The sequence below is a fragment of the Triticum urartu genome, chromosome 4A, assembly GCF_056163025.1.
Source record: "Triticum urartu cultivar PI428250 chromosome 4A, HENAU_Tu73, whole genome shotgun sequence".
NCBI lineage: Eukaryota > Viridiplantae > Streptophyta > Magnoliopsida > Poales > Poaceae > Triticum > Triticum urartu.
This window is the reverse complement of record NC_141876.1, coordinates 566,632,190-566,704,278: the sequence shown is the minus strand read 5'-3', so window position 1 is coordinate 566,704,278 and position 72,089 is coordinate 566,632,190. Positions and strand designations below refer to the sequence as shown.

The 72,089-nt window shown below is 45.4% G+C and overlaps 3 protein-coding genes and 2 pseudogenes across 3 annotated transcripts; 2 read left to right on the top strand and 3 right to left on the bottom strand.

Moving 5' to 3' along the window:
- Positions 1-8,322: 8,322 nt before the first annotated feature.
- On the bottom strand, positions 8,323-9,908 carry LOC125554206 (uncharacterized). Its single transcript, XM_048717791.2, has one exon. The coding sequence runs from the start codon at positions 9,895-9,897 to the stop codon at positions 8,527-8,529; it is 1,371 nt and encodes a 456-aa protein (XP_048573748.1). The 5' UTR covers positions 9,898-9,908; the 3' UTR covers positions 8,323-8,526.
- Positions 9,909-31,561: 21,653 nt separating this feature from the next.
- On the top strand, positions 31,562-32,066 carry LOC147976674 (uncharacterized; annotated as a pseudogene).
- Positions 32,067-33,498: 1,432 nt separating this feature from the next.
- On the top strand, positions 33,499-50,772 carry LOC147976673 (uncharacterized). The gene is made up of 6 exons (XM_087520939.1): positions 33,499-33,570; positions 35,745-36,734; positions 43,564-43,795; positions 46,645-46,657; positions 50,267-50,325; positions 50,750-50,772. The coding sequence occupies exons 1-6, from the start codon at positions 33,499-33,501 to the stop codon at positions 50,770-50,772; spliced, it is 1,389 nt and encodes a 462-aa protein (XP_087377065.1).
- Positions 50,773-55,363: 4,591 nt separating this feature from the next.
- LOC147976672 (uncharacterized) lies at positions 55,364-58,473 on the bottom strand (annotated as a pseudogene).
- A 4,798-nt stretch (positions 58,474-63,271) lies between these two features.
- LOC147976671 (phenolic glucoside malonyltransferase 1-like) lies at positions 63,272-64,966 on the bottom strand. The gene has a single exon (XM_087518965.1). The coding sequence runs from the start codon at positions 64,925-64,927 to the stop codon at positions 63,554-63,556; it is 1,374 nt and encodes a 457-aa protein (XP_087375091.1). The 5' UTR covers positions 64,928-64,966; the 3' UTR covers positions 63,272-63,553.
- Between the last annotated feature and the right edge of the window lie 7,123 nt (positions 64,967-72,089).

The following is a 72,089-nucleotide window of genomic DNA, read 5'->3' as shown; positions in this document are numbered from 1 at the left end:
TTTTGTCACCATCAACAATTTTACGATCTCTGGAGCGCTGCCAGAAAGCAGTTTCCTCTTTACTCCAAATACCATTAAGCTCATTTTTAATCTCCTCCATCCTTTCTCTATCCACGTCATTGATTTGATTCCTCTCCGAAAAGACATCAAGAATATCAAACTCGAGCAGAAGCTCTCTCTTTTTTTTCTTAATACCCGCCTCTCTGTTAATGCTCCAGCCTTTAACTTTCTTCCTAAATAATCTACTCTTATTCATCCAAATGTCCATGGTCGTATCGCCGGGTACTGGGGTGTACCAGATTTTATGTACTAAATCTTTAAAGTCAGGTTGGTCAAGCCACCATTTTTCAAACCGGAATATCTTGGGGGAGGTAACCCTCCGCGCACCAGTGTCAATAAGTAGAGGGGCATGATCACTCCCAACACGTGGGAGAGCTGTCACCACAGACAAAGGAAATTTGGTATCCCAAGATCCCGAAGAAAAAAATCCTATCTATAGTAGCAAAAATCGGATTATTCTGGTTATTACTCCAAGTAAATTTCCATGGAGCGTTACATGTATTATGTATGGAAGAATATGTGTGATGCCTGTAAACTGAGAAACTCATACACTAACCGATACACTAATTGCTAGTTACTTCCATAAGTCCATAACCAAGAGTCGGGCATGCATACATACTACTACGAGATATTGCATGGATAGAAATCTTATATGTACTTGCTAGAAGAATACGGCCATTGACTATGTTGCATGCAAACAATAGTAAAATAATGTAAACAAATTCCATGTTAGCACGGCGTTACGTAGGAGTACTAGTTAGATTGAGATATTAGGAACCAGATGTCTGCCACAACCAACAAGTTTTTGCTAGAGGACGCTACCGGATTTACTTTCTTTAGAGAGGAAACCCCCTACGGAGTGGCTAGTACTCCCTCCGTCCGAAAATACTTGTCATTAAAATGAATGAAAATGAATGTATCTAGAACTAAAATACATCTAGATACATCTATTTCAATGACAAGTATTTCCGGATGGAGGGAGTACGTGAGAAGTGGGAGGGTGGGGCGAATACTGCTAGGTTGGACCGATAGGAATACATATCGGTTTCTTTGGTGTATTCGGTTTCTGGGCATTGAAAATGAACAAAAACCAAACACCGAACAACCTTAAAATTCCCCACCGAACCAAAAATCCAACCACCGAATTAACAGACAAATCAGTTAATATGGTTTGGTTCGGTTCGGTTTTTCGGTTTTCGGTTCAACAATGCCCACCCCTACATCCTACCTATATCGTCCTGCTCCATCTCCGATGACTTGATCCTCATCTTGTTGGATAAGCCATTGTGCACCCTCATTGTAATTCATGAGTGATATAATATCATATAAGCATAGTAGGGTTCTTGCTTGCCACGCAAGGAATGTACCTGGGTAAAACTTGTGTCCCTCTCCATCTAATTATTTGAGGTGGCATCCCACTGTCATGAAAATTTGCATATGTTGTGTCTATTAGGTACGTCACGAAACGTGGTGGTCGGATGTGTGGAGGAAAAAGGGGAGTTCCACACTGCATGATCATGAAAGATCTGACGGTTCCAGACACGACAACGCAGCGACATGTTTCCCCGGTCGGATTGGATTGTTGTCCAATAAACTGTGGTTAAGGATTAATCAAAATCAAGCACAACATTATTTTTGACATTCATGGTAGCCCAACATCTTTCGAAATTGCATAGGAGCACACGGCGACCATGCCCACTGAAATCATGCGCATCCATTCGCATTGGGATCCGAACCCACTATAGTAGAAGCATTGTATTACCAACTTTTCAGAATCGTATTATTTTTTCCACTGTGGTGTATAGAAGAAGTACTGTGCACGCGTTTTGTCCCCGCCGCAGATAATTCTTGTCCAAAGAAGATGGATCCGGCCACAACTACCAACCCCCAACTACCCCATTACATTTAAATGCACACGCTCATCCTCTTCCTCCCCAACGACACAATGTTATTCATGGCCACGGTCATCTTCCTCCTACCTCCTGGGCTTAAAAGAGGCCATCTTCTTCACCACATCATATCTTACCCAAGGAGTTTCATTCTCAGCTCAGCTCTTCCTTAGTTACGCTCTGTCCCATTCTTACATGGTTCTCATTGCCATGTCAAGCTCCAACGCTCCCATTGTCGCACTAGAGGAGCAGCCACCCCTGCCACTCGGTTTGCCCATTCTACAACAATGGCATGGTTCAGTGTTGGGTATCCTGCACAAACACCAATCCAAGCAAGCACTTCTACAAGTGCTAGCACGAGTGGGTACGTACCAGGCATCTTTGCTAACCTGTTTACATTTGTTGTGTTTCTTGCTATAAATTTCAAGTTTCATTTTTCCGTTCTAGTCTCGCGCGTGCAACTTCTGGAAATGGGAGGAGAACTACATGAACGTCATTCGCGCCAAATGGCCCAGGCAGTTCACAATCCCTTCTCGTGAAGACAGGAAGTTCCACCGCATCATCATCGCCCTTCTGGCACTGAATCTTCTCGCCGTGCTGTTCGTATGCTGCAAGGTTGCCTGAACCACGTATTTTGCCAAGATCACACTGCTGCGACCTCTTCCCCCAATGTGCAACTGTTAGCACAATCGATACTTGTTTATTGTCCTGCCGATCTGGCATGGAGACCCGATGTTTTTACAATATGTTGATATGTTTTTAGAAATCAGTAATCCATCTGTCCGCCTAGGCCGGACTAGTATTTCCAACCATTATTTAATTTTTTCTTCTCACAAAGCACCGGATGTGGTTGCTTAGTGCTTGTGAACTTGTAAGAGGTAAATACACCCGAAGTCATAGAACTTGCACGCGATGGTCAGTTTGGTCTACAAACTTGTAAAATACGTGTTTCTTGTCATCAAACTTGCATGAGCGTTCATATACGGTCACATTTCATGTACACGGACGTATTCATGGCCTATGTGGCATTCCAGTGTGGCCAGGGCCCACTGTCATCCGATGTAGCATCTAGACCTGCAGAGAAGCCTTTGACTTTTTTATTTTCGTATTAAGCCCCTAAAAATAAAATGAGAAAATAAGTGATATGGGGTTTTGAAGCTGCAACGTGCCCTAATAGTCTCACATGAACAACCACCAGACTACTGATCATTCATGTCTATATAGCATGACTAATTTTTGTATCATATAAACATTGACTGAAAATAAATTTTACAAGAAATGTAACACGGAAAAATGAGCACCGTGGCTCGACCATGTGACCTTGTGGTCAAGGTTAACTAAGATTACCACCGACAACACAACACGTCCAGATGTAAAAAAACAATTTATATTTTTGTGCTTGTGACATTCAAAAAATATTTATGTGTTAAAAAAAAGGTATGCGACATTTTAAAAAGTTTCAAAAACTTGTATTTGAAAAAATGTTAATCAACACGACACGTCCAGATTAACAATTTTTTCAAATACAAGTTTTGAAACTTATGTGTATTGAAACATATACTCCATATGATACACATATGTTTTGATGTTTTAAATACTCCAGTATACATCTATGTTATGATACACACACACATATACATACATATATATATATATATATATATATATATATATATTAAATACTCCAGTATACATCTATGTTTCGAGTATTTAAAAAATATATGCTTAATACTTTTTAAACATATGATTAACATTTTTTTCAAATACAAGTTTTGAAAAAAAATCAACTATGTTTTTAACATTTTTGGATGGTACGAAACATTTTCAAGCTACACAAACAGTTTTATACATTGTATAGGCATTTACAAAATGTCATGACCAGTTTTTTTCGAATGCACGGACATTTTTGAAATGCAACGTATCATTTTAATTTACACAAATGTGGTTTACAATGTTTAAACATTTTTTTAAATGTCACACACCTTTTTTTGTAACACATAAACATTTATTAAATATCACAAACACAAGAATATAATTTTTTTTCTTACATAGAACAAGAAGGAATAACAACATGAAAAATATTTATCCCATTTGGATATGTTGTGTTCTCGAAACCCAGTGGTAATCTTAGTTAACATTGATCACGAGGTCACATAGTCGAGCCACGGTGCTCCCTTTTTTGGGGTTACATTTCTTGTAAAATTGATTTTTCGGCCGTGTTTATATGATATAAAAATTATTTGTGCTACCTAGACATGAATGATCATCGGTTTGGTGGTTGTTAACCCGAGCCTAGTAGGGGCACGTCCCTAGTTCGTAACCGAACCATCCCTTGTTTTTTCATTTTATTTTAGGGGCTTAAGAAGTTAAAAAATAGGTGCATAATACGTAAATAAAGAAAAAGCCTGCAAATCTACCATGCGTCGCGGGCTTACGGTGGGCCCTGGCCATGCTGGCATGCCACATAGGCCACGAATACGTCTGCGTACATAGAATGTGACCGTATATGAATGTTTGTGTAAGTTTGATGATCAGAAACATGTATTTTACAAGTTTATGCACCAAACTGACCGTCGCGTGTAAGTTCTATGACTCCTGATGTATTTACCTCAACTTGTAACGCCTACCTTCGGTTTTAATCCTAATCGTTGTCATATGAAATTCTTGTCGCTTCGATTCTTCACTATGTATAACAAATTCTTATCTCTGACTGTACACGCGCCATTCTGCCGGACATAACTTTTGTCTTATGAAATTGAGGTAATATCACCGGGAGTCATAAAACTTGCGCTCAATGTTCAGTTTGGTGCTAAAACTTTAAAAATACGGATTTATGGTCACATAACTTGTCCCCGCGTGCATATACGGTGCTTCCTCTCGTATCCAGCCACATGGCCTGTCAACATGGCGTGCCAGCCCGGTGGAGGCCCACTTGTCAGTGGTTGGGAATGCACAAGGCACTAGGTGACCATAGCACGCTGGATTTTTTTACAGAGAACTCCCTCACAATTTATTCAATGCGCACAAAGCCCTCAAATATAATGAAAAAAGATGGCACACATGGGGTTCAAACATGGGACCTGTCAATAAAATAGTCCGCCATACATCATTCCATCAGTGCCGATTGACGTTCAACATGATCAACTAAAATTCGTTTAATCACAAACAGAAGCCCCAACGCAAATTGAGTGACAAAAAAGGGTGGCCCAACACATTCGATCTCTCAACCTCAAGCGTGGACACACTGCAGCTAAACGCTACACTAAGTACCAAACAATGCCTGTAAAGAGAGAAGCCCAATTTTAGATATTGTCCACGACACTACTCGTATTCAGGTTCTTTTTCTCTCAGACCGAATTTTCGACAACCGATCAGTCCCCAGAAAATTTGGCGGTCCCCGGAAAAAATGTTGTCGCCCGAAATTTTGAATTTAAACAACAAAAACAATGTCAAATATAATAACTTTTGTGTGCATACAATATCATAATGACATAGTTAGCTTAGTGGCAGGGGGCGCGATTCTATTCCTTGTATTGTGAAATATATTTTTCTTTATTCATGCTCATTTATAAAAATGGTCTCGAACTGTAACAATGAATTGAACATGCAAACTTCTATATAAGAGAGGAGTTGAGCTGACCACTCTAACAGGCGTCACTTTTTTTTTGCTAAATTAAATATATTTAGACGATAAAAAGATTTGAATTCAAAATTCATTTCAAAAATTTTGGTAGATAAAAACTGGAATTGCCAAGATATTTTGAAACCCGGATTTTTTCCAACCCTCTCGAAAAAATGGAATAAAAAATTCTCGCTCATGACAAAGTTTTGTACGGTATGGATTAAACATTATACATTTTGAAACAGTTTTCTTATTTGCTTTTTGGTGAAAAAGGGTGAGATTTTCCGGTATCCAGTTTTTACTAGCCGAACCTGGGAAAAACGGAATCTAGGAAGAACTGCGTCTAATATAAAACCAGGTTTACCTCTTTACATTAAGGAATATGTAGTTGGTGTAGTGGTTTGTTTGTGCATGGATGTACCCGAGGTGTATGGAGTTAAAATCCCTGTGCGTGTACTTTTTATTTTCATTTTTCACACCACCTCATGCTGACAAGTGGGACACACAGAGGGGATTATGCTCAATTAAATTAATTAAATACAGAGCAAGTGTGCTTCTGCAAAGAAAAAATGCGGCGAGCTGTTTCGGCCACTAACAATGGGTCGTATCCATGCTGGGGTGCCACGTAAGTGCGGGATACGTCTGAATATGACCAAAGTGACCGTATTTGCACAAAAACGCAAGTTGGATGACCATAAATCCGTATTTTTAAAGTTTTAGCACCAAACTGAATATCGAACACAAGTTCTATGACTTTCAATAATATTACCTCTATGAACTTCTTGTCGTCTCGATTCTTCACTATGTAGAACAATTTTTTTATCTCCGAATGTACACGCGCCATTCAATGCCGTACATCCATGTTTTCTTTACTTGCCATCATGTATGGCAAAATATTTTCTGAATTCATTGGCAGAGATCCATAAACGCAATTTCTACCACGATAACAAACAATCTCCAAGGTACCACTTGTACGTACATACACTATTTTCAAAATTGACCATGAAGGCGACGTGCTAAAGTCTCTGACCCAGTCAATGTAGATCAATGAATGTTGACTTTAGCTGGCGAATTTACCCGACCCAACCAAATTAAATGAAGTAGGACATGTACGCACTGCTAAACTATTCTAGTTGGTCCTGTATTCACACGTAAAAATTCATTTCTGCAAAAGTGGCGCACATCCCGAGCCGGCAGACGACCGGCAGTGATTTTCGAGTGTGTCACTCCTAATCCGCTTCCAACATCTTTGTACTATTACTCCCTTCGTTTTTATTTACTCTGCATATTAGAGTTGTCTAAAGTCAAATTTTATAAAGTTTGATCAAATTTATAGAAAAAAGTACAATCATTTATCATAACAAATCTATATGATGTGAAAGTATATTTAATAGTAAATCTAATGATGTTGATTTGTTATTGTATATGTTAATATTTTTGTTTATAAATTTGGTCAAAGTTTACAAAGCTTGACTTTGACTAAAGCTAATACACAAACTAAATAAAAACAGAGGGAGTACTAGCAAATATGCCCGTGCATTGCAACAGGAGACAAAAAATTATAGCTAATCAAATAAGTATGACTAAATATCCTGATATATGAGCGTACTCTATTTTTAACACAGTGACTCACCATGTTGTCATTTATTCTTTCTCACCCTAGCCGATGATGGTCGTGATGTCTATGCGATCACAACACATTCGACGCGGTAAATCCCAAGACTATGAGTTTGCCAGTGCATGTCACACTTTTAATTATGTTGCACAAGGAAACGTTTAAAACTTTAAAAGCAAATCTCATTGAGCACGAACTACTCCCAACGCCAAGACATATAAAGACTTTCGAAAAACTAATCAAATCCTAGACATAAACAAGTGAACAATTTTTCAAATCGACAAACAATTTTTTTTAAAAAAATTAATTTTCTCAAAAAAAAATCATGAACATTAGTTTTATTTACAATCTTTTTAAATGTATGAACCAGTTTCGAATTCATTAATTTTTTTGTCTCAGCAAACATTTTTTGAGTCGATGGACGTTTTTAAAAAATTGGGGAACAAATTTAGAAAACAAATATTTATTTTTATTTTTGTGAACATATTATAAAATGTCATGGACATTTTTTTTCAGATTCCTGAATATGTTTTGAATACACGATCATTTTTTCAAAATCATGAACATGATTTTATTTCCCGACCATTTTTTCTACATTGTGATTTTTTTTATAATTTTGCGAACAGTTTTACAAAACCACCAACATTTTTGAATCTGCAAATTTTTTATGATTTTATAAACAATTTTTTATTCACGTATTTTTTAGATTTCTCAAATATTATTTTAAACTCGCAAATTTTTGAATATTAAAATCCCCAAGTAATTTGAAGAATAAAGAAGAAAGAAGAAAGAAAAAAGAAAGAGAAAAGAAAAGACAAAAAAGTAAAATGAAAAAAAAAGGAGTGAAGCCCCGCACATGGGCCGGCCGATGAACACATACATGGGTACGACATGCGTGAGAAAAGGAAGCTAAAAGGATCGAACCTAGGTCTCATCGCTAGAGGAGGGATTGGCCGATCGCTCCGCTGCTCTTCATTCAGTGACTATTGCACGTCGCGTCCCTATAAAGCAACGAAGGAGGCGGTGATTTTTGTCCGAAAAGTTGAATCGTTTTTTCATTTACCAGTGGCATTGGTGGATAATTTTTACCAACTTAAAAGGTAATTTAATGACAGACGATCAAAAGCGATAGCCACTTTATTAATAGGTAAAGATTTATTCATTAACCAACCATACCAGCAAACATAGGTCACATACACAGATACCACACCATCACGCTAATGAACACACAATGACACAAACATAGGCCACATACTCAAATACCACACCATCACACAGCCAATGAAGACAGACTCGCGCTAAGTAAGCACCACAGCTGAGCGAGTTATAAATGACGGCAGCTAGTCGTCGTGGATGTGCTTGACGAGTCCGAGGTTGATGATGCCCCAGGCAGAGCGCGGCCATTGTTTCTCCTTGGCCTTGTCCCTCATCACCCTCCCCCACGACACCCACCCCTCCCACGACATCCTCTTGTCCCAGCTGCTGCCCCACTCCAGCACCAGCCTCAGCCCCTCCGCCGCCGCCGCCTCCGCCTCCTCCCACCTCCCTCCGCCGTTGAGCAGCACCTGAGCCAGCACCAGCCACGGCTCCCCCACGTACGGGTTCTTCGCGATGCACCGCCGCAGCAGCGACTCCGCGCCCTCCTTGCCGTCGCTGCAGATCGCCTCCCAGTACAGGTCCCTCGCCGCGATCTGCTCGCCGGGGTCCAGCACCTTGCTGCACCGGTCGAACACGGGCGGGATGCGAAGCTCCAGGCCCGCGTCCTGCTCGTCCGCCGTCGTCTTCGTCGACCCTTCTTCCATGTGGCGGAGCTGCTCGTCGGTGGCGATGAGGCGGTACAGCGCGGCGAGCCTGGACATGGCGCTCACCCACAGCCCCGGCTTGCCGGTGCCCGGCCAGAGCGCGGCCCAGTTGTCGCCCGCGAACTCGAGGCGGCCGTCGTCGTTGTGGAACAGCTTGTCCTGGTAGTCCGTGTACTGGTCGCTGAAGTCGGCGACGGTCATCAGCACGAACACCGCCAGCACGCGCCGCGACAGCCCCACCGGCTCCCCCGTCCGGATGTGCGGCACCACCACGCCCTCCTCCGGCACCACGGACCGCAGCTTCGCGCGCCACGGCTCCGCCTTGTCCTCCGGCCTGGCCCCGCCGGAGCGCGCGGCCTGGAGGGACGCCTCGGCGGCGGCGAGGTGGTCGCGGAGCTCGGCGTCGGTGTAGCGGAGGTGGAGGTCGTCGTGCATGAGCGCGTGGCGCGGGACGATGCAGAAGATGTGCACGAGCCGCTCGGCGGCGGCGCCGACGATGGCGCGGACGCGGGCGCGGCTGACGTCGGGCTCGAAGATGGCGAGGTTGACGTAGGAGTTGGAGTAGGAGGAGTGGAAGAGGCCGCAACGGGCGACGGCGTCGGGCGCGCCCCAGAGGCGGAGGATGCGGTAGACGTCGAGCAGGTGCGCGAGGAAGGTGCCGTGCTTGTGGTAGCACTCGCCGGCGCCGGCGGACACGAGGACGGAGACGAGCGAGGGGAGCTCGGGGTCGACGGCCGCGAGGTCGCCCCGGAGGAACGGGCGCGCGGCGGCGAGGATCGACTGGAGCGCGTCGTTCGTCGATGGGCCACTGCCGTTGCCGACGCCGGTCGCCATTTCGATGATCCCGGCCGGTGTAGCGTGTGTGATGTGTGGCTCACTCTCACTCCTGCTCATGTGGTGTGTGTGCATGCGTCTGGAGTACGTGTTTATTTATAAGCCAATTTTCTTTACTGTATTTGATTTGAGTATTACCGTGAGTGAAATGTTGGTTGTAATGCAGTTGTAAAGGACGTGCGCGTGACTCATGCACGGTACCGCTAGGATGGTCAGGCTGTGATGCCCTGCTGTTGTCGTCCTGTGAACGTTGATGGAACGTGTCCAAGTTAGCTTTCCGGTGCCGTGTCTGGAGCCTAGCACGTACTACGTGTGTACGTGTCGTTCACGAGCTATGTCTGACGTGCACCGATGAACCGACTACGTACACGCAGAAGCAGACGGTATACGATGCGTCCGTTTCAGGTGACATCGATTTTTGTTGCTTTCTCAGCTTTGGGAGCAGTATTTACCCTCATGCCATGTGTGCATCACATACGCAAGATGAAAAATAATCACACTCACTCAGAGCAACGCTATTATTTTCCCTATTTCTACCCAATCTCTATAAAACTCTCAATATAAAAGGCAGGGTTAAAAAAAAAGAAAACGTTTGGGTACGACGGTCCGGCAGAAGCTTTCCGCCAGTCTCGCGAGCCTCGCTCGATCCCAATTGATATGGCGGTCCACAAAAGTGCTAATAAACATACAAAGATTTACTGGTTTTTTTTATCTAACAATCAATCACAAACCTCTCCCCCTGATTTTCAGGGGATAGACCGTCCTGCTCATCTGTTGACCAATGAAGACTAAGAGCATCTCCAACAGGCGCCGGTCGCGCCGCGCGCAAAAAACACGTATGCCGCGTGCGCATCGCCTGGTTTGGCGCGGCGCGCAGCGCTGGCTCCAGCAGCCGCGCTAAAATGCAACGCGCGCGCACCGCTCCAGCAACGCGCAAAAATGCAGCGCGCGCGACTCGCACAAACAACATATGCATTCAAAAACAAAAGCAAAAAAATCAAAAACGAACAAAAATAAATAGTTCAATTTCGTTTATTACAACTCAAACAAACAGTTTATCGTTCAATACAACAAATAGTGCAATTAAATAAAACAAATAGTTCAACAATACAATAACGAACGCACAAATCAGCCGGTATATCGTATGCCAACATACGCAAAGCGGCTGTCACCTTCTGAAAGGTGCTATGCCCGTGCTCTCCGGCGGCATTCCTCCTTTGCTGAAAAAAGCGGTCATGACTCGCTAGTTTCTCTGCAATGCGCCTGAACAACTCGGTGCTCATCCTAAACCGGCGACGAAAATACGACTCGGGGTATGTGGGATTCTCCGCAAAATAATGCCTGATCAATCTGTTGTGGGCATCGATCCTATCCCTCCAAATTTTTTGCCGACCCATAACCGAACCACCGTGTTTCGGTTTTTTATTAATATGCATAGCTAGGATCATTGCAAGATCCTCCTCCTCTTCCATATCAAATTCTTCTTCGGAAAAATTATACGACGAACTCATCTACAATGTTGAATAATATGCTATAAATACAAAACTACAATCAACATGCACGAAATTCATGGCTTTTGAGCAATACATACCTTCTAGGCGTTTTGTCGAACACCTAGCGGGCGCCGAGCGGCAGCGAGCGCGCGGGCGCTGTTCGTCGGCGGACCAGCACGCGGATAGGCCGGGGAAGCGCCGGAACGGTCGCCGGGTGGCGCGGTCGGCGGCGGCGGCGCGGCTGGAGGGGGTGGGAGGTGCGAGCGAGCGCGCGAGAGTCCAGCGCGCCGGAGCGGGCGCAGCAAATAAGCGGCGCGCGATTGCGTTTCGGCCCGCGCGCTGGACTACGTATGCCGCGCGCGCGATTTTCGCGCGCCCGCTTAACAGCTATTCCGATTGCGCGCGCGCTAAAAGGGGGAATTTTGCGGCGCGGTGCTAGTTTGGCGCGCCTGTTGGAGATGCTCTAACCACCTTGTAAAAGTCTGTAAACTGTTTGTAGATGTAGCATTGCCGGGCGGTTCACGTCGGCCTCCTTCCCCCGTGCACGTCCTTATCCCTTCTTCCTCACTTTCTCCTCCCCCTCCCCCACCAGCCGTCCTCATCCCACATCGTTGGTGGCCGCCTCGCTACTGGTCTCCCCCAACAAGCGTGCACCTTCTCTCTTCTCTCTCCCTACCAAAGCTCGGGCTGGCGAGGTGCTGCAACGGCGAGGGGAGGTGCTGGTTACCCAGCGACTGGCGGTGCTACAACCGACGTCCAAATATGCTACGACCGGCGATCCAAAGTGCTACAACCGACATCATGTTTTGCTACTACGGACGTTGACCGCGGTGACCACACCCGTTAGATGCTACAACTGCTCTCGCAGATGCTGGTACCGGCATAATTTTCTGCTACTATGGGCGGCGACCGCGGCGACCCCTCCCGGTGGTGCTGGAACCGGCAGGCTGGGGGAATCGATCGAGTAGAAAGCTGCAATCGTTCATGGTGACCCATGCTTCGACAGCGCAACTGGCGCTGACCCGTGCTACAACCGTGCCCTGGCAAAGTTGCAACCGGCGGTGAGGTATTTTGGAACAGTACCGATTTTTTGCTGGAACCATAGGTCGCGGTGGTCGCTCTCCACAAAAATGTTGCAACCAACGGTGTGCTTTGCTGGAACCATGGTCGTCGGTGCTATGTGGGAGGCCACCATGCAACCCACAAAGGCTGCAACCGGCAGTGAGCTTTGCTAGGACCTTATCGCTTTTTTGCCGAAACCATTGTCGTCGGTGCTACAATCGTTGTCAGCGATGAGACAGCGACTTCCGGTGCGGCGACGACGAGATGCGAGTGATGGTTCTTTTGACCTCCAGTTGACGGTGACGGACGAACCGACGATAGGGGAAGAGGTGCGGGGGGGGGGGGGGGGGTGCAGGAGGCGGGGAGTGGGTCGGGCGAGGGAGGAGGTGCGAGGGATTCGCAGGCACAAGGAAGAGGATGACTGAGTCCACACGACTCGTCTGATATAAGCGCGATCGAACGGTTTCTGCAGGCTCTATACGAGACAGATCAAATGACTGGGGATTGACTGGCTCAAATTTTGGGCCGGCATGCTGGCGCCTAGTAGCGGCCTAAAAAACCACTCTACCTATCCCAATATAGAGCATTCCCATTTAACGCCTTCATTGCCAGTTGTAGTACCTGGCGCTCACAAGCCGCGCTCTTGGGCCGGCCCAACAAGTACGATCTGATAGATCACTTCGGTCGGTCATCTTTGGTCCCTTCTTTGATCGATCGGTTGATGGTTGACTGGTCAACTATTTTTTTCAGGGGCTGGTCAACTATTGACACTTGACCGATCAACCATTAACCTTTTCCCGGTTGACCAACAAGTGTTGGCTTTTTTGGAAAAAATGCAAATCTCAAAGTACAAAAAAATCAGGAATTTAGATTTTTTTTATCAATTTGAAAAAAGTTCATAGATTTGAGAAAATGTTTGTGAGTTTGAAAATTTTCAAGAATTCAAAAATGTTCACGAGTTTTGGAAAAATTCATGAATTTGAATGAAGCTACCAATTCAAAAATGTGGATGTATTCAAAACAATTCAAGAATTTGAAATAGTTCACGGGTTTGGAAAAAAGTTCATAGAAATTGAAAATATATTCAAAAGTATTTGGAAAGTTCATAAATTTGAAAAATGAATCATGGAATAGAAACAAGTTAACACATTTGAAAACAAAAGTCACGTGTTTTGAAATGTTCACAAAAAACAAAAAGAGAAAAGAGAAAGAAAAACTAAAAATGGAAAATGGAAAACAGAAAACAAAAACGAAAAAACCCGACAGGAAAATCGATTGAAAAAAACAAAAAACATTCGCAAAAGCGCGGGCTGCACCAGCTGCTTGCCGACGTCACCCACAGGCTACGAGCGTAGAGAGCAAACAGAGAGAAAAAAAGTGAACGAGAAATCTAACGACCAGTCGACTGGTCGTTTGCAACAGGCACGAACGACTGGATCGCTACCGATTCTTCTTTTTTCTTTCACAAAACTGCCATTGTGAGCGAGAAAAAAATTGCTGCGTTTTGGAATCGAACTGAGGTCTCCAAGAGAAGACCTAGAGCAGCCTACCACCACACCAATACGCATATTTTTGTTAGGCGAACGATAGTCGTCGTACTTGACCCTACAGAGCCACGTCAGCATAATTAAGACACCATTATTTTGTTCGTTCCTGTGCGTTGATTCACGAAATTAATTTCAAGCCATTCGCTTCTTCCATTTGATTGTCCGTGCAGCCATCCCATTTAATGCCAACAATTATTTTCAACATCATCTTTTGATTCACTCATCAAGTGCCAATGTTAGTACTTTTTTCTCTGTGCATTTTTAGTGCCACCGTTTCCTTTTCTTTTCTCTGTTGCATGCACGCACGATCCGCTTCAGATCCGATTTTCTTGCTCTCCTCCCGATCCATTTTTCCCTCTTCAGATCTTTTTTCGTTCGAGATTTTTTCACGCAAAAATTGGTGTGAACAAGAGAGGATTCGGTCCTTGCACCACTAGTGAGCCAACTCAACTAGCCTACTACCTGACCTACGATCCCTTTCTTGAACACAAGAAAGTAAATGGGCTATTTAACATGTCTCCTCTAGTACGTATGCATAAAAACGCGTTAATTTAGTGTTTGATTTTTTCCGCGCTTAGGTACCCCGTTCCTGCTAACTTTACCGAACCGGGGGGGGGGGGGGGGGGGGAGGTTGATGAAATATCCTCCGTTAACTTTCGTGTGAATAACATGGTAACTCAAATTTCATAGACCTGATAACTTATGTCCCGGTCCTAAAAACTTTGTTGGCGAGGGTGGGGGTGTGGGAGTTGTTGAAACATACCACGGTAACTTCTGTGCAAATAACATGATAACTCAAACACGGCAGACCTGATAACTTATGTACCCCGGTCCTGATAGCTTGGTCGGCGAGGGTGGGGGTGGGGCAAGTCGCTGAAACATGCCATGGTCACTTCTGTGCAAATAACATGATAACTCAAACATGGCGGACCTGATAACTTATATACCCCGGTCTTGATAGCTTGGTCGGCGAGGGTGGGGGTGGGGCAAGTCGCTGAAACATGCCATGGTCACTTCTGTGCAAATAACATGATAACTCAAACATGGCGGACCTGATAACTTATGTACCCCGGTCCTGATAGTTTGGTCGGCAAGGGTGGTGTGGGGCAAGTCGCTGAAACATGCCATGGTCACTTCTGTGCAAATAACATGATAACTCAAACATGTCAGACTTGATAACTTATGTACCCCGGTCTTGATAGCTTGGCCGGCGAGGGTGGGGGTGGGGCAAGTCGCTGAAACATGCCATGGTCACTTCTGTGGAAATAACATGATAACTCAAACATGGCGGACCTGATAACTTATGTACCCCGGTCCTGATAGCTTGGTCGGCGAGGGTGGGGGTGGGGCAAGTCGCTGAAACATGCCATGGTCACTTCTGTGCAAATAACATGATAACTCAAACATGGCGGACCTGATAACTTATGTACCCCGGTCCTGATAGCTTGGTCGGTGAGGGTAGGGGTGTGGCAAGTCGCTGAAACATGCCATGGTCACTTCTATGCAAATAACATGATAATTCAAACATGGTGGACCTGATAACTTATGTACCCCGGTCCTGATAGCTTGGTCAGCGAGGGTGGGGGTGGGGCAAGTCGCTGAAACATGCCATGGTCACTTCTGTGCAAATAACATGGTAACTCAAAACATGGCGGACCTGATAACTTATGTACCCCGGTCCTCATAGCTTGGTCGGCGAGGATGGGGGTGGGGCAAGTCGCTGAAACATGCCACGGTAACTTATGTGCAAATTACATGATAACTCATACATGGTAAACTTGATAACTTTGTAGAAGGGGTCGGGGTGGGGGTGTTGTTGAAACGTACGACGGTAATTTCTATGCAAATAACATGGTAACTCACACATCGTAAACATGATAAATTATGTACCAGTCCTGATAACTTTGTCGGAGGGGCCAGAGTGGGGGAGTCGTTGAAACATACCACGATAACTTCTATGCAAATAATATGATAACTCACACATCATAGACATTAAATTATGTACCCAGTCCTGATAACTTTGTCGGTGGGGTTGGGGTTGGGGGGAGTCATTGAAACATACCACGGTAATTTCTATGCAAATAACTTGATAAGTCACACATCGTAGAAATGATAAATTATGTACCCAATCCTGATAACTTTATCGACGGGAGTAGGGTGGGAGGAGTTGTTGAATCATACCACGATAAATCTTATGCAAATAACATGATAACTCACACATCGCATACTTGATAATTTATGTACCCGACCCTGATAAATGTGGCGACTATGGCGAGGGGTGGGGTGGGGGGCAACCCCGGTAATTTATATGTAAATAGCTTATTAATAGACACATACTAAACTGATAACTCACATATAAACGCCATTATAATTTTTGATTTTTTTGTAGAAAAATATACAACCGGTAATTTCTATGTAAAAAACATGATAATGTATACACCACAGATTTGATAACTAATATCTTACGTTTTAAACACCATGCTATCTTTCATCCAAAGGGAAAAAAGTTTTTTAAACATTTTCATCAGTAATTTATACTTCCTCATGCCTTAACTTTCTCGTATTGTAGTTATCAGCCTTATCATGGTATAGTTATCATGTTGCTCATATCATAGTTATCACGCTGGTCATGCCAAAGTTACCAAGACACACTTTATTTTTTCTGATATGGTAGAAATAAGAAAGGCTCAAATAATATTGTTTATCTACAATAGTCAACAACAAAAGGTGGCTTAGTTGGTTATTAGGCTCAATAGGTATTGCATAGACGTAGGTTCGAATCCTCTTTCAAGCACTTTTATTTTATTTTCATAATATGTGGTGAAAAACCAGAAAAAACCACTAACGATTTACCACGGTTTTTAAGAGAAGGAAAAAAATCGGTAGAAAGTAAGCGTGGGAAAATAGCGTAGGAACTAATCGACTGGTGTTTAGCACAGTTCAAAAATGAATGGGCCTAGCCCAGAATAGCCTGTATTTGGCGCTAAGGGCGCCCAATAGGATTTGGGTGTATCCTTCGTAAGAGTAAATCATGGAACAAATGACTTAGGGTGGTTCACAGGTTGGCCGATAAGCATCACAAGCATCAACCATTTCGTATTCAGCGCCCGCTACAGTAGGCACGCCCACCTCCTATTTGGCGTCCGCTGCGCCGTTTAGCGTCCATCTATATACTTTATATTATACTAATTATAAAAAAGCAAACATTATCTTCTCTAAATGCACCTTACAAAACGTACATGGATACATTACCATCGCATGATTAGTCTCACTAAACTCAATCTAACGGCTAACATTAACCTAATCTGTTTTCTGTGTGCACTTAGCAATTTACATTCACTGACCGTACTTCATCGTGAAGGAAAATATGAAAGTTCACACCTGGTCAATTAGGAAATTATAATCACGGACACATCCTATTAAGAAACTAATTACAGACGCATCTAATTATTAGGAAACTAATCACAAACACATCCTATTATTAGGAAAATAATCACGCGCATCCTATTATTAGGAAAATAATTACGAGCCATCCTATTACGAAATTAATCATGGACGCATCTAATTATTAGGAAACTAATCACGAGCACATCCTATCTCTCCTATCAGGGAATCGCGATCGCGAGTCGCCAGCCGTCACCAGCCCACCACCCACGCGAGCCACAGTGGGAGACACGCGAGGAGGAGCTGCGGCTTCCTCCAAACACACACACACACGTGCCGTCGCCGCATTCGTCTTCTGCCTGGAGGTCAGATCACTCTTCTACTGACTGCAACGACTTCGTCCACGTCCTGGGCATGCTCTCCGGGAACCACCGGCATCCGCATCGACTTCAGCTCCATCCACAACACCCACGCTGACAACCACCCACCGCCGACGTCTTTCAAGTGGGGGCAACGCTGAGTATCCTGAACCAGTATAAGCAGGCCAAAAAAATCTTTCCCCACAGCCATGCATGTAGATTCGCCTAGTCGCCAACCATCGTCATCCCCAGGGCGGCGCATGTCTCGGCCATAGCGCAGCAGGTGAAGCTAATCACGGCCCCACCTCACTCGCCCGAAGCCACCGTCGAGTCCCTCAGCTCTGACGTGTGCTGCTACGTTGGACACGCTTGTCCAGTACTCACGCGTGGACAACGTCGTCCAAAGACATCCTACCTTCGTCGGACGCTGCCACTCCCCACGCCCCGGTGCGTGGAGGTCGCCGCCTCAAAGCTGGATGACTGACTCACCTGCGTCGACAACGCCGTCCAGCTGGTGAGAGAACACGGTCGCCGCGGCCGCTCGCAGGCGTGAACGACGGAGACGCTCGCCTTCATGCGAACACACCGCACGCACGCACTAATCAGGTAAGTACCCAGTGTTGTTTTTTTACTGTCATCGCTACCTCGCCGGTGGTGACACATCTAGAAGTACAAGAACTAGAGATGAGGCAATGAGAAATAGAGGAGCGCTAGAGCACACACAGAGGCGCTCGCCTTCTTTCTTTCTACATTTTTTCACTGATTTTCGTGTACCTTCAACAGACATCCTTGTTTTTTAAGTACTGACTACCGGTTATTACATGGCCAACTCACGACTACATAGCGAACTCACGGGCAAATTCGCTGAACCAAGACCTTACTTGCAGTCATCAAATTACGTTTCACTGAAAAAAAACCCAGAAGTTTGCATAAGTTTTAGTGAAAAAAACTAAAGTTCGCATAAGTTTTACTAAAAAAACCTGAAGTTTGCATAAGTATATTTGTTTGTCCAGCAGATACATGGCAATTGTAATTTTACATGAGCATTTTCATACCGTTCTTATCTGCAGTTGAGTTAACATGTTTTCCTGATAGAAAACTTATAAAACTGCATGTTGATTATGATGATGATGAATGTAGGATATTTTGTGGTCATGATAAATTCTCATATCATTTAGTACGTAAACAATATTCACAATTTTATTTTATTACCATTAATTGTATTGAGTTTCTTTCATATATATGTATTGACCCTCTTCTTTAATTTAGATGTGGCAGATACGAAATGAACTCATACCACATGATCGCACACGAGCAATTCAAAATGAATTGGCGGGATTCTTTCTTGATCACGTCATACATAAAGATGAAGAATGCCATGTGGAAGTTGAAATTGATTTTAGATGTTAGGGATTGTAAGAGATGTTATATTGTATATATGTAGTAGCGTCGGATAGATATATACAGAAACTTGTTGTTCGACCAATCTCGGAGAAAGAGAGGTCACTTCTCTCTATATATGTTCATGATGATCTTGTGTAATTCTTGATTGGGGTTTGTTGGCACTGAAACGGATCCTTAGCTTGTCCTAAGTGACATTTTCATGTGTGACTATACTTGCATAAATGTGTGCATATGAAGAATCATGATGAATCTTTTAAATAATTTTGAGTTTTATACATTGGAAAAAGTGGATGGTCTTTTAATACAGGAGACATGTTGATTAAGGAGAAACGATATTTCAAATTATTTGTACGAGTTGGGAATAAGAGATCGTGTACTTTATAGAGAAATTTCAAATTTATGAATAAATTGTCTTGTTTTAAGTTTCTAATAATGTGTTAATCCAAATAGACGCGTGTTGTGCATGCACACTTATTAGTGCAAATAGAGGTGTGTTGCACGTGCACACTTAGTTCGGTTAAAGGCGCAGACCCCCCTCCTTCGTACGTTTGAATGGGCTAGCCCACCATCTCAACCACGAGCGGGAAGCTCTCGGTTTCGGAGGCTTCCTGGGCTGGTTTTGGGAAGCTTCTTGAAACTTTCCGTGGTTTTTTTTGTTTATTGATGTTTCTATTTGTTTCTATTTGTTGCTTTTTATTTTTTATTTCTAAAATGCTTGAATTGTTAAAATTTGAAACTTTCTTCAAATTTGTGAACTTTCTCGCTAATTTGTAAAATTCTTTTGAATTTTTGGTGAATTTTTTTCCTTAAATCCGTTTTTTTCAAATTTATGAATTTTTTCCCTCAAATACCTTCTGTGAACTTTTTTTCCTCAAAATCCTGAACTCTTTTTCCAGATTCACGAAACACGTGGACATTCTTACAATTTCCTGATTTTTTATATCAAATTTATGATTTTTTAGAAAGAATAAAATAAAAAATTTCAAACTCATGTTCTTTCTTGAAAAGGCCAATGATTAGTCAACGGTCAATGGTCCATAGTTCGTGATCTTTTTCCAAATTTATGAACGCACGCACACATTACTCCAATGAGTACCTCTGAGTGACTGAGCCCATATAACATCTTGAGATTGATAAAGTCATCACAGACGCTGCCGAAGAAGAGGAAAACGTCTCCTCCGCTGAATGAACATCACCGGAAAATATGAAACAAATCGAGAAAAATGCGAGCACCAGTGCTAAATCTAGAACTTAAACCCTGGTGAATTGGTTTCACCAGAAGGAATCAAACCATCTAAGCTAAACTCAGTTAGCTGATTGCTTCACTTAACAACAACAATAAAGACATCCCTTCGTCCCAAAATAATTGTCTCAACTTTGTATTAACATTAGCACAAAGTTGTACTAAGATTGATACACTTATTTTGGGACGGATGGAGTATTAGGTAAATAAGAAAAACGAGCAACTACCAAAGAGTCTTTTTGTGGTTAGCAGCGCGTTTGCAGACCACCCTTCGTCTCCGACGGCACCTCCTCCGAGCTACGATGCCGACCTCTGCGTGTGTGTGGTCAGGGTTCTTTTTGGCAGTGGGTTGAAGCTTCGCGGCGGATCCTTGCCGGCACAGCTCCGGTGCCGGCGGCCACGAACCTGCATTCTCCAGCGTCCATGGCCTGTCAGCGTCCCCTACTGGTGCGATTCCGGCCCCGGCGCTCCGGTCGTTGCGTCCTCTTCCAGCGTCTTCGGTTCACCGGTGTTCATGCGGCTCTGCCTTCGGCAGCTCGGATCTGCGTTGCCTTTCGGCTTCGGCTCGATGGCGGCGCTCAAGATTATGGGAGAATCCGGGGGAGGTCCAATTCTCAAGATTCTAGGAGAACCAGCCAAAAAGGACTGGGCTTAAGTAATTTTGGTGAGGTGGCACCGAATTACATTAAGAAAAAGAGGGTTGTGTATATTGTATCATAATAATTATTATGCTACTATATGTCATGCATGACAACAAATGGGCTTATTTGATTTATCAACCTATAATAATATGCATTATACTAATGTATGATACTCTCCACTACGAATACCTAAACGGGGATGTAAGCTTAAAATGCATGTAAAAAGCAGGGGTGGTCGGTACCTCCCATCTCCAATTCCATTTCAACTTTTTGTCAATCATGTTCTCCTTTCTTGTAGAAAATGCGCGGCAAAAAACAAGAACTCTGCCGTCACGCTGCATGGGAATTTAACTAGGCTAGATTGAAGCAAAAAGGGGCAGCTCCTTTTTTTGAGGGGTGATAAACAACTTTATTCATCAAAAGCCACATGAAGTGGGATGCAGTTCTGGTTATAAGGAATGCCAAACCAGACGTGACGATCATGACCTCTAGAAAGGGAAATTTTTGCTAAACTATGTGCTTCATAATTTGCAGCATGACACTCTAAAGTAATTTTACATTGAACAGTTGCAGCTTTAAGATTGATCTCGCTGATTATTGCCCCGTATCTCCCTCTAGCACTTTGGCCAATATCTGCCACGACTTGTTTGCTATCTGATGCAATGACAAACTTGTGGATATTCAGGTCTTCCGCCAAGCACAGCGCTTCACGGCACGCTATCGCTTCCAATGACGCTGGGTCGGTGACACCCTCCAAAACCAGCGCAGAGGCCCCAAGGTAATTCCCATTTTCACCCCTGCATACAGCAGGAGCTGATCCTCCTCTTCTTGCGCGAACACCTGCATCAACATGTATTTTGCAATATCTAGGAGGTGGCCTCTTTGGGTTCTGTCGTTGTTCTCTGGTTGAAGCCACAAACTGTCGTGGGCGTCGGTTTGCATCATATATAATACCGAGTTCGTCAATGAACCTGTTGATGAAGATATGTGTCTGATGTGGGGGGTTTGGAAGATCGCCTCATGAATGGCTTTGCGACGGGCAGCTCCTTTTTTCGCGACGGCTATTTCTCACCCGCACCGGTTCCTATTAGGAATTGCCTACGGTCGGGAATTAGCGGGCCGACCCAACACTGTATGTTAGATTTTTTTTCTATTTTTTTGTTTTTCCATTGCTTGTCGCCTAGTTTTTCTTCAGTTTTTTGGTTTGCCTTTTTATTTTATTTTTTCCTATTTCTTTCTTCAGATTTTTTATTCTTTCTTCTTTATCAGTTTTCTTCTTTCCTTTCCGGTTTTCATTGGGTATTGTTATTAATTTTTTCCTTTTTCTTTTTTTCAACACTTGTCTATTTTTTCACGCATAATGTGCATTTTTCATATACATAAGGGTTTTTCTTGCACACGTTAAACATTTTCTAGAGAACATTATTTTAATATATGTTTTAGTGTCCATGTTTTTTCATACACATTGTATATATTTTGTGTATATCAGGATTTTCTATACATGGTTAACATTTTTGAAGTACATGATTAACAATTTTTTAAAATAAATATTTTGTTGTGTACTTTTTTCAACACATGCCTACATTTTTAGTACACATTGTACATTTTTTATATAGATTTAACATTTTTCAAATACATGATTAACATCTTTGCATATATACATTTTGATGCCTGTTTTTTCTAAATATTGTACATTTTTCTGTATACATATGAAATATCTTTTTGTACATGTCAAACATTTTTCAGATATATGATTATCATTTCTTGAAACATGTGTTTTTTTATGTCTATTTTTTCACACACATTGTAAAATTTTCATATACAGCTGAAACATCTTTTATACATTTTTAAAATTAATTAAAGACATGATTACTCTTTTCATATACTCCCTCTGTTCGGAATTACTTGTCGCAGAAACGAATGTATCTAGACATATTTTAGTTCTAGATACATCCATTTCCGAGACAAGTAATTCCGAACGGAGGGAGTACATGTTTTGATCACCATTTTTCATGCACATTGTACATTTTTCCTGTACATCAGAAACATCTAGTTATACACTTTCAACTTTTAAAATATATGAATAACATTTTCTTAAAGTGCGATGAGTACTTTAAAAACCTACAATATAAAAAATGAAACAAAGGAAAAAATGAGAAAAAAAATAAAAACAGATAATACAAACAAAAATGTGAATATGTGCAACGGCATCATGACTCCATCCCGGCAAATGGGCCGGCCCGCGAACCTGCTGCCTGCAGCGAGGCGAGCTACTGCCTCACACGAGGCGGGACATTGCCTCGAGCCCCTTTTAACATGTTTGGCAATATTTGGAAAGGGGAATGGGAGTTTAGAGAAGGAAGTTGTGTTGAGATTAGACATGGGATGAGTCATTTTATTCCCAATTCTCTGTTTGGTGTGTGATAGAAATTATGTGTAAGAATATGAGGAGAAATTGTATTCCCTTATTTGCTTTATGGGATTGACATGGGACTAGACAAGGAAAGTTAGAATGAATGGTTAAGATTGACTCATTAAAACAATTCCCATCCAATTTCCATCCCCTCCTTTGTTAATAAAATGGTGGGAGCTGAAGTCTCAAGTCACATGCCTATTCTTTTATGAATTCCCAATACCTCCAATCAAACAATAGATTTGAAGTCTCGTACTCTTTCAATTCTCATTCCCTAACTCTAATTACCCCAACCAAACACGCTGTGTATGTACACACATGAGTGGGAATACTGCCTCCAAAGCTGACAAAGCAATAAAAACCGATGTCACCTGAAACAGACGCATCGTATACTGCCTTTGTCTGCATGTACGTACGTGTTCATCGGTGCAGGCCATTCGCAAAAAAAAAAAAGTTCATTGGTGCACGCCAGACATAGGATTTTTCACGGACGATTTTTTCACGGGATCAATGGACTGGCCAACGTGGGGACTTGGGATTGGTAGTTAGAGATGAGGCGGGACCCACTATATTGAAAATAGGAGGGGAGGTTAGTTGGTTGAAAAGACCCCTTAAAAGTAACAGATTTGCTATTTCACATCTAGATGTGAAATAATTATCCCACATCTAACTGTTCAACCACAGGATGTAAAACGTCAAGATTCGTGCGCTTTTTGTCGTGTCGCTCCTTGTTCGTGTCGCTACCTCGCTCGATCACGCCCTGAAACATGTTGGGCTGTGTTCGGGTTAAGTTGCCTAGTGATGGGCTTTAGCTGGGCTATGAGTTGTCTTTTTATATGTTTTATGGGCTGTGATTTTTCTTTTGGTGATCGGAGGTGAAAACAGGAGTGGTTGGACATGCCCCTGTGCACGGTCACTCATATGTTTTTGCTTGTTTTGGAGTGCGTTGTCTGAGGGGCTGAGCTGACAGGACCGCATTTTGTGTCGCTGTTTTTGCTGGCGCGGGCCTCATGTTGCGGTTTTTTTTGTCATTTTTTATTAAAGTCAATGCACGGTGAAGATAATGGATAAAACGTGTGCCAACCAATAATTTTCTATTTTTTATTATTTTATTGTCCCTTTGTTTTTTAGAATTCATGAATTTTTTAAAAATTATAATTTTTGTTGTTGTTGCAATTGCAAGTGCAAGTGTTGTCCATGCCCTGCAACTACATGTTTTTAACACGTATGTAAAATTGGGTCGGCAAGTGTTACAAGCGCCATCCTGACTGCACTTGCATGTTTTTTAACATGATTTTATGATTTCGTAATTCAGATTTGCTAATTCACATCTAGATGAGAATTACTTTTCTCACATATAACTGCTAGGCCGTTTGATGAAAAAAACTTACAGATTAATGTTCTTTTGAAGCGTACGCTCGCACAAAGTTTTTTCCTGTCACATGCTTTGTCCTCCCGTTTCCTACTACGCTATGGCAGACAGTTTTTTCTTTTCTTTTGATGCTCGACTCTGATGAGTTGTGGTCTTTTTTTAATGTCTTTTTATCAACTATAGTCTTTTTCTGTTTCTTCTATATGGCCCGCTGCGTTCCTTTTTTTATTGTTTTAGCTTTTTTTGTTTCTTTTTTTTATTATTTGTTTTAAATTATGAACTATTTTATATTCTTGATTTTTTGTCTTTTATTTATATTTTTCAAGGTTCTTTTTTTAATTTATGAATTTTTTCACTTAGACATATGTTTGCTATGTCATGCAAATCTTGATCGAGGGTTGTTCCGTCGCATGAGTTTCGTGTCACGCCATGTGTGGTGACTACTTGTCAGCATTGCTCATGTGTGCGTCTTTTGTTAGGCCGTTCTCATGGCGCTATCTGGGCCCGTTTCAGATTGGTTTCGTTAATTCTCATCTAGATAAGAATTAACAATGTCTAACTAACTTATATATCATTATCTATAATTGCTTATAAGTCGTGCTGGTTGTCGTTGTGTTGTGTTTCCTGATCGTCCCTCATGAAGCCGTGAGGCTTGATATGACTTTTTAGTGGGCCAATTTTATGTTTGTGTATTGGGTTTTTTTGTGGAGGGGGGAAACCGTTTCTGAATAACTTTCTTCAAAAGGATTTCTGCTTGCTCGGTGAATGTATTGCTAGAAGATATAATTTCCTAAAATTGAGGTTTAGTATCTTTTATATGTATACGTAACTCATCCAAAAAATTATTTACCTGTTTGACTTCTAACGAATCAAGATATCCTCTTATTTCGGTATAAATAGTAGCTATCTGCTCTTCCCTTGCCACGTGTCTTTATATTCCCTGTTTTTAATTTTGGTTTGGTTGTGTAGTTAAAGGAGAGTTTAACTTGATATATTTTATTTTGTTTTTTGTAATCTCACCTAGATGAGATTTAGTGATGTCTCATTCTATTTCTATAGCCTTCCAACTTTAATGTTCACACAAACTCGATTATGCGCACATGTGTCAGCTCGTTCTCTTTTTGTCGCGCTTCCTCTTGTCCGGTTTTTTTTGTTTCGTGTCGGCTTTTTTATGACGTTTCTTTTCACGTGGGACTATATATGTCGTCATTTGGGGAGCACAATCGATTTCCTTTTCTTTGTTCATTTTTGCTATGTGTTTTTGTGTCCCGGAGGAGAATTTGTAGAGTCCACCCTTGACTCACAAATGAACTCATAGTTGTTCTAGTTGTAAGTTCACCCTCGACTCATAACTGGAGATGTGTTATGTTTTTCATCCCAGTTGCTAGTCCATGTTCGACTCGCAGCTGGCCTTGTAGTTTGTTATTGACCTATTTGCATGTACACCCTCGACTAACTAGGCACGTAGTTTGTTTCTTCCAAGTTGCAAGTTCATCCTAGACTCGCAACTGGGCTCGTAGTTGCATAGTTATCGCCAGTTGCCAGTCCACTCTCGACTCACAACTAGGCCCATAATTTGGTTGTTATCCCAGCTGCAAGTCCACCCTCAACCCATGACGTGTGTCACAATTTTGCGTAGTTGTCCCATTTGTAAGTTCACCCTCGAATGGCAACTCATATCATGGTTTTATTTATTTGTCCCAGTTGCAAGTCCATCCTCGACTCACAATTAGGCACATAGTTTGTGTCATCTCAGTTGCAAGTCCACCCTTGACTCACAACTTGGCCCGTGCTTTGTTTTTCATCCTAGTTGAATGTTCACCCTTGACTCACAACTGGGCCCTTAGTTTCTGTCATCACAGTTGCAGTCGACCCTTGACTCACAACTAGGCTCGTAGTTTTGTAATTGTCCCAGTTGAAAGTTCACTCTCAACTCACAAACCAGGCTCGTAGTTGTCCCAGTTGCAAGCCAACCCTCGACTGGAAACTAGACCCTGTGTTTTTTTCATCACAGATACATGTCCACCCTTGACTTTGCATCTGGTGGGTCCATAATTTTTTCCTCTCGGTTGCAAGTCGACCCTTGACTCACAACTAGGGGTGTTAGGTGCCCCGGTTGCAAGCCCACCCTCGACTCGCAAATGGGCTTGTAGTTGCCCCTGTTGCAATTCCATGCTCAACTCGCAACCAGTATGTGTTTTGTTTTCATCCCAGTTGCAAGTCCACACTCGACTCGCAACTGGGATTGTAGTTTGTTATTGTCTCAATTGCAAGTCCAACATCGACTCGCAAATGGTATCGTAGTGTGAGTTCGCCCTTGACTAGCAACTAGGCCCATAGGTTGTTTCATATTAGTTCCAGATCCATCCTGGACTCGCAACTGGCTTGTAGTTTCGTAGCGGTTCCATTTGCAGGTTCACCATTGACTCGTAACTCGGCCCATAGTTTTGTTGTTGTTCCAGTTGCAAGTCCAACCTCAACTTGCAACTCATATCGTAGTTTTGTGTTGTTATCCCTGTTGCACCCTCGACTCATAACTCGTATTCAAGTTTGTGTAGTTGTCTCAGTTGCAAGTCAACCCTCAACTCGCAACTATGTCAGTAGTTTGTTTCATCCCACTTGCAAGCCCACCACTGGCTCGCAACCCGATATGTGTTTTATTTTTCATCCCAGTTGCAGGTCCACTTTAACTCCAACAGGACTCGTAGTTTTTTTTCATCCTAGTTGCAAGTCAAGGCTTGAGTTGCAACGAGGCTCTTAGTTTTATAGTTCTTCCAGTTGCCTGTCCACCCTTAACTCGCAATTAGGTTCGTAGTTGTCCCAGTTGCAAGCACATCATCTACTCGCAACTAGAGCATGTGTTATTTTGATCATGGTTTGCAAGTCCACTCTTGACTCGCAACTAGGCTTGTAGTTTGTTTCGTCACAGTTACATGTCGAATCTTGACTCGCAACTAGTCTTGTAGTTTCATAGTTATCTTAGTTGCAAGTCCATCCTCGACTCACAATTAGGCACATACTTTGTCTCATCTCAGTTGCAAGTCCACCCTTGACTCGCAACTTGGCATGTGCTTTGTTTTTCATCCCAGTTGAGAATGTTCACCCTTAACTAGCAACTGCTCTCGTAGTTTGTTTCATCGCATTTGCAAGTCGACTCTTAACTCGCAACTAGCTAGGCTCGCAGTTTTGTAGTTGTCCTAGTTGAAAGTTCACTGTCAACTCGCAAACTGGGCTCGTAGTTGTCCTAGTTGCAAGTCAACCCTCGACTCGCAAATAGACACTTTGTTTTTTTCATCACAGATACATGTCCAGCCTTGGCTTGCAACTGGGTCCATAATTTTTTCCTCTCGGCTGCAAGTCGACCCTTGACGCAACTGGGAGGGGGGGGGGTAGGTGCCCCAGTTGCAAGTGCACCGTCTACTCGCAATTGGGCTTGTAATAGTGTAGTTGCCCCAGTTGCAAGTGCACCCTCGACTCACAACTGAGGCTTGTAGTAGTATAGTTGCCCCAGTTGCATGTCCATCCTCGACTCACAACTGAGGCTTTGTAGTTGCAATTGTCCAAGTTGCAATTACACCATTGACTCACAACTGGGTTATTTATACTTTGGTAGTCGCCCTACTTGCAAATCTGCCATCCACTCGCAACTCAGGGTCGTAGTTTTTGTAATCACCCCAGTTGCAAGACCACCGTTGACTCACAACTCAGTAACCCCCATAATTTCAAGTCCACCACTAACTCGCAACTCGAGGGCTATTTTTCTTCTTTGTCCCATGCCACTTGCAAATCGACCCTCGACTCGCAACAAGGAGGGGGGGTTCCGTGTACTTTTGGAGTCGCCCCAGTTGCAAGTCTACCATCGAATCGCAAGTCGGGACCCGTAGATTGCAGTCGGCCTAGTTGCAAGTCCACCATCGACTCACAACTCAGCTTGTAGTTCTTTTTTCTTGCTAGTTGCATGCACCCCTTGACTTGTAGCTGTGATTCTTTTGTCTAGTTTTGTATTCGCCATAGTTGCAAGTCCATGATCGACTCAGAACTTGCCTCGTAGTTTCTAGTTACCCGGTTGCAAGTCCACCATGGACTCGCAACTCGGCGGGGGGGGGGGGGGGTAGTTCTTTGTGTTTTTGTGCCAGTTGAAAGGAACCCCCTAGACTTGGAACTGTGGTTCTTTGTCTAGTTTTTGTATTCGTCCAGTTGCAAGTCCACTATCGACTCACAACTCGAGGGTTGTTTTTGTCTTACGCCACTTGCAAATCGCCCCTCGACTCGCAACTAGCGGGCTTTTCCGTGTACTTTTGTAGTTGGCCCAGTTGCAAGTTTACCATCGACTCGCAACTCGGGGCCATAGTTTTGTAATCACTCAAGTTGCAAGTCCACCATCGGCTCGCAAATCGATACCCACCCTAGTTGCCAGTCCACCATCGACTCGCAACTCGAGGGCTGCTTTTTGTTCCTAGTCTCATGCCACTTGCAAATCGACCCTCAACTCGCAACTAGGGGGGTTCGTGTACTTTTGCAGTCACTCCAGTTGCTTGTCTACCATCGACTCACAACTTAGGACCCGTAGATTTTCATTTGGCCCAGTTGCAAGTCCACCATCGACTCGCAACTCGGGTCATAGTTCTTTTTGTTCTTTTTTTGTCTCAAGCTATTTGCAAATGGCCCATCGACTTGCAATTAGCGGATTTCTCCATGTACTTTTGTAGTCGGCCCAGTTGCAACTCCACCCCAGTTGCAAGTGGAGCCATAGTTTTGTAATCGCCCCACTTGCAAATCGCCTCTTGACTCACAACTCGGAACCGTAGTTTTTATAATCACCTTAGTTGCAAGTCCACCATCGACTCACAACTCGATACCCGTCCAAGTTGCAATTCTACCTTTGAATCCCAACTTGGAAGCTTTTTTAGGTATATTTGTCCAGTTGCAAGTCAACCATCGACTCACAATTGGGGCCTTTTTCATAGTTGTAGGTGACCCAGTTGCAAGTGCATACTTGACTCGCAACTGGGGCTTGTAGTAGTGTAGTTGCCCCAGTTGCGTATCCACCCTTGACTCGCAACTAGGGCTTTTTTGTAGTTGTAGTTCCTCCAGTTGCAAGTCCACCCTTGACTCGCAGCTCGGACTTTTGTAGTTGTAGTTTCCCTAGTTACAAGTCCAGTGTTCACTCGCAGCTAGGACATTCTATTTGTAGTTGCTCTAGTAGCAAGTCCACCCTTGGCTCGCAACTTGGGCTTTTGTAGTTGTAATTGCCCCAGTTGCAAGTCCACCCTTCACTCGCAACTAGCGACTTTTTTGAAGTTGTTGCCCCAATTGCAAGTCCACCCTTGACTCGCAACTAGGTCTGGTAGTAGTGTAGTTGCCCCAGTTACATGGTCACCCTAGACTCACAAGTGGGGCTTCAAGTTGAAATTGCACCAATTGCTAGTAAACCGCCGACTCACAACAAGGCCTTTGTAGTTGTATATAGGTGCCGAAGTTGCAAGTCCACAATCGACTTGCAACAAGCCTTTGTAGTTGTAGTTGACGAAGTCTTTGTTTGAGAGTTTTGAATTTGATGATAGTCCAGCTTTTGTTTATCACTTTCATACCATGTGCTCAAATTCTAACTTGCTTTTTTGTTTGGTCAACTCCTATAATACAATTTATTTTTTTCTGTGTCATGCATCATTCCATACAATGATTGTTTACAACTATATTTTTGTTTTGTTAAATAGGATAACTGGTTTCACTCTAGCGCTACATTTTGTTAAATGGGACATTTTTCTTCAAGACGTTGAGTATGAAGGAAAACAAGTGAATGTCAATCTAACTGATAACTTGTTTGAGGGATTCAAAACACTGGTAATATTTTTCGATGTGTTTTTATTCCCACAGTAAAAATTAAGAGCAATTTTTTTCTTATAACCCACCTTTATTTTTTTCTTTCTTTTTCAACTTGCTGTACTTCAGTAGCAGTAATGAGAGAAAAGAAGGAAGAAGGACCAGTCAGAAGCGAACAAAGAAGGCACCTTCTCCTGTACTGATTTTCTGGTTTTTCAGTCACAAAACTATAAACATTTGTTTTTTTTTACTTTTTGCACCTGCTTTTTTTCTTCTCATTGCTTTTTTTATTAATCATTTTCTCCCTTTTTTTGCTGCACTGCAAAGATCAGGAGTCCATACAGAAACAAGCAAAGACAGACCGAATCAAACAAGAGCAACAAAAAACAAATAAAACTAGTCAGGCCTAGCAACAACTACAAGGCCCAGCAGCAACGGCAAGGTTTTATCTCAATACGGGAGGTGTCCAGCAGCAACAGCAGCAACGATTTACTGGACAAGACAACAACGTGTTGTTTCTCCAAAAAAAAGACAACAACGTGGTGGGCTGAATAAAAAAGGACAAAAAACAGGAAAAGACATCTATAGATGGTCTACAAATAGTTGTGATGTCATCTTAGATGTGAGATAATATCTCATATCTAGATGAAATATAGACAGACCCTAAAAGTAAAGGTAGGATTATTGCTCCAGACACGGCACTGGAAAGCGAACTTGGACACATTCCATCCACGTTCACAGGACGACAACAGCAGGCATCATAGCCCTAGCTCCTACCTGAACATCCTAGCACCGTGCATGTATCACGCGCACGTCCTTTAGTACACCTGAATTGCATGCGGCCACTGAATTATTCATTTTGCTACGCAACGCAACCGACATTTCACTCGCGGTAATAATCAGCAACGGCAGAGGGTGAACAGAACACAATCACGGCAATAATCAGGAGGGAGAGTGAGACACACATCACACAAACTACACCGGCCGGGATCATCGAAATGGCGACCGGCATCAGCAACGGCAGAGGCCCATCGACCAACGACAAGCTCCTCCGGGGCGACCTCGCGTCCGTCGACCCCGAGCTCCCCTCGCTCGTCTCCGTCCTCGTGTCCACCGGTGCCGGCGAGTGCTACAACAAGCATGGCCACAACTGAGCATGGCACCTTCCTCGCCCACCTCATCGACGTCTACCGGATCCTCTGCCTCTAGGGCGCGCCCGACGCCGTGGCCCGTTGTGGCCTCTTCCACTCCTCCTACTCCAACTCCTATGTCAACCTCGCCATCTTCGAGCCCGACGTCAGCCGCGCACGTGTCCGTGCCATCGTTGGCGGCGCCACCGAGCGGTTCGTGCACCTCTTCTGCGTCGTCCCGTGCCAGGCGCTCATGCACGACGACCTCCACCTCCGCTACACCGACGCCAAGCTCTGGGACCACCTCGCTGCTGCCGAGGCATCCCTCCAGGCCGCGCGCTCCGGCAGAGGAAGGCCGGAGAACAAGGCGTAGGAGGGGTGGGTGTCGTGGGAGGGGTTGATGATGTCGGACTCGTGAGGGAGCGGCTGGGACAAGAGGATGTCGTGGGAAGGGTGGGTGTCGTGGGGGAGGGTGATGGGTATAGCTGGCCATCTGCCGGGCCGGGCCTATCGAAGCCCGTGACAGAAAACCTGAGCCCGAGCCCAGCCCGGCCCAGCCGTCTGGCCTAATTTTTGGGCCCAAGCCCGGCCTGAAAGTGTTAAAGGCCGCCAGGCCTTGGGCCACGGGCCGGCCCCCTTCAGTAAATCGCAAAAACAGCGGGCCCGGGCCTAAGCCCGGCCCGTCCTCGGGCTCAAAATCTAGGCCTGAGCCCGGCCCGGGTGCAGCGTCGGGACGGGCCGGGTCGGGCTTTTTCATGTCGGGCCGGGCTGCCCATGGCCAGGTCTAGTGATAAGGGACAAGGCCAAGGAGAAACAATGGCCACGCTCCGCCTCGGGCATCATCAACCTCGGACTCGTCAAGCAGATCCACGACAACTGCCGTCTCGCTCGATCAGTTGTGGTACTTACTTAGTGCAAGTGTGCTTTGATAGCTGTGTGATGGTGTGGTACCTGAGCATATGTGACCTATGTTTGTGTCATTGTGTGCTTGTTAACATGATGGAGTATGTTTGCTCGTATGGTTTGTTAATGAATAGCTGCTAATTAATAATGCAAGAGAGTGGTTTTTCAACTCCGATGTCCTTGCATAATTTATTTTAAAATTCGAAACTTCGCGACATCAAATATGCTTAAACTCTGTAGGTGCTTACAACATTTCATGCCAAAAAAACATTCGAAGAGCTCCACACAAGAAAAGGATTTCAGTATTCAAAGTTTTGAGCACTTTTGAGAATTGGTTTTTGTTTCTCATGTGTAGAGCTCAACTAACCAAGAGGCTCTCGCAAGGGGTACTCCTTGGTTAGTTGCTCCCACTAATGAGACTTCCTAGCCTACCATAAGATTTGTCTAAAGTCAAACTTTGTAAAGTTTGACCAACTTTGTAAACTTTGTAATTGTTCTTTTCATTTCTCCAACAGCACCAAGAGCAAAATGGATGGTGTTCAAGTATGATAGCGACGATGACTGCTAAAATTTCCACACAGTGGTTAACATCAAACTTGCTACTGTAGCTTGATCCATCGATATGTGAATTCCATCGAAGTAACCCGGAAGCTATGGTGTGCATTCCAGAAGTTATGAACGGCCTTAGGTTCTTGAGTTTGCTACGTATTAATCTGTCGGCGAGGGGTTGTGAATTAACTTCGGATGACCCTCAACGCGGACCCTCAATTTTACCATAATGCTTCCTTGACATGGTAAGAGATGAACCATCTTGTGGATTGTTTGATTTGAGAGACAAAAGATTCATGGATGGTCATATTACTTATTTTGTGGGGTCGTGTCTATTTTTACCACATGAGCACATGATGTGGGAGGATATCTCGCCGCTGCCGTCGGTAGTCCGCCCCGTGTCTGATGGTCTTTGGGCCTTGGAGGTGAGATGGACCCCGCCCTCCCACTGACAGGAGGGATCCTGTTCTTGCTTTTGGTACTTTTAAGTTTGGTTGCGGCAGCGGTGGCCCAGAGTTAGAATAATGTCCTCGGCTCCTCGCGTTCCATCCCCGTCTTGGTGGTGCGTCTAGTGCCAACGAAGGGCGTGGTGAGGTGTGTCTTCAGCGGAACACTTTGGATTTCTCCGGTGGATCCATTTGGATTCGGCCGGTCGTCTGTGTGTTTACTCATATGACCCATCCAATCTACACTTCTCGTCGTTGGTGATGGTTGTTGTTCTGTTGTGCTGGTCCTCCCCGGCTGGCATCCCTAGGCGTGCGTTCATTTACATGAAAGGGAGTTAAGTGGCACCGATTTCTCACATGTATGTCGAATGAGGTTTCTTTCAAAAATACTGACAAATCATCCGATGCCAAGTTAGTAATTACATGAAGATTACTTGATTTTTACCATGGTCTGTCTCATCTCAAGGATGTTCTACCGAGTTCAAGTTTCTTTGTATAACTTTCCAAGTCGATTTGACAATGTCAAAAAAGACGAGATCAACTGTTATAGAGTTTGTTATTTATGTTTCCAATATACATGCCTTCTTTGATGTTGATGCGAACTGATTATGTGATCAACAAGTCCTTTAGATCATCAATCGGAAACATCTGGTTAGATTGCGTCTTTCAAAGACATAGCAACATGGCAGACAACAATTCCTATCAACATATACATATATTCATTGGCTGATGTCCATAACAAGATATGTATGGAAAACAACATCTCTCGGAAAACATATGCCTCATCCCAGGATCAAATGAAACAAACGAGGAGCGTGGCAGCTCGATGAATGCCCTTCAAGGCACCAAGGGTAAACATTACACCACACTACTTTTCAAATAAGTGCTGAAGATTGCAAAAAAGAGGATTCACTCTTCATGTCCGCCTCGTGGAGGTAGTTGCGGTTTGTCGCGACCTCGAGCTCCGACTGGATGGACTAGAGGATGGCATGTTGCTCAGTCACCTCCTCTGCTTGGGCGGCCTTGAACTCGGCCAGCGTGTTGTCCATGCGAATCCAATCGCAGGAGGCGCCGAATCCGCCTTGCCTTCATCCTCCTCATCCTTTGTCTCTGCATCTAGCGCCCCCTTCTCCGCCTCATCCTGCTCTACTACCCCCCGCGCCACCTCCTGTTGCTTTGGAGAGTTTGGAGGCAGGCCGACTGCAATGCAAGCAGCGCGCCATGCGTGGATGACACACGTCTCTCCTCGATCCCCGCCTGACGTTGTGGAGTATGCATCTTGTAGTACGTGATCCGCTGGCGGACCATGGCTACCAGCGAAAGGCGAGCTTGGAGCGGATTGGGAGTGGATGGCGAGCTTGGACGTGCTCATGGTGGAGCCACGAACGCAAGAAAGAGGGTGTAAAATGAGTAAATGGAGAACACTAGGGTTCAGGCTGCCCATCCGGCTTAATAACCGGATTTGGCCCCTCAGGCGACGTGCCGGAGTGGCGAGATAAATGCGTACTCATTGTATCGATTGGTTTCAATGTGTGCCTGCTTGGGTGCCGTCCGTCAGTCCAACGTGGCGGACGCGTCCGGACCTCCTCATATTTGCCCAACTGAATATGAGGCGCCAGTCAGGCTGGACGTATAGGGCCGGTTCAAGGAGCCCATTAAAATCACGATTTTGTGAGCGGTCACTGATCGGGTCGTCCGCCCCGGTATATAGGGGCATTTAAGGATATGAGGCGCCAGTCATGCTGTATATGAGGCGCCAGTCATGCTGTAAGAGGCTTCCTGATACTCTTTCCACAGGTTGACTGGTTTTGAATCCAATCTTGAGTCTTCGTGCCACGTCAGATTTTCTCTCTATGTGTCACTGTCACATAGGCAAGTCCAGTCAGCTAGTCAAGAGGCGAGACAAGTCCGGTCTCCCCAGCCCGAAATCACACACACTTGCCTGTGTCGGTCGGTCTATGTCCCCCGCGAGTCTCCTCGCCCCGCCGCCACTCCCCTCCCCCCGTCCCCTGCTCTTCCCAGCGCCTGCCCCAGCCGCGCCCTAAGCCCGCCGCCGCCCCCACTCCTCCACCGCTCCTGCACCGCCGCCCACCATCAGAATCAGAGTTCTCCTGCGCTGACCACCATCAAATCTTACTCCCGATGTCCTCCAGTTAGGCCTCTCCAGTGTCAATTATCAAGCTTTTCTCCGCCTCCTGCTGGCCCCGCATCTCTGGTGCAGCCCTGATGCCGCCACCGCCGACTGGGTCCTCGTGGAGCCGCTGGCGTATGTCGCTGACTGCACCAACGCCACCACCGCCGAAGCCATCTCGAGGACCTGCTACACCATCCAGGCCACCTTCTGCACTGCCAACCCGCCGGATGTCTCCTGCGTGTGCATCCACTGCCCGGGCATCAAGGAGGCCGACTTCCCGGAGAGGCCCCGCATAATCTGCTCCCACAAGGACCTCCTCCTCTGGGTCACCTTCAAATTCGGCCCCTACAACGAGGAGGGGCTCCGCGAGTACTTCGTCTACAAAGACGGACCCCGGCGGCCGTCACTCCACCTGCTCCCAGATCCCCTTCTGTTCGTCACCAGAGCCTGGGAGGTCGGCCTCTTGCCCCATGGCGATGACGGCCATTTCTTGATGGCCGCTCTCTGTTTCACACAGGCCCCTTCGGTCTATGACCTGCATCTCTTCTCATCCACAACATGGGCTTGGAGCACTAAGGTGGCATCAACGGACATGTCAGACAAGGTAAATTCTCGGACGCAGCTAGATGTGATTCACAAGGTGATTTCGCTTGGAGGAGGCACACTCGGCTGGGTCGATCTCTGGAGGGGAATTTTGCTCTGCAATGTGCTCGACGAGGTGCCTGTGGTGCAGGTCATTCAGTTGCCTATGCTGATGCCTGGCAATAAGGGTGGTCTTAGAGTATGTCCGTGGAACATTCGCGACATTGCGTCCAGCGATGGCTTGATTAAACTTGTTGAGGTGGAAACTTATGAAAGACAAGTTAATGAACCGGTGTATGATGACATTCCTGTAGTTTATGATTCAGATCTTTTGGCAGAGCAGCCGGTGCGGGACAATGTTGGTTGGAAGATAATAACATGGTATAGGATGATTTCTTGGAACTATTGGCGTAAGGAGTGTTGTAGGGTGGAACCCTATGGAGAGATCTTTCATGAATTGGAGGGAGAATCCCCAAGAACAAGAAGAACACAAGATAGAAAACAAGAGGAAACACTCAATTGACTAGATCCAATCACACATATGCTAGATCCAAGAACATACAAGAGGTCACAATGATCCAAGAACAACAAAGGAAAGATATAAGATACTAGTTCATCCCAATCCTATGAGGAGAGAGGTCTTGATGATCCTATGATGGGGATCCTTCCCACATGTGGGGTCTTGATATCCACAAGTGGATCTTCTCCCTTAGGAGGTCATGATCTCCTAGAGGAGTGGGTACAAGGAGCAAACTCACATAATCATCTCATATACTTTGCTCTCCCTAACAAATGGTCTAGGTACGGAATATATAGGTGGCTGGAGGTGAGGGACAAGGTGGATGAAGAGGAGGCCCAAACAACAATCACAGCCGTCCATCCTGTAGGGCCCGTGGGCACGGTACAAGCCCGTGCGCACGGGGTGCTCTAGCGCCAGCTTCCTGTGTAGTCCGTGTGCACGGGGTCTTAGAGGCCCGTGGGCACGAGGTCGCCTGGGAGGTGCAGAGTTGATCTTGTTGCACTCCTTCTTCCTCCTTGTGGCCTTGGGGTCCTTCTCCTTGGCCTCCGGGATGCTCCCCAATAGCTTGGTGGTGGTCGTCCTCGTACCTAGTGATGCACAATGATCCATGGTGAGGTAGCAACCAAGTCCTATGGATATTCATGTAAATCTTGAAGAGGAGCGAGTTCACCTTAAGTCCGGTAGGTCCACTTGGGGCTTGAGGTGCAATGAAGGTGAACATGGTGATGTCCATAGGATGCTCCGCAACTTTCCCTCCCCCTTGGGAAAGATCCGACCCCGGATCATAAACCATATCACCATGGGAAAGAGATGATGTCGTCGTGTATAAGTTGACGATCACCAAGCATTCGTCCTCTTGTAGCTTGAAATGGGCACTCTCCAATGTCGCACCCTCTTGAAATTCCTTCAAAAGGAGCAAAGACAACAAGCACATGGAAAAGCAAATGTGGTTGGCATTAGAGCAAAACCAAGCATTCGAGAGGTGATTCACCCAACAAGTGTTGTCATCACGCATAGCATATGGTGTAACAAAGGATTGTGACATGGCATGAAAGCACATAAATTGAGTGAAATCAAGGACATCATGGAAACAAGCATGTAAATGTGAGGTAGCGATGCAAATATGTGTGTCAAGAGAATAAGAATCTACCTCAAACTCATAGAAAGCATGCATAAGGCGCTCAACAAATGGTCTATGGTATGCATATGAAGCATTCACAACACCAAAAATAATGAGATGTCTAAACACATGGGGCAAGTGCAAGACAATCCAAGCATAATGTGCGCGGGGTGTGGTGAATATAGAGTGGCACTCAACACAATAGAAAGAGCAATTGTTCATCATGTGCGAGGCAATCATAATGATCAAGTAGTGCAAGCTAGTAGTGCAAAGATGCAACATACTAGAAGGAATCATGGCTAGCATGTCATGTGTACAAATAGTGGGCATGAATAATTCACATGACATAGCACAAGCATGAAAGCAAGATATGAGCAAAACATCATCAATGTATTGGCGAGAGGGCATATGTAAATATCAATGGGGCATAATGACTCTCCCAACACAACAAGCATCAAAAGCATTGGGCACAAAGAAAACATGGCAATGGCTACTAGAATCTCCACCAAGCATGCAAATACACATAGAAGTAGTATAAAGATGAATCATGGGTAGATGCAAGCAAGGGTCACAATTGCATGGAAAATCATGTAAAGAGGCATAGCATGCAAAGTGAACAATATACAATGGTCATAAAGTAACAAGTGATATATAGCCCATAGCCTTGTGAGAGCCAAGTAGAAGAGATGCGCGTAGTCGTTGCGCGAAGAGAATGGTAGGAAGGACAATCCACGGGATCCCAAATCGTCGTTGCTCTCAAGAGCTCGTTTCGTCAACTCTTGAGATTGAGAGGTTGACGAGTATACATGAGTACCTACACAGAACAAAAACAAAGGGAAAATTATGTGTGCGTGGTAGATGTACACATCATCCATCATGATGCGCACGTGCTTGTGTTGGTTAGCACAAAATATCCAATGCTCAAATAAATGAGTTGCATGATATAGAAACATGTCATCCATCATGAGAGGTTTGTTGTTATGTATAGCATAATGGAGACTCAAAGGATGTAATGCATCACTCGCAATATCTAGAGCATTGTGAGGAATGGTATGCATGTGCTGCACACAAGGGATGTAATCATGTGAAACACAATAATTTTCATGGCATGGCATATGAGATGAATTGCACAAATTTTGCAAAGGAAGCATGGCAATATCATCGCAAGAGAAACAAAAGCCAATGATCATCATCTCGTCATCTATGCCATATGTGCAAATATGATTTATTTTAATGGGGCAAGCATAGTTACTATGTTGAGATTGAAATGATGCAATATGGGATATCTTACTCATAGCACATGACAAGTTCAAAGGATTGTCAAACATGATGTGACCAAAAGAATTTTCACATGGTATCCTATGGAGCATAGCATCACAAGTAGGCAATTCAACATGCTCATCATCATATTCATCAGAAATGGGTGGCATATCGAAACAAGACATAGTATGTGATGAATCCATAGGGTGATCATCATCATGCAAGCAATCATTTGCAAGATAGTCCACTAGTGGGACAAGAGAAGCACCATCACCTATGTTACCTATGGAGCTCCACTCATGTGGTGTAGATGAGGTGTCGAAGATCGAGTCGTGGTCATCTTCATCATGATGGAACCATGTGGGGGGTGCATCATATTCCACCATGGCCATCATCTTGTCCATAGGGAGGACGAAGTCGTCGAGGATCGGCGCATCATCATAAATGGGACCTAGCACCAAATGAGAAGACACAATAGAGGTAGAGGCCAAGTCGTTAGAGTTGAAAGTGGCCTCACATGACCTATAAACTATCTCACTCTCTCTATGTGGTGGTTCACTCACTCCCTCAAGGTAGGTGCACTCAAACTCACATATGGTGGAGTCACTCATCTCACTCAAGTGGTGGGGGTTGTGGCTCTCCTCACATGGGAGTTGTGGCAACTCGTCATATATGGGGCTAGTGGTGAAGTCACTCTCACTCTCAATATGGTGGCACAAGTCACTCAAGTCATCATTTGTTGCCGTGGTCGAAGGGAAAATCCCATGCTCAATAATCTCCATTGAGGGGCTTCCAAAAAAGGAAGTGTCGCCCTCGCTCGTAGGTGATCGCCTTGGACTTGATGATGTTGAAGTAGGCGTACTCGTGGGAAGTAGGCGAAGATGCTGTACGTCCAAAGGCGAAGATGCCTTGACGTCACTTGGCGAATATGCCAAAGTTGTTGTCGAAGCCGCATCCTTGGGGTCGATGGTGCTGTTCTGTAGAGCCCGTGCGCACAGGGGTGCAGGAGGCCGTGGGCACAGGGTCCCGTGTGCACGGGGTCCAAGGCCCGTGTGCACAGGGGTAGCAGAGAAGCCAACTCTCGTCTCGAAGGTCGCTCTTCATGCTCTTGGCGGTCGCCTCGAAGATGATGACGGTGCCGCGTGGTACTTGCACCGCATGGCCGTAACGAAGACTTGCGACTTGAGTGTCTCCGCCGTGAAGATGACGAAGAGGAAGAAGACTTGTAGTTGGCCCACACATGTCGGATGTCATCCAATTGTGCATACAACTTGGTGTCGATGTATTCCCTTGTCCGTGATTCACATTGGTGAATGTCGACGGTGAGTCAATCAATGCTTCGCATTCTCGTTGTAGTCCGAAGATGGGCGTTTTGGTGATGTAGTTGTTCGCGCCGTCGTTGTCGTGGAAGACCGGAGATGAAATGCCTTTCCTATCCATCACAAGACTCGAGCAAATGTGAGTGGAAGAAAGGAAAGAACTAGACCAATGTACCTTATCCAATGTTGAAGATGGATCAATGATCACTCAATAATGTAACAAGGAAATAGCACAATTGGTACCGGATCTTGTCAATTCTCACACCTACACAAGTAAGGTTTATGGTGGAGCTCGGTAGTGGCACAAAAATTTGATGCAAAAATGTTAGCAAGGGTCAATAATGTTGGAAAAGATTCACAAATTTGCAAGTGAAACAAGTAGACCAATAGAAATATGTGGCACACGGAAACACACACACGGATAGATAAATGGGGTCGAGCAACCAAGGAATGAGCACAAAATGTGGAATCCACGGAAAACGCTCGTGTTGCACAACTCAAGAGAGACGCTAGCACGATTGCTCAATAGGAGGATACGACACTTGTGCACAACCTATAAGATGCAAGATGTATGAGCTTTCTATCCCAAGTATGCTATGTGTATGATGTTCCGATGTTTCGCATACGATGATCCAAGATGATCAATATGGTAGTATGGTATGCAATGTGGCGATGCTATGGCTCTTGCTTACAAGCTTCTTTGCTCTCTTTTCTTTGCTTAAAAGCTTATTCTCTCTCTTTTTATATATATGGCCACATGCGAAATGCACAAACCAAGATAGCGATTTTGTATATGCGGGAACAATCTTGTGACACAAGAGATGATATGATGCCAAGATGATACTGATATGATATAGTATGCATGCAATGGAAGGTACGGATCACTAATGTGCACAAGTAACGTTGCCGGCAATACTCAAATGGCTAGTCTCGATAGGCAAGTGACGCAAAATGGGCTAAGGGGTTAACAATGTAATGGCAAGAATGTACAATGATGGGATACCACGATACCAAGATGATATAGAGGTTACCGTTCTTGCTTACGGTTAGGTTGTCAAAATGGTGAAGTGGTCGATGTCGATGACGACCTCGTGGCGAAGATGAGTGGCGGTGGTCTTGGTGTAGATACCAAGATGATGTAGACCCGTCCCTAAGTAGCCGAAACACCTTAGGAAACGGTAAAAACTGCAAACTCAAAATCTCATATGGAAAATGTCAAATGGTGGAAGCGGAGATGGTAATGCGGAAGTGGTGGTGGTGGTTGACGAAGAAGCAACCGTCCCTAAGTAGCCGAAACACCTTAGGAGACTCAAGTCACAACTCAAACAACCACAAAAGCTATATGGAGCAAAAAGGGTTAGGTTGCGGAAGGCTATGGTGGTTTTGCGGATGATATGGTGGAGGGCCTAGGAAAAGATGCCAAAATGTAAAAATTTTGATGGAGTAAAATGGTGATGGAACCTATCTAGGTGGATGGGGGATATCAATAGCTACTCAACGAGCTAAAGAATGCGAAAATCGGACTCTGGATGTGGAAGTTATGGCCGAAACGGTGAAGTGCACGCGACTGCTGTAGGGGGGTCGTGCGCACGGGGTCTAGGGCCCGTGGGCACGGGGTCCTGTGCGCACGGTACACACACCGAGGGCACGGGGTCACCTGGTACACGCGGGTTTGGCGGATTTCTTCTTGATCTGGGCTCCAAATGGATGGATTTCGTTGCTGGGGTTTAGCTGGGGGTATGGGGGTGGTATGGGAGGGTGGGGGGACGAAGGGGCAGCGGCGGAAGCGCACTGGAAGGGTCGTGCGCACGGGGTCTGCGAAGCCCATGTGCACGGGGGGCCGTGTGCACGGGGTCCCGATGGCCCGTGTGCACGGGGTGCTCTGCGAGCGGACGAACTGCTCTGGATCCATGGGTAATCTCGAATCTGAGGTCAAAATCGAAGGATGGAAGGTAGGGGAAGGTGGAGGAAAGCTAGATCCACTTGAAACCAAGCAAATCCATGGATCAAATCCAAAAAAACCTCATCAAACCAACAAATCACAAAAAAAATTGGGGCTATTTTTGGTGGGGAATTTTCGAAATTGGGACAAAATCAACAAAACTAGGCTAGAAAAAAGGGGGGGCTCCAATTTCATGATCAACCTTGCTCATGATACCAAGATGTTGTAGGGTGGAACCCTATGGAGAGATCTTTCACGAATTGGAGGGAGAATCCCCAAGAACAAGAAGAACACAAGAGAGAAAACAAGAGGAAACACTCAATTGACTAGATCCAATCACACATATGCTAGATCCAAGAACATACAAGAGGTCACAATGATCCAAGAACAACAAAGGAAAGATACAAGATACTAGTTCATCCCAATCCTATGAGGAGAGAGGTCTTGATGATCCTATGATGGGGATCCTTCCCACATTTGGGGTCTTGATATCCACAAGTGGATCTTCTCCCTTAGGAGGTCATGATCTCCTAGAGGAGTGGGTACAAGGAGCAAAGCTCACATAATCATCTCATATACTTTGCTCTCCCTAACAAATGGTCTAGGTACGGAATATATAGGTGGTTGGAGGTGAGGGACGAGGTGGATGAAGAGGAGGCCCAAACAGTAATCACAGCCGTCCATCCTGTAGGGCCCGTGCGCACGGGGGTCCCGTGGGCACGGTACAAGCCCGTGAGCACGGGGTGCTCCAGCGCCAGCTTCCTATGTAGTTCGTGCGCACGGGGTCTTAGAGGCCCGTGGGCACGGGGTCGCCTGGGAGGTGCAGAGTTGATCTTGTTGCACTCCTTCTTCCTCCTTGTGGCCTTGGGGTCCTTCTCCTTGGCCTCCGGGATGCTCCCCAACTGCTTGGTGGTGGTCGTCCTCGTACCTAGTGATACACAATGATCCATGGTGAGGTATCAACCAAGTCCTATGGATATTCATGTAAACCTTGAAGAGAAGCGAGTTCACCTTAAGTCCGGTAGGTCCACTTGGGGCTTGAGGTGCAATGAAGGTGAACATGGTGATGTCCATAGGATGCTCCGCATCAAGGAGTGCATGCATTATGATGAGGAAATATCCATTGACCACTCTAGGCATCAGATCGGCGATGCTGGCGGAGAATTAGCTTTGAAGAATCGGTCTACGTCTTTGCCTGTTTTGAGTTCAAATTATCACTGTGATGATACTGTTTACCTCTTGTGTAACTTGAAATTTGACACTAGAAAGATATGGTTGGTCGCTGTTGACCTGAAGATGAAGCAGCTGATAGATTTGGGAAGGACCCGTTTTTTTTAATTATTATTCTTACTATTATCTCCGGTTTGCACTAATTTTTTGTGCACAGGAAAATGATCCGGGGACTTCGGCATCACTCTGCCGGTCTGCATTGACCGTGCTATGTCACCACTTCGGCGTGTCGAGCTCTCCGCTCCGCCACCTCGGGACCGGCTTGGGGGATGGAACCTTGTCCCGCATCAAGCTCGGACCACGTCATCACTGCCGAACACATTAACCAGCTAAGTCGCTTTCATGCTCAAAGTTTTAATTTTTAACTTGTGTTCGGTTCGACCAAGCATTATACTTTTTTGGGAAAACGTTGCTTGTAAAAAAATTCCTTGTCCAAACTTTGTTTGTGACACACATATTCAAATACCCCGTTTATTTGTGGGCTTCCTTTATGAAGCTTTTCCTCTTGCATATGATTATACTTGTACGGCTTCGTTCCTTGTTCGTGTATTACGCCACAATATGCACCATATTGACTTAAGAGATTTGCAAGCTGGGTTGCCTGGCTCCTGTGCTTACCCCTACGTTCCCGATTGTTCGGCTAGGGAGTAAAGGGAGCACCTCTGTGATTGTCACAACCGGGTCCTCCGAGTTCTGACCTCAGACTGGGTGAAGCCGAAAGCTAGCGCTCTTATTGTTTTCAATCATGGCCGGCACACAACGGAACTCATGAGTACAAAAAATCTATTGCACAAGTCTCATAATAACAATGAGCGCCGAAGAAAGGTATCGGTGGGGGTACTATTTTCTTCGAAGATGCTTCTTACACTTTGCAGTAATATAGCATAAGTTCCCTGAGCGCGCTTTGTCTGTTACAGCCTTATGGCCTGATTGCCTGGTTATTGGAAACACCGTCAATATTCTCGACAGATGGAGTACATAACACTTTTCGGTCCTTGACCGAAGAGGGAGAAGCCGACGGTCGGTTAAGACACGTTTAAAGTTCGGTTGAACATAGATATGATATAAGTACTTCGGTACATGGAATCATTCTTTTACTCAAGTCACTTGGGGGCTGTTAAGTTTATTTGAGCCGTTTTATAATAAGTGTTCTTCTTCTTAGTCGTTGCAAAGTTTTATTATTATTATTTATCACTCCTTTTTTCGACGCGAGTGTGCGGTCACTAGCCGGGGAGCCTAATTTCTCTCTCAAAGCCGCTAGAGTTTAGTTTGCTAAACTGGCCTAATGAGAAGTACTCCGCCCTCGGGATAGGAGGTTGAAGCCGTAGGCTGACCCGCTTGAAGTCTTGAGATAGGATGTATCATGTTAAAGCATGACAGAAGCACTTCTTTTTTCTAAGACCAATTTTCGGATTGGCACCGAACACTTGATCTTGTTCGGACGTCATGTTTTTACTGACGTTTCTTGGTTTTCCAAGCTTTTTGGCACATTTAAACTATTTTTGTGTTTTCAGCACAAGTCTCGCAGTGCAATGCCGAACACCTTTATAGATTCGGCAAAAACATTCTCGGATATTGCTATATATGCATCGGTTTTGAATTGTGTCTTCGGTCAATAGTTGGGTTGCCCGGCTCCTGCACTTGCTTCCTACATTCCGCTTTGTTCGGCTAGGCGTGCAAAGCGAGAACCACTGCGGTTGTGCTTCCAGCTCACACGGTTAAGCACCTCAGTGGAGAAAGCCAAAAACTGACTGTCACAATAAGCGTAAACTGGTCAGCGATCCGATGACTGCGTTAAATGACGGGCCATTCATAACAATGGCCGAAGTGTTTACGGCTTGACCTCGACTGTCGCTGAACACTACCGGGGGCTATTAACTGGCCTCCCAAACTAAATCCTCGATATTTTTCTCTTACATTAGAGCTGAGGTTTCATGATCATGCTTAGCATGACAACCCAAAGAAAGAAACCGATAGCGGGACTATTTTCTTTGGAAGACATTTCTTATGTTAAACCGTAATATAACATATCTCTCTGCGTACCTTTGTTTATAAAACCGTATGGCCAGATTGCCTTGTTTGTCGTAAATCTTTGCCCTCATAAAGGCTTTATAAAGTAGGACAAACACTCCTCAGCTACTGGCCGAGGAGGTGGAAGTCGATGGTCGGTCAACAAAGTTTTGTACAATGCGGATCCGAGCATTAATGACGTAAAGTACTTGGATACATAGAGTCATTACACATAATTTGTGATTTTACTATAGATATTGATCCTTAATTCGGCCACCTGTGCCCGCATTAAGGCTCGGGGGCTACTGGGCTTTAGGCTTATTATTTACAAATGTTAAAGGGGCACATCGATCCCCTGATCTGGTGTTGCCACCCGACCAGTGTCTCGGGGGCTACTGCATTACCTATCCAATATAGAAAATTTAAAGTGCAATACAGTTTCCGAGGAGATTTTGATCCTCAGGTTGGTCGGCCGCACCCAACCTGAGTCTCGAGGACTGATGAAAGAACATGCGGTGCCCCCATGTTTGGTTTTGAAAATTGATGACAATCTCTATGGACTAATGGTTGCCTTGAGTTATATTTGAAGGTTTTGTCCATAGGCTTTTCTTGGAGTACATGTGTTGGTTTCAAGAAAGGTTTGTGTCGACCAAGGTGCTATTCAAGGAATTATCCAAAGATTGGTCATTTGAGAGTTGAGCTTATTGCAAGCATGTCTTGAAGAAGAAGATTGTGTGATCATTCATGTTTACCTTCAAGACATCATCCAAACGAAGAGAGTTGGAAAGATTCAAGGTTGATCAAGACTAAGTCAAGAGTGAATCAAGTTGATCAACTCACAAAGCATAGAAGATGTACCGAGAGGGATCAAGTGATCCCATGGTTTGGTAAGCATTGTCCATTGTGCTTTGTGTACTAACCCATGGTCTATGTGAGAGTTCTACGTGGGGTTAGGTACATGTTCATGGGCTTGTGTCAAGAGGAAGATATCTCTCAACCCATGGAGAGGATGACATCAAGTGGTGATCGTCATCAAGATTGCCGTGTGCAAGTTCAAGTGGATCATCGCGAAGAGATCAAGTGCTTGAAGCTTGCCGGCCATTGTGGTGACAATGGACTTGTGAAGATGTGCCGAAGAGTGGCTCACCCATAGTGGTCTATGGGGGAGCAATCATCTAGTCTTCATCGTGCCAACACAATCAAGAAAGGTGGTCCAACTTGAGGAGATCAAGATCGTCATCATCTAGCTCAAGTGGACCATGTGCAAGGCAAAGGTTTGCCCTTGATAGGTTTTCTATTTTACCGGTCTCATGATGGTAGTTGGGAGACCGGGTTATAGGATCGATTGCCGTACTATCAAGGGGGGCTCTCGATGAGTAGCTTGATCGTATCGTTCGTAGAGAGCTCAAACCATTGCATCCTTGCATCATCTTTCTTGGTTCTTGTTTGGTTCTCTTTGTGAGTCTTAGAGCTTATGGTCATCTTGATGACAAGCTTGAGTTCATCGAAAACGGAGTTCGCATGCTTCTTTTATGATGTTTTCGATGTTGGAGGTTTTGCCGGTTCTTCTCGGTTGGAGGTTTCACTCCTCTATTTGTTGGCATTCCTCCCTGCCTCTTCTTACTATAACCATTCGCTGTTTTGATGCTACTCGTCGTCTTGTTTTCAACAAGCTTGAGTTTGCTCAATTCGGAGCTCATATGCAGAAGTTATGGCAGTTCTGATTTTCTTGAGTGTGGTTTTTGTCAGGGTCCCAGCGGTAGTACCGTGGTACCCAGCGGTAGTACCGCTGAGGAGTCACAAGCGGCAGTACCGCTCCGCAGCGGTAGTACCGCGGGCCACAGCGGTAGTACCGCTCCTCGGAGCGGTAGTACCGCTTGATGGTCTCAGCAGTAGTACCGTTGCGGCTCCATGCTCCTACCGCCTCGACTCAAGGGCGCATTTTCTCGTGTCGGGTTTTGCGGTACTAGCTGCAGTAGTAGTGGCGGTAGTGCCGCTTGTGAGCGGTAGTACCGCCCTGCCTCTGCGGTAGTACCGCTCTGGGTCCCAGCCCCAGCCCCTTCTCTTCTAGCGCGGCAGTACCGCCGAGGGGGAGCGGTAGTACCGCTTATGAGCGGTAGTACCGCCCTGCCTCCGCGGTAGTACCGCTCTCTGCGGGGCTGAGTGAGGGGTAACGGCTGGATTGTTCCCCCCACTATAAAAGGGGGTCTTCTTCCCATTGAACCTTATCTTTGGAGCTCGTGTTCTTCCCCCATTGTTGACCTTCTTCGAGCTTGCTAAACTCTCAATCCCTCCATGGATTCTTGCTAGTTTTTGAGGGAAAAGAGAGAGGAGATCTAGATCCACATTTCCACCAATCACTTTCTCCTCTATGTGAGGGGAACCCCTTGGATCTAGATCTTGGAGTTCTTGGTGTTCTCTTTCTTGTTCTTCCTCTCATTTTCCTCCCTAGCATTAGTTGCTTCGGTGGGATTTGAGAGAGAAGGACTTGGGCACTCCGTGTGCCCTTGCCATTGCATTTGGTGCATCAGTTTGAGTTCTCCACGTGATACGTGGAAGTTACAAGTTGAGAAGCTTATTACTCTTGGGTGCTTGGTACCCTTGAGCTTGTTCCTCTTGGGTGCTTGGGCTCCCTAGACAGTTGTTGGTGTTCGGAGCTCAATCATTGTGGTGCAAAGCTCCGGGCAAGCGTCGGGGTCTCCAATTAGGTTGTGGAGATCGCCCCGAGCAATTTGACGGGTACCGGTGACCGCCCCCAAGGGTTGCCAAAGTGTACGGGTTCGGTGACCGCCCCCAAGGGTTGCCATTTGTACGGGTTCGGTGACCGCCCTCAAGGGTCCCTTAGTGGAATCACGGCATCTTGCATTGTGCGAGAGCGTGAGGAGATTACGGTGGCCCTAGTGGCTTCTTGGGGAGCATTGTGCCTCCACACCGCTCCAAACGGAGATTAGCATCCGCAAGGGTGTGAACTTGGGGATACATCGTCGTCTCCTCGTGCCTCGGTTATCTCTTACCCGAGCCCTTTACTTATGCACTTTACTTTGTGATAGCCATATTGTTTCTTGTCATATATCTTGCTATCACATAGTTGCTTATCCGTTTTAGCATAAGTTGTTGGTGCACATAGGTGAGCCTAGTTGTTTTAGGTTTTGTTCTTGGCAAATTAACCGCTAGGTTTATTCCGCATTTGTTCAAGCCTAAACCGTAATTTTTTAAAACGCCTATTCACCCCCCCTAGGCGACATCCACGATCTTTCAACTGAGCACGCCGCTTTTTGTGTCCCGAAGTATCCTGCCGAGCTAGGACTTGATCCTCAGGTCGATTTTACAAATCAACCTGAGTCTCAGCGGCTACTGGGATCAGCGGTCTTACGTCATCCTTCAGGTGCATCTCGGGTTTTAAACCGATACACACCTTGAGGGCTACTGGCCATATATCTCGGCAGAGAATAAATTGCAATAATAAAAATATTGACAAAAAATCGGCCCACAGTCAGGGTGGTGCACCACCTCGGAAGCAGTCCAGCATAAATCTCGGGCGCTAGTGGCTGGCTCCATAGAGGGCATTTCCGGCATTAAGCTCGGCTAAACTCCTTCAACTTTTTTGAACCAAGGTGATATGACACCTCGGATATAGTCCGGCGTTGGAGCTTAGATATAGTCCGGCGTTGGAGCTCGGATACAGTCCGGCGTTGGAGCTTGGACATAGTCCGGCGTTGGAGCTCGGATACATTCCGGCGTTGGAGCTCGGAAGCGGTCCGGCATTGGTGCTCGGTCGCAAAAGATACCTCGAATGCAGTCCGGCGTTAGAGCTCGGACGCAAGAGGACACTGCCTCCCGGGAACAACTTCAAACCCGAGGTGTGGCATAAAAATAATAAGGCATTGATAACGGCCGGAAACTTAAAGGGGCTCCTCGGATACCCGACGTGTAAACTCGCCAAATGCATTTCGGCGATCCTCAAGATCAAAGATGAGAAGATTTGTTGAACCAGTTTTCAAGACCGTCAACCGAAGATGAAGAACAGTTCGGAAGAATCAAGGAGCATCCCTAACTTGAAGACCGGTTCAGGGGGCTACTGACGGTGTCCTGAACTAGGGGGTACTCATCACATCGTCTCCCGATCAGTTGGATTGGGCCGAGGACCCCCATGGCCGTATACTCATGGACCAGTTCGGACAGCTGCCGCATACAAGGAAGATTCCACAAGACTTGGCGATCAAGACAAAGACTCCTCCCCACCGGCGTATTCGGCTAGGACTCTTGTTATCCTAGGCCTCTGGTGCATTATATAAACCGAGGCCAGGCTAGTCAATAGATATATACAACAATCATACCATAGGCTAGCTTCTAGGGTTTAGCCTCTACGATCTCGTGGTAGATCAACTCTTGTAACACTCATATCATCAATATCAATCAAGCAGGACGTAGGGTATTACCTCCATCAAGAGGGCCCGAACCTGGGTAAACATCGTGTCCCCTCCCTCCTGTTACCATCGATCCTAGATGCACAGTTCGGGACCCCCTACCCGAGATTCGCCGGTTTTGACACCGACAGAGCATATTTCAGTCCAGCTTACCCATGTCAGTTATCCAAATATCTGAAAGGCGCTCTAGGTAATCATATTTCTGCTTTGCTACTATATGTTTTGGGTAGAGGAGTATAGACAGCTTTTCCTGTTAATTTAGGATAAGGTTTTGTATCTCTTCCCAATTGGAAAATCAAGAAGAAATTGAGTGTGATTGGTTGATCGGTGGCCATTTTTATAACAGGCAGATATTCTGAATTGATATGATATGATATGTTGCATTCTCTGGGTTTGGGCGTCTACCTCTTCTGTTTTGTCATAAGATCCTAGTTACTATGAGTGTTTACAAATTCTAAGGGGCCTCTGCATGTCGTACCATTTTTTTGCCAAATTATACAAACAAAGAACACTACAAATACTGCAGACAATGCCGTTTTGTTGTGAAATCCTTGTTTACGACAATTATGAGCGCTTTAGAATTTAACAGTCCTCTACATGTCTTATCATGGCAGCTTCTGCTGGGTCACGGAGTTAAAGAATACCACAAATGCTGCATACATGGCAACAGTAAGTATCACAACTCATTTACTTTAAGAGAAGTGTTATCACATAATTTTCTTTGTTCTATGCTATGTATGGGTCAGATCTCCGTGAAACTAAGCACCTGAGGCCAGTTTGTTTACTCATTTTATTCTTAGAATTACTCTGTGAAAGCTATAGGATTCTGGTGTGGATGTCGCATACAGTGGCGAGCTGCAGGCTAGAATTGAATTTACATGCTTTTTCCTATGCCAGTCGTACATTACAATCTTGGGCTATATTGCAGACAAACGAGGCAAATAGGCTGGTGCTTATGCAAGGGCAGCAGCTGATGGAGAAAATTGCAATGGAGGTCTTCAATGCTGTGAAAGGATGGTGGCCAACTGCTCCATGACTCCGGGGAATGTCTGCCAGCGTAGTTCTGATTCTGTAGTTTATCCCTTTTTTTCAGATCTGTTGTGTACTTGATTACATTTCTTTTCTGCTGAACCTGTTGTATCTGGTGTTGGTTTCTATTAACAACAATCGCAGGCCCCCCCCTCTTTTCTTCAGAAAAGAAAAGCTATTTCCGAGCTAAATTATGTTTATAAGAATGCCAGCATCACTGGTGTCTAAATTCAGAGACCAAATATACATCCATTGTTGAACAGAATCCAAGTGCCCATGTCATATGAATTACATGACATGGAAATGATCTTAAATGACTGCACGCATATATACATTATCAGAGTTTTACCTCGACTAGCTACAAGGGGGACAGAATTTTCGACGGGGCCGTCGGTAGGGTGAGTGTTGATGTGGGCTTCGTCGCGTGCCGCCAACAACAAGGTTTCCAGCTTCCACGGGAGGTATCGACGGCGACATGGTGCTGAAGGGCGGTTGCAGCACAGGAGACCGTCGCGGTGGAGGCTGAAACTGGCCGCGGTCGTTCAGCGGCAGTGGATGCACCATCTGCCCGAAGCCGGCTGTGTTAAACACAGGATGTGGCTGCTGGGTGTTGTTCACTGCATATATACCACAATCAACAAAAGCATAGTTAGTACCAGGAGTTGAGTATCGCAACCACTGAACTGCATGTACTAGTGGATTTTATGATGGTAAGAAATGCTTTGAAGTTCACAGTCTTTAGACAATATGTCACTCTCTCCTTAATCACAACTTATGAGAAGAGTTCTGCTCTGTTTCACCAACTTCATACGCCTCTGCATGCTTCCTTTTTTCTTTCATGTTTTCCCTTGTAAAATAAAATAGATGTACTTTCTAAAGATGCAGCTTATGACTAAACTCTCAGTTTAATGTTACTTGAGTTCTATCAAATTTGCTAATTGTTTTAAGACAGATATGCAAATAAGAAACACAACTGCATCACAAGCTTCACCTATGCTAGTACCTGATCCTGATGAGATGCAACTGGGAAATTGTGGCCAGTTAGGCTGGTACGTTGGTTGCTGCTGCAATGCAACAAGGAGTGGGTGCTGGTAGCTGCCATAGCCTGGGTCTGCGAAACTACCATATTCATGATGGCTTCCATTGTAAACAATCTGGTGCAAAGGCACATTCACATCTTCAGAGTTGCTTGCTTGTACTATAACCTGGGGCAAAGCTGCATTTACGAGGCAAATGAAAAGCTGTTAAATTCATGAAAAATCATTGTAGCGGTCATCATGAATGAGGTTCAGAAAATAAAACAAGCAAGCAACTTGAATTGCACATTCAAGCACAAGTTAGCCAACATCCCTTTACCTACGTCTACGTATATATCGAGCCACTCGAAAGATAGCGAAAAGAAAAGAAGGCAACATCATCAGGGCTTAACCATTAACATTAGTGGTTTGCTTTGTTAAAAATGATCAACCACTCTCGCCTCACCACCCCACACCCCAAGGTCCTATTTTTATTCTTCTAAGAAACATGAATAATATCTTTATTCATACCAGATCACCACAAATGCACCAGTAACCATTGTTCTAAACAACGCCTAATGCAGCTTGGTCAGTAATTACCTGGAGTGACACTCAGATGACCTGACAACACACAAGCTAGTCATGATGTCGAACAACGGGACATGGTGCCATTGTTTTCAGTGTCTTGTTTCTCATGTCAATTGAGATCCTCTGCGCTTTGTCGACATCCAACCTCACCTTGGAATTCATGTGGACAACATCGTCACCATGGATGCTCAGGGTGGGGAAAGATGGTAATAAGTTCATTATCGTCGAGTTTCCAACAATGTCGTCCCCCAGCTGAGCCAAGAAAGCTGAATGGTGTGGGTTCTCGACGAGTATATCATCGACATGAACATCCCTCTCCTTGCGCCAACCACTGTCGGAAAGCACTCTATTCCATATGGCCGCCCTCCAACCAACTAGCTTATGTGGCCAACGCTTCTTGGCTGGATCATCTGGTGGCGGTCTCACAAAGCACCATTCATCATATGTTCTATCTGGATCACATGGTGTGACGCTTTCTTCAACCGCATCAGGTATTTGAAAATGTTTGATCTCGATAAGCTTGAGCAATCCATCGATACAAGTGACATCCCGAAACATCCATGCGCACTGATGGTCGGCGGCGTCGGCTTCGTTCCCAGGCATCGGGCCAGGAAGTGGGATGAACCACTGCGGCACATATTGATCATTAGAGAGCACATCGCACACCATTATACCCTTCCAAAGATCGACCCAGCCCAGCATGCTTCCTCCAAGTAGGATCACCTTGTGCGACGCCATGGGCCAATGCTCATCAAGTGGTGGTCTCTCCAAATTAGCCAGCTTCATGGTCCAACCGTTCGACATGGACGAGTACAAGTGCAGTTCATATCCCGAGTTATGGCTCGGGCACAGACCAGCCAACATGTATTCCCCATTGTTACATCAGTAAATGCCGAGATCATATGGCAGGAGGTAACTACGACCGGGTACCGGAGGAATCTGGGAGAGCGCCGGCTTTCCTGGAATGGCCTGATAAATGTAGTACTCACTGGTGGACCAGTTCATTGGCAGGTGCAGGAGGAGGAACTGCTTCTCGGAGCGGATAACATGTGGCTCGTCGGCGAAGTCGGCATCCTGGAGGCCGGGGCAGTGGATGCAAAACATAGGAGAGGGCTGGCAGGCGGGCGAAGCAGATGGAGAGCTGGATGGCGTGGTCTTCACTTGTCTCAGCTTTAGCCGTGGTGAAGTTCTGGCGGTCGGCGAAGTAAACCCTCGTGTCCAGGAGGATCTAGGCGGGGAGGCCATTGGTGGCGTCCAACTCCGGCGTGGCGGGCGGATGCAAGCAGGCGGCAATTCTGGAGTTGGATATAAATTTAATCATCGTTTGTTCTTGCTGGATTCTGTGAGTCTTACGGGGATCGAGTGGGAGGGAGATTGAACTGGATTTGGGGACACCTAGGTCCTACGTTCGCTAGATGTTTGTGTTTAGCGACAAAGTCGGAGGTAGCATGTAGAGGCCGAGGCGGGGAGAGCGCCGGCGGCCGGCGACGCGGAAGGAGACGACCGGATCAGGAGACTATCGACGCGGGAGCAACGGAAAGAGTTCACCAGCGTCGGTTTTTTTGGGCAACCGCCGTGGAGTTTTTTTTGAAATGGAACACTTGTATTCCATTACGACACGGCCAAATCGCCGGTCACCGCACTGATTACATCTTCAGGGTAGCTTGTGAACCATTCACAGTGTTCATCATGAGCTAAACCTGCACCCATAGAAGCCAACACATGTGCTGGCTTGTTACAAGATCTTGGAACATAGACTACAGAGGCCTCTATAAAAAGAGTGCTAAGCTTGAACTTAATATCGCTGAACATGATTCCTAAGGGCGCAAGGTCATAGGCTGTAGATGTCACAGCTTGTTTGAGCACGAGGCAGTCTGTTTCAAAAACAGCACGTCCAACACCCAAACGATCAGCCAGAGAGATGGCCTGTAGAAGAGCATAAGTTTCAGCGTGAAGAGCATCCGAGCAGTCATGTTTCCCGCCAGCTGCTGCAAACCGGACATCCAGCGTTTCATCTCTGCAGATAATACCCCAGCCACCTGCTACTGTTTGTTCATTCTATGGTTTCTCCCATCTACATTGCTGCACTATTCCTGGTTTGGGTTTTGGCACCAGGAATTCAAACCATTCATCAACATGGTGCTTGACAGTATACCTGAAGGCCTCAACCTCGAGTCTCTTCTCGCCATGGTTACCTTTGTTTCGCTCCGTCCACCAGCACCATAGCAACGCCACTGCTAGGAGCATACGTTCCTCCGGGAGGCTGAAAATCACTGACAAGCACTCTTTGGTGAAGCACAATCTAGCAGCTTGACTCGAACGTCCTCTAGAAGCAGAGCACGCCATCGTTGCTTGACACTCTTGCATTTGATAAACAAATGTCCCCCATCCTCAAAGTACTTGCCGCAGACTGCACATCGGGTGTCGAGCTCCACGCCGCGCCTGCTGATATTCATATACATTGGGTGACTATTATGAGCAAATCTCCAGAGAAAATGATGAACTCTGGGTGGGCAGTGGATCTTCCAAATAGTCTGAAAAATTTGAGAATTGTGTTCCGTATTTCCTGAACTCTGTCCCCGCTGTCGGTTAGCTTCATTTTTCAGCATCTGTACATGTACTTTATAAGCAGATTTAACTGAAAAGCAACCTTTACTATTGAAATGCCACGCCACAAAATCCTCAGCTTGGTCACAGATTGGTATGCTTAAAATTGCCTGGACATCATCAACATGAAAACATCCCTCAACTAGGCCGCGGTCCCAGCTTCCAGTGTCCGGGTCCATCAATTCTGAAACCCTTGACAGAAGATTTGCACCTTGGTTCGATACAGGCATACGAGTTGCACCTCTGGGGATCCACGGATCCTCCCAGATCCTCACCTTCGTCCCGTCCCCGATACGCCAGATTATCCCTTCCTTCAGCACCTCTAAACCTTTGAGAATACCGCGCCACACGTAACTCATTCCAAAGATAGGTTCAGCAGCTAGAATATTGCCAGAAGGGTAATACTTGGCTCGTAGCACTTGTGCACAAAGTGAATCCGGGGCTTGTATGAGTCTCCACCCCTGCCGTGCTAACATGGCCATATTGAAAGAGTGCAGATCACGGAAGCCCAGTCCACCTTCCTATTTTGATAACTTCATTTTGTCCCATCCAATCCAATGCATCTTCCTTTCATCGGCTTGCTGACTCCACCAATATTGGCATATAAATCGGCTGATCTCATCACAGAGAGACTTAGATAGATCAAAGCAAGCCATTGCGTATGTCGGGATAGCTTGAGCGATAGCTTTAACATAGACTTCTTTACCTGCCATTGACAAGCATCTTTCCATCCCTCCCTGCAATCTGCTCAAAATACTATCCTTCAAATATGCAAAGCACTTCTTCACCGACTTACCAATGTAAGTGGGCAATCCCAAATATTTTCCACCATTGGTCTCAGCCCCCAATTGTAATTCCTGCAGCAACAGATTTTTAATCCCTTGTTTTGCATTAGCACTAAACATCACCAAGGACTTTTCTCTGTTAATAACTTGTCCTGAGCTTTCCTCATATGCTTGCAAAATAGATTTAATTGCCTGCACTCCTTGAACAGTAGCCTGCATAACCAGAAGAGAGTCATCCGCGAAAAGAAGATGATTGACCCGGGGTGCCATTGGGGCCAACTGGATGCCTCGGATGTGTCCCTCCCTTTCAGCTTGGTGCAACAATGCTGAGAATCCCTCAGCACATAGAATAAATAAGTACGGTGAAATAGGGTCACCCTGTCTCAGCCCACGCCCCGGAACTATGACATCCGTGAGATCGCCATTTACCCTGAACCGGTATGTGACGGTTGTGACACACTTCATAATTAGCTGAATGAACTCTTCCGCAAACCCCATCCGCTTCATCATGCCCTCCAAAAAAGGCCACTCTACTCTATCATATGCCTTACTCATGTCAAGTTTTAGTGCCATATAAACATCCTTCCCAGTACGTTTCCTCTTCATAAAGTGACTCATCTCATATGCCAAAATTGTATTATCTGAGATTAAGTGCCCCGGGACAAAGGCACTTTGGTTCGCAGAAATGAGTTCATCCAGAATCATCTTGAGACGGTTAGCAAGGACTTTGGAGACAAGCTTGTACACAACATTGCATAGGCTAATAGGGCGAAGATCTTTGATACGATCTGGGTTCCGAACCTTTGGGATGAGTACAACAATAGTTTCATTCCATCCCTCCGGTATACTGCCGCCTTGCAATACATGCAACACCTCTTGCACCACAACATCACCAACCGTGCCCCAAAATCTCTTATAGAACACAGCCGGCATACCATCCGCACCTGGAGCCTTCAGGTCACCCATATCATCTAGTGCCTTTTTTATTTCTTGAGCTGTGTATTCCTTGCAAAGAAAGGTGTTCATTTCGGTTGTTACACGAGGCATAACATTTTGTAGCACCCGCTCAATGTTGGTACCTGTCATGGGGGTAAACAAGCCAAAGAAATGATTAGATATAAGAGCCTTCAAGGCCTCTTCCCCCTCCACCTCCACCCCATCATCTCCCTTTAACTTGGTGATTCGGTTGGCTCTCTTCCTCTTCGAAGCAAAACCATGGAAGTAATCTGTGTTGCGGTCCCCTTTTGTTAGCCAGCCAACATGGGCACGTTGTTTCCAGAACACATCCAGCTGCTCCTCTAGGCGACCTAGTTTGAAACGAACAACTTGCTCTCTCCTTACTCCAGCCTCCGACAAATCACCTCTACGACAATCTTCCAGCTCAAACCGAAGCTGTTTGATTCTCTTCTGTAGGTCGCCCAACACCTCTTTACTCCATACATCAAGATCTTTTGAAACTGCCCTAATCCTCTCCATCACCCTTCCTTCTCCTCGACAAGACGCACCCTCCCATGCCTCCAGAACCACCTGTTCACAGTCCTCTTCAAGTAGCCAGCGAGCCTCAAACCTCGTATTTAGGTTGTTTTCTTTCGGCCTATTCCTCCGGACTGCACCATGAACATCTAGAATGATGGGACGGTGATCCGAGTGTTCTGGACAGCCATTCTTTACCTTAAAACCAGGAAAACGCATACACCACTAAGGATTAGCGACTGCTCTGTCAAGACGCTCACGAATATACCCATCGAAACGATAGTTATTATTACGCCAAGTAAAAACATCACCCTCAAAACCGAGGTCATTCAAATTACAAAAGTTTAAAGCATCACGAAATCTATCCATCAGAATTTGTGCACGAGGCACTCCACCCTGCTTCTCAAAATTGTAGAGGATCTCATTGAAGTCTCCCATGCACACCCATGGGAGCCTTTCTTGTTGGTGAAGAGTCCGGAGCAAACGCCATGTCTCCTCTCTGTGTTCAGTTCGTGGCTCGCCATAGATGCCCGTGAGTCTCCACTTGTAACCATCCTCTTCCTCAATTATCACATCAATGTGCATCCTTCCTAGCCATCTCAAGCTAAGATTCACTTCTCTCTTCCACAACATCGCCAACCCTCCGCTCTTGCCCTCACATGCCTTGTAGACAAGGTGCGGCATGCCCAGTGTATACCTCAGCTTCTCCACTTTATTTTTATTCATCCTAGTCTCAGAAAGAAATAAAACATCGGGATCCTCCTTCTTCTGGAGCTCCAGAAGTCCTCGAACTGCCGGCCTGTTCCCGAGCCCCCGGCAGTTCCATGCCACTATTCTCATTTGAGCTCGCGGAGCTGTTCATGCAGCCCCGCATCCACGGTAGTTGATTCCTCAACGGCCTCCTTTCCGTCCATGTCCATTTTCTGCTTCTTTATCTCACTTTCTTCCACCAAATTAGCCTCTATCATACCACGCTTTCTATCCTTCACCTCACCTTCCCCATCAGTACCAGCTGGCAAACGCCTATTCCCGTCACCATTCTTCCTCGGCCTCCGTCTACGCTTATCTCCCTCATCCTGTTTGGTTTTGTTCCGGCCCACTTGCACATTTGGTAACGATCCATGATCGACGTGCATGGGGGTGTTCCCCTGCATGGTTGTGGCCCCCTCACGGTCTCCATCACCAGAATCCCCCTCCAACCCAGTAGTAGCATCAGGTGTATTAAGTTTTGGCAGCATCTTTCCTAACACTGAAGCACTTCCTCCAATATTATGTTCTGAACCGGCTGCACTTCCTTTATCCGCTTCAGAAGTCTTTTCCCCCTCATTTCCATCAGTGATCTTCAGTGGGCTAGTGACCTTCCCCACACCCCCCTTCTTGCTCATCATTTCCTTGTCCTGGTTATTATCTTTCTTCCATGATCTGCTATCACTTCCAGAAGACTTGTTGTTCCTACTACCAAAGTTTTCAACGTATTTCCCCTTCCCTCCACGCCACTTGCTTCCCGAGGTACTGTCCGAACCCCAGTCGACTCTCTTAGCCGGCTTCCAACTCAGCCAAGATCCCCATTGCTGCACTTCCCCTCGAGTCAGCTTAGTCGAGCAGGACTTATCTGTATGGCCAATTATCCCACAAGTGTAGCAAAAATCAGGAATGAATTCATAAGCAAATGGGCACCATTTTCCTTCATCTTCCTCCTTCTTCTTTTCCTGTCCATCTACTTGGCTCCCACCTCCCTCAGCACACAGCTTGTCCTCATCATGAACTGTGATCCCACGCCAGAGCGGCTCTTTGATATTCAGACGAATCTTAACTCGTAGGATCCTTAATCTCGACACCGCATCCACTGCCACCTCTGCATCCATGAATTCTCCGACCTCATCACCAATTATCTCCCCAGCACCTGCATTTAGCATACCCAGAGGCAACCCAGAGACTCTAACCCACACAGGCATAGTTGCGAAGTTGTACTCATCCAAAGTCTTTCTTGGGTCAAACTCCTCTAGCACTAGGGCGTCCCCTTTGAACATCCACGGTCCTTCCTCCATGGCCTTTCTCTTCCCTGATTGCTGCAGAAACTTGACGTGGAAAATGTTCTCTCCCATGGTCTTGCACTCCACCCCCCTCAACGGGCACCAAATCCTGCCCACTGAGTTCTCTAACGCCTCCGCAATCGCTGGTTTTTCAGATAGCAGCTTCATCATGGCCTGCGCCTCGACTTCCCCGAACTTTTTGCCGTCAGCCCAGCCGATCCGGATCCCCTTCTTCTCCGCCTCTGACAGACGCAGCCTCTCCATCAGACTTGACACTTTCTCCATTAGAACTCAAAGAGCCTTGTTCGAAGCATTCCTACCAACTATCTAGGGTTATGGGTGGTGTACGATCCCGTCCCCTAGAAACGAGAAAGGCTTATGGTGGTGGAATCAGGTGTGGAGGAAGATTGTGGCTTGAAGGTGGATTCAGATCTGACTACGGTTGACAACAGTCTTCAGATCTCCCCCGTAGCGATGACGAGCGCAACGAGAGAAACGGCGGAGACTAGGGAGCAGCGGACCACAAGATCGGAACCTGGCCCGATCACGACGGCGAATCAGGGTGAGTAATCACATGCAGGATCGCTGGGAGAAACGCCTACCAAAAACATGTGTAGTTTTTGATTTTGAAACCGACGTGGGGGTTTCTATTTGCGAGGAAGAAGGGCCTTCTCCTTTTCATATTCGGCTTAGCAAACTGAAGCCGAAACTAAAGCCGGCCCAGCCTGCCGAAGCAAATACTTGGCGCGCGCATTTGTTTTCGTGCGTTTCAACAATGTGTTCATGACATTTCCAAAAACAATTATACAATGTAAAGAAAAAATATTTGCGTAGTTTACAACAAATGTTTTGGTGCCATGTGGAATTTTATAAAAGATGTTCACGTGTTTCAAAAATATGTTCATGGCATTTTATATTTTTATAAAATGAAAATAATGTTCACATAATTTTAATTTTTTTGCCCCATTCAAATATATGTTTGTAAAATTTTCTTAAATGGTAATATAATGTAAAAAAACATTCATGTAATTTTAAAACAAATGTTATGTACATTAAAAAATGTTCAATGCGTATTTGAAAATTTTCAACATTTATTCATAAAAATATCCGAAATATGTATTTAAAAAATATTCATGATGTATTTGGAAATGTACAACATGCATAAAAACATTACACATGTATATAAAAATGTTCATTCTCTATTTAAACTAGTAAACGGCACATGCCATGCACGTATATGAGATAGTTATAAACACATATAGTAAGTGGTGTAATTTTAAGTATCACCATTTGAACTATCATGGGTAGTCACGCAACTTGTCAATTAGTTAAGGACTGGCTTAACCAATGAACATTCGCGGGTAGCACGACAACTGCGAACGGTTTGCTTAGCAATTATGTTGGCCGATGATTGCAAGTCTAGTTCGCAAGTATGGCAAATCCGGCTCAGCTTAGTTCTTTTTACCAGGATTTGTTGTGCTCACAAACTACATTTCCTCGAGACAATGCAAATTGTCATAGAAAACGTCTGATTTAACATCGGCTTCCAACGAACTTCAGCTAAATAGTACCATCATTATTTAATCATTTATTATAAAGGTGGTAGAAGTCATGTAATTTTTTTTCCGACCAGTGGTGGTCTTTTCATATGTTAATACTTTGAACTACACAAATAACTTCTAATAAAATTGGTGACATGTGCCTTTCCATTTCAAAATAATAATAACTATAAACATATAATCAATTTGATAGTGTATGCGTGTAATATTGATTTTACACAATGTAGAATACCAAGAAAAGAATACGCTTAATCCTCAATCATTTATCTTAATAAATTTTAATGCGTTCTGAATTGATCTACTATTGTACATGTTGACTATAAAATAGACTATAGATGACATGGCACTGATTTATAGCCAGCAGCTGGCTATACTATTTACCATGCTCTTAATAATCTACCTGGCCTACTGCTGCATGCATCCTGGTCTGCTAGAAATTTCTAGATAGTGTTGGGAGCATCACGTGTGCATCCTGCCGATTTTACCTGAGTGGCATGCTGACAGCACAGGGAAGGAGCGCCCCGCAAATCCCTGCAATGTGAAACGTCAGATTGACATATATATCCAATGGTCCATATGCAGCCACGTAGTCATGTAGACCAACCCATTAAATCTGAGCTGTCCAATTGGGAAGATCCAACGGTCCATATGACTTGCTACTGGTACACTATATAGGAGTATAGAAATGTTCAAGTGATGCCAAGCTTTTTTTTCTTTTGAAAATCCCTTCCCATATTTTTTTGGGGGAAACTTCTGATCTATTCATCTTCAATCGTACAACGAATACCAGAAATAATAAAAAATAATATCCAGATCCATAGACCACCTAGCGACGACTACAAGCACTTAAGAGAGCTGAAGGCACGCCGCCGTCATCGCCCCTTTATCGCCGGAGTCGGGCACAACTTGTTATAGTAGACAGTCGGGAAGCCGTCGTGCTAAGGCCCCATATATAGGAGCAACGCATCAGAATAGCAACCGTCGCTGATGAAGAATAACGTAGATCGAAAGGATCCAAACCGAAGACACGAATATAGAGGAACAACGACGAGATCCGAGCAAATCCATCAAAGATAGATCCGCCGGAGACACACCTTCACACGCCCACTAGCGATGCTAGACGCACTGCCAAAACGGAGGTTAGGCGTTATTCCATCTTCAGGGAGCCGCTGTCGCGCCTTTCTGGACAGGACACAAACCCTAACAAAACAAGAAGAAACGACTAAAAACAAAGCCCTCCCGCCGGCCCTTAACAGGATCCACGGCGCCTCCGATGGCCCTAGAGCCACCGGAGACGAGGCGGACCTGCGGCGGTGCCGGCAAGAGGTAGGAACCCTAGCTTTTGTTTTGGAGGAGACGGTGGTTGCAAGAATATCTAGATTTGATCCGACCTTTCCCACATACTAAATAGTTAGAATGTTCTTACAATCGTTCATCGCTGAATTCGCCAGGCATGGTGGGACACTATTACAAAGCACAGGTCAAACATATTGTCAAAACTAAACTTCCCTCTCATGTGCCACCAATCACCATATTAGCCTGCCGATTTATCTCAATAATGTTCGCGTATTTGAAAATGTTCGGGTGATGCCAAGCATTTCTCAAAGTACCTTTGTCACGCTTTTTTTGTGATGGCATAAAGTTGAAGACATAACCACTTCCACAGTTATGCAATCTTTTTTATCTTTTATAGATTATAGTGAGTCAAATCTGTCCAGATTCTAGGGAGGGCCGATGATGGTGGCGTCTTCGGCTCGTTTCAGTGCTTATAGTCGTTACTAGATGGTCCATAGATCTGGATGTAATTTTTACTGTTTCGACTATTCATTGCACTATCATGATTGGCGATGAATAGATTGAAACTTTTCTCGCAAAAAAGAGAGACCATAGTGATGCAAATCTCTCTATGATTTTTCATCTCACGAAGAGTAGTTCGCGAATAGTGGTCTGCTCCGTCTGATGTACACTACTATCGTCTACCGTCCGTCTATCTAAATTGGCCAATGATTATAGGCTAATAAAACCAAGAGCGATATACAACCATGATAATCACAACCATAAAATAATTATTCATCAATCCATGATTATAATACGTTGGGAAGTTCATGTGATCAAACAACGAAAAATAAAGAGAGAGAGAGAGAGAGAGAGAGAGAGAGAGAGAGAGAGAGAGAGAGAGAGAACGCTAAATAGTTGTACTAGTACGAAATTGTAGTCCAGAGGTGGACTACTCACACCTGACCAGGACATAAAGGATGAATTATTGGTGAAGATGATGGTGAATTCCACTCCAGAGTGCCAGAGTAGGACATGGACCCTCATCATCAACTATATATAGGCCCGCTCTTGCATGCCGATGGCATGCATGGCATCGTCAAAGCACCGTCGAAAATGCTCCATGCCGCTCGTCGGCAGTGAGATCCCTACCTCGATGCCGCCATGCCCGTCTCGCGCCTCCGCCATTGACATCGCGCCGGTCTTTGCCACTGACACCACGTCCACCTTCGCCGGCGGCCCAAACCCGAAATCAATGCCGTACACGCGGAACCTTGGCGAACCGGCGACGGAGAACAGACCAACCTTCGCCGCCTCCTTCACCCGCTCAACACACCCGTCCCACCTGTCTTGTGACCCCTCGCCCACCTCTTCCTGGAGGGCATCAGCGATCGCCATGAACGCCGCAACGAGGCCCTCCGTGCCGGGAGCCGCAAGCTCGCCATGGCGCGCGGCGGCGATGGCCGGACCTAGGCAGTTGCCCAGGTACCTATCAGGGACGGGCGGCTTCAACCGGGTCCGGTGATCAACGGAGAAAAGGAAGTAGGTTGTTTTAGTTTGGTTCTGTTCCTGCTTGGCCCGGCAGTAGCAGGACCACATGAAACTAAAGGCGGCGAGCAGCGACGAGCATCTGGGAGGCGGCGCGCCCTGCGTGGCAGCCTCACGGGCGACCGTGTCCTTGATGCCACGCAGGAGCTCCTGAGGCAGCGTGAACGTGCCGAGGAGCTGGTCGTCGGGGACAGAGGAGACGCTGCTGCTCACGAACTCAATCTCGCTGCCGTCGCTCGGCAATCCTTTGGAGTAGATGTCGTAGAGGCCCCTGGGATCGGCGATGAGCGTGCGGTCGATGACTGGCGGCGGCGGCGGCATTTCGGCAGCACCGGCGCAGAGGGCGGCCCATGTGTGGAGGAAGTGGGTGGAGCTGGCGCCGTCACAGGCGGAGTGGTGCAAGGTGACACCCAGAGCGACGCCCCTCCCCCCGAGCAGCACCGTGGCCTGCACGGCGAGCACCGCACGGCCCTTCGGCAGCGGCGGCACGAGGGGCGCGAGCTTGGCCACCTGGACAGGCTCGGCGTGGGCAAGGTCTTGTTCGATGTCGGAGTCGTACTCGGCGACGGTGAAGGCGACGCCGTCGCCGGGCTGGTAGAAGAGCTCGTAGCGGTTGCTGTCCGGGGCGAGACGAACGTGGCCGGCGAGCGGGTAGAAGAGGGTGAGGGCCTTGGAGAGGGAGGCCTTGAGGTCGGAGATGAGCTGGTCGACGTTGTGGTTGTGCTGGAGGCGGTAGAGGAAGAGTCGCTGGACGGGCGGCGGGCGGAGCCATTTGACGTCGAAGAAGGTGAGCGGGAGGGAGCGTGGCGGGAGGTCGAGGTCGGACGGCCTCACCACGCCAGCGTCCACGACGCGGAGGTCGTTGCTGTTGGCGCCCATGTTCGTCGATCCGTGAAACTTTGCCGGGTGTGTGTGGATGAATCTATCTTTCACCTTGAGTTACGTACATTTTATACCACCGTTTTGGTGCAAGCTAGAGGTAGCTAGGTAGCGAGCAACGTGGTAAATTTGGTACAGGAGCAAAGCACGTGCTTGTTGGTTGGGCTCTTTGAGTGAACGCCTCCGTTTGTTGTGTACTGTGCTCTCTCTCTTGTCCGCTCATTTCAACGGTTCATCTCAGTGTTTGAGAATGCACCAGTGGTCAACCTCAGTGTTTGAAAAGGACCTGACATCTTTTCACGTACCGCTGGCTGATAATAACTCCTTTGGGTCCTTTATTAAAGCATCCCATATGCACTTCCGCGTTTGGCTGATATATAATCCTTTTGTATATTCAATTTCGTCATATCAAATATAATGGTCACTACAAGATTTTGGGTCTATTTATCTTTAAACATGTAAATTTGAGGTGTCGTCCTCCTCTTTATTTGAATTGGTTAATGGGAACCCACAAACTAAAACGATGGTTTATGATTGCTTGATTCTAAACAGTTTCCTTAGTTTTTCCAAGGAATAAAATTCTAAGAACGGAATAGTTAGTTCATAAATGAAAAATCACATTGTATTTGGAATACGAAAATTTCTATAACCATCGATGTTTTCTTTTGTGAACTGAGCATAGCTCAGATGGTTAGGTTCCTTGTGGAAAAACCAAGGGGTCTTACAACCCTGGAATCGTGCATGGTCGTGCTTTGAGATGTACGGCTTAAGTCGTGACGGGTCCTTGACGTTTTGTGTCTTGCCTCCTTGCAATTCATAGCTAGAGGTTGGCAAGGCGAGTCCATTGGTTGTAATCGTGGTGTGAGTAACGTTGTAAGCTGATATGCATGGTATCCGCTTCATCAACATGCTTTTTCTTTAATGGATGATACACATGCTATGCATAATCCTGAAAGAAATAACTAACTCTTATAATCTCACAGATCCTCATTCAACCAGCATAAAAGATCGTGACGTTATTAAATTCATGCTACAGCCACTTGCTCCAAAAGTCTGAACTATGAGTGGGAGTCGGACATTATACTCCAACACTCCCTCTCACGTCTATGCTCCTTTGGAGTTATGACGTGGGCAACGGAACCGGGGGCAGGCCACAATTATTTATTTCGTTTACTGAGTTTTGTATCCTAAATTTCTTGGTCGTAAGTTGTATGCACCTAACTAGTTCACCCATGAGTCCGAACTTTGAGAGAGGGTCGGACATTATAGTGTTATAGACGTAACATATGCTATGCATTGGTTGAATAGTCATGGCATGCTCATTATTGATGGGTAGTTTAGAAATTGATCCTCTGTTGTAACATTATTTCCTGAACGAGGTATCTTCTAGAAGTAGTATTCAAACCATTTCCTAGAAACATGATTCAACTATCCAGGTATATAAGTGCTTTGGTCTTTAGCAAATCACTCCAACAATTTGAATCCCCAGCACGATACTTCAGATAAGGTTAACATGCATTCTAGATTTGGAGATGTTTCCTTCTCACAATATCACGACATATCCTTTACCATGTCTATAGAGTGGCTTGAATGACACATATCATTAGCTTCACACGTCTTCGGCTCGCTTCAGTGATTATAGTGATCGCTAGGTGGTCTACGAATTTGGTTGTAATTTTTGTTATTTCTGGTATTTGTTATACTATCAAGATTGATGATAAATAGATTGACAATTTTCCCGCAAAAATAAAATAAAAATACAGCGCATATTGAACTTTTTAAAAGCTGAACTTTCCAACGTTCGAACAACTTTATAGAAGAATCTATCAACCAGTGTAATACCAAATATTTTCTTATGAATTGTAAATATTGATAGTTTCTATAGAATTGGTCAAATATATACACGCTTGACTTTTGAAACAAATTAATACAAACTAGTATATTTTATTTTATTTTATATTAGAAGGGACCTTGGAGTACTATGTTGGGGAACGTTGCAGAAAACAAAAATTTTCCTACTCGTTTCACCAAGATCATCTAGGAATTCATCTAGCAACGAGTCATTGGATGCATCTACATACCTTTGTAGATCACGCACGGAAGCGTTCAAAGAACGGTGATGATGTAGTCGAACACGACGTGATCCAAATCACCGATGACCAAGCGCCGAACGGACGGCACCTCCGCGTTCAACACACGTACGGGACGGGAGACGTCTCCTCCTTCTTGATCCAGCAAGGGGGGAGGAGAGGTTGATGAAGATCCAGCAGCACGACGGCGTGGTGGTGGATGCAGGGCGTCACAGTAGCAGGGCTTCGCCTATACTATGAGAGAGAGACGTAACGGGGAGAGAGGGAGGCGCCAGGGGCTGGTGTATGAAGTCCCTCCTCTCCCCCACTATATATAGGAGGGCCAAGGGGGGGTGGTGCGCAGCCTAGGAGATCCAATCTCCTAGGTGCGGCGGCCAGGGGGAGGTTTCCCTCCCCCCCAAGGCACCTCGGGGTGCCTTCCACTAGGTGGACTCCTCCCCATGGAAACCCTAGGCGCATGGGCCTAGTGGGGCTGGTGCCCTTGGCCCATCTAGGCCAAGGCGCACCCCCTACAGCCCATGTGGCCCCCCCGGGACAGGTGGCCCCACCCGGTGGGCCCCCGGGACCCCTCCGGTGGTCCCGGTACAATACCGATAACCCCGAAACTTGTCCCGATGGCCGAAACAGCATTTTCTATATATAATTCTTTATCTCCGGACCATTCCAGAACTCCTCGTGACGTCCGGGATCTCATCTGGGACTCCGAACAACATTCGGATTTCTGCATATACATATCTTCATAACCCTAGCGTCACCGAACCTTAAGTGTGTAGACCCTACGGGTTCGGGAGACAAGCAGACATGACCGAGACGATCTCCGGTTAATAACCAACAGCGGGATCTGGATACCCATGTTGGCTCCCACATGCTCCACGATGATCTCATCGGATGAACCACGATGTCGAGGATTCAATCAACCCCGTATGCAATTCCCTTTGTCAGTCGATATGTTACTTACCCGAGATTCGATCGTCGGTATCCCAATACCTCGTTCAATCTCGTTACCGGCAAGTCACTTTACTCGTACCGTAATGCATGATCCCGCGACCAGACACTTGGTCACTTTGAGCTCATTATGATGATGCATTACCGAGTGGGCCCAGTGATACCTCTCCGTCATACGGAGTGACAAATCCCAGTCTTGATCCATATCACCCAACAGACACTTTCGGAGATACCCGTAGTCTACCTTTATAGTCACCCAGTTACGTTGTGACGTTTGGTATACCCAAAGCAATCCTACGGTATCCGGGAGTTACACGATCTCATGGTCTAAGGAAAAGATACTTGACATTGGAAAACTTTAGCAAACGAACTATACGATCTTGTGCTATGTTTAGGATTGGGTCTTGTCCATCACATCATTCTCCTAATGATGTGATCTCGTTATCAATGACATCCAATGTCCATAGTCAGGAAACCATGACTATCTGTTGATCAACGAGCTAGTCAACTAGAGGCTTACTAGGGACATGTTGGTGTCTGTTATTCACACATGTATTACGATTTCCGGATAACACAATTATAGCATGAATAAAGACAATTATCATGAACAAGGAAATATAATAATAATGCTTTTATTATTGCCTCTAGGGCATATTTCCAACAATCTCCCACTTGCACTAGAGTCAATAATCTAGTTACATTGTGATGAATCGAACACCCATGGAATTATGGTGTTGATCATGTTTTGCTCTAGGGAGAGGTTTAGTCAACGGATCCGCTATATTCAGGTCCGTATGTACTTTACAAATCTCTATGTCTCCATCTTGAACATTTTCACGAATGGAGTTGAAGCGACGCTTGATGTGCCTTGTCTTCTTGTGAAACCTGGGCTCCTTGGCAAGAGCAATGGCTCCAGTGTTGTCACAGAAGAGCTTGATCGGCCCCGACGCATTGGGTATGACTCCTAGGTCGGTGATGAACTCCTTCACCCATATTGCTTCATGTGCTGCCTCCGAGGCTGCAATGTACTCCGCTTCACATGTAGATCCCGCCACGACGCTCTGCTTGCAACTGCACCAGCTTACTGCCCCACTATTCAAAATATACACGTATCCGGTTTGTGACTTAGAGTCATCCAGATCTGTGTCGAAGCTAGCGTCGACGTAACCCTTTACGACGAGCTCTTCGTCACCTCCATAAACGAGAAACATGTCCTTAGTCCTTTTCAGGTACTTCAGGATATTCTTGACCGCTGTCCAGTGTTCCTTGCCGGGATTACTTTGATACCTTCCTACCAAACTTACGGCAAGGTTTACATTAGGTCTGGTACACAGCATGGCATACATAATAGAACCTATGGCTGATGCATAGGGGATGACGCTCATCTCTTCTATATCTTCTGCCGTGGTCGGACATTGAGCTGAGCTCAATTTCATACCTTGTAACACAGGCAAGAACCCCTTCTTAGATTGATCCATATTGAACTTCTTCAATATCTTATCAAGGTATGTGCTTTGTGAAAGACCTATGAGGCGTCTCGATCTATCCCTATAGATTTTGATGCCTAATATATAAGCAGCTTCTCCAAGGTCCTTCATTGAAAAACTCTTATTCAAGTAGGCCTTGATGCTGTCCAAGAGTTCTATATCATTTCCCATCAATAGTATGTCATCTACATATAATATGAGAAATGCTACAGAGCTCCCACTCACTTTATTGTAAACACAGGCTTCTCCATAAGTCTGTGTAAACCCAAACGCATTGATCATCTCATCAAAGCGAATGTTCCAACTCCGAGATGCTTGCACCAGTCCATAAATCGAGCGTTGGAGCTTGCACACCTTGTCAGCATTCTTAGGATCGACAAAACCTTCCGGCTGCATCATATACAATTCTTTCTTAAGGAAACCATTAAGGAATGCCGTTTTGACGTCCATTTGCCATATCTCATAATCGTAGAATGCGGCAATTGCTAACATGATTCGGACGGACTTTAGCTTCGCTACCGGTGAGAAAGTCTCATCGTAGTCAACCCCTTGAACTTGTCGATAACCCTTAGCGACAAGCCGAGCTTTATAGATGGTCACATTACCATCCGCGTCTGTCTTCTTCTTAAAGATTCATTTATTTTCTATGGCTCGCCGTTCAACAGGCAAGTCAGTCAAAGTCCATACTTTATTTTCATACATGGATCCTATCTCGGGTTTCATGGCTTCTAGCCATTTGTCGGAATCCGGGCCCGCCATTGCTTCTTCATAGTTCGAAGGTTCACCGTTGTCTAACAACATGATTTCCAAGACAGGGTTGCCGTACCACTCTGGCGCGGAACGTGTCCTTGTGGACCTTCGAATTTCAGTAGGAGCTTGATCAGAAGTATCTTGATCATTATCATTAACTTCCTCTCTAGTCGGCGCTGGCACCTCAGGAACATTTTCTTGAGTTGCGCCATTTTCCGGTTCAAGAGGTAATACTTCATCAAGCTCTACTTTCCTCCCACTTACTTCTTTCGAGAGAAACTCTTTCTCCAGAAAGAGTCCGTTCTTGGCAACAAAGATCTTGCCTTCGGATCTTAGGTAGAAGGTATACCCAATAGTTTCTTTAGGGTATCCTATGAAGACGCATTTTTCCGACTTGGGTTCGAGCTTCTCAGGTTGAAGTTTCTTGACATAAGCATCGCATCCCCAAACTTTTAGAAACGACAGCTTAGGTTTCTTCCCAAACCATAATTCATACGGTGTCGTCTCAAAGGATTTCGACGGAGCCCTATTTAAAGTGAATGCGGCAGTCTCTAAAGCATAGCCCCAAAAAGACAACGGTAAATCGGTAAGAGACATCATAGATCGCACCATATCTAGTAGAGTGCGATTACGACGTTAGGACACACCATTACGCTGAGGTGTTCCAGGCGGCGTGAGTTGTGAAACTATTCCACATTTTCTTAAGTGTGTGCCAAACTTGTGACTCAAGTATTCTCCTCCACGATCTGATCATAGAAACTTGATCTTCCTGTCATGTTGATTCTCAACCTCACTCTGAAATTCCTTAAACTTTCAAAGGTTTCAGACTTGTGTTTCATTAAGTAGATATACCCACATCTACTTAAATCGTCAGTGAGCGTGAGAACATAACGATAGCCACCGCGAGCCTCAAGACTCATTGGACCACACACATCAGTATGTATGATTTCCAATAAGTTGGTTGCTCGCTCCATTGTTCCTGAGAACGGAGTCTTGGTCATTTTACCCATGAGGCATGGTTCGCATGTGTCAAATGATTCATAATCAAGAGACTCTAAAAGTCCATCTGCATGGAGCTTCTTCATGCGTTTGACACCTATGTGACCAAGGCGGCAGTGCCACAAGTATGTGGTACTATCATTATCAACTTTACATCTTTTGGTACTCACATTATGAACATGTGTAGTAATACGCCCGAGATTCATTAAGAATAAACCATTCACCATAGGAGCATGACCATAAAACATATCTCTCATATAAATGGAACAACCATTATTCTCAGATTTAAATGAGTAGCCATCTCGAATTAAACGAGATCCCGATACAATGTTCATGCTCAAAGCTGGCACTAAATAACAGTTATTGAGGTTTAAAACTAATCCCGTAGGTAAATGCAGAGGCAGTGTGCCGACGGCGATCACATCGACCTTGGAACCATTCCCGACGCGCATCGTCACCTCGTCCTTTGCCAGTCTCCGTTTATTCCGCAGCTCCTGCTGTGAGTTACAAATATGAGCAACGGCACCGGTATCAAATACCCAGGAGTCACTACGAGTACTGGTAAGGTACACATCAATTACATGTATCTCAAATATACCTTTGGCGTTGCCGGCCTTCTTGTCCGCTAAGTATTTGGGGCAGTTCTGTTTCTAGTGACCCTTCCCTTTGCAATAAAAGCACTCCGTCTCAGGCTTGGGTCCATTCTTTGGCTTCTTCCCAGCAACTTGCTTGCCGGGCGCGGCAACCTCCTTGCCGTCCTTCTTGAAGTTCTTTTTACCCTTGCCTTTCTTGAACTTAGTGATTTTATTGACCATCAACACTTGATACTCCTTCTTGACTTCTACCTTCGCTGATTTCAGCATTGAGAACAACTCAGGAATGGTCTTTTGC

What these genes read in the sequence shown, in the direction of transcription:
- LOC125554206 (XM_048717791.2), bottom strand. Translation starts at nt 9,897, where the DNA reads ATGCACACACACCACATGAGCAGGAGTGAGAGTGAGCCACACATCACA.
- LOC147976671 (XM_087518965.1), bottom strand. Translation starts at nt 64,927, where the DNA reads ATGGGCGCCAACAGCAACGACCTCCGCGTCGTGGACGCTGGCGTGGTG.
- LOC147976673 (XM_087520939.1), top strand. Translation starts at nt 33,499, where the DNA reads ATGATGTGGGAGGATATCTCGCCGCTGCCGTCGGTAGTCCGCCCCGTG. An exon ending in GGCGTAAGGAGTGTTGTAGG is followed by an intron (nt 36,735 to 43,563) that starts GTGGAACCCTAT and finishes CGCATCAAGGAG; the next exon opens with TGCATGCATTATGATGAGGA. An exon ending in ATATCTGAAAGGCGCTCTAG is followed by an intron (nt 50,326 to 50,749) that starts GTAATCATATTT and finishes TTATCATGGCAG; the next exon opens with CTTCTGCTGGGTCACGGAGT.